Source organism: Molothrus aeneus, chromosome 9 (assembly GCF_037042795.1).
Source record: "Molothrus aeneus isolate 106 chromosome 9, BPBGC_Maene_1.0, whole genome shotgun sequence".
Classification (NCBI taxonomy): Eukaryota; Metazoa; Chordata; class Aves; order Passeriformes; family Icteridae; genus Molothrus; species Molothrus aeneus.
Window position 1 is genome coordinate 3,824,369 of NC_089654.1, and position 70,651 is coordinate 3,895,019.

A 70,651-nucleotide genomic window follows, 5' to 3' on the forward strand; every position below is an offset into this window, starting at 1 on the left:
GGGCTCTGTGTCAGCGCCACCGGCCGAGCCCACGGCGCGCCCCACGTCACTCCCGCCCCGGCTGATTTCATCTGCTCAGGAGCGCTCCTCGCTTTTCCTTAAAAAGCATTGCTGTGTGGAGAGCAGTTTACAACGTGGCACAGGTGTAAAAACAGGCGGGGAAGCTCAGGGGCAGATTTAGCGGGTGGGAGTGACCAAAAGTGCCCTAAGCTTCACCTTCGCACTCCTGCGTCTGTAGCACCCATCCATCCTCTTCCCTGAGGGGGGTACGGAGCAGAATTCCCGTGTTTCACGTGGTCATCTTGCCAAAAGACTGAGAAACAGGGCTGATTCTTTAGGGAACGACCAGTGAAAGGTGGAGAGGTGCTGGTGGCTGTGCCTCAGCATCCCCTTTCTGAGAAGCTCCCATGCTCTCATTCCTCCTACATGACCAACTCCAAATCACTGTCAGAGCCCCTCGAAGCAAAGACTCTGAATATAAAGAAAACAAAACAATCCCCACAAAAAGCAAGCCCTTAGCAACTGGAAGATATTTGGTCAAAAAAGTCGAAGAGTGACCAGAGAGTTAAACTGGCATAAATCTAAGTGCCAGTATATGCTCCACACAGTCCTGGGTCAGATTCAAAACGCATTACAAGGCTCATGAAACAATAAAAATGCCATTGATTGATATCCTAAAAGCAAATGGGGGCAGTAACAAATATTTTATACCAAGTTAATACTAGATCTTCTTCCAGATGAAAATCCATTGCTTCTCTGTGCCTATTCCTTACTGCATTTTAAAAAATAAAAATAGTTCATACCACTTGTCCAGCATTTATTCCCCTCAGATCTGCCTGTTTTACTAGAACTTCAGTCTCATTCTGCCCATTTTACAAGGAGGGAAATCAAGCTAGAAAGATGCTGAAGGTGATTAAGGGTCACTCAGTAGGGAGGCAAAAGCAGGGAAGAGTGCAATTCCCATTTGAGTTGACTCTCTTCTCCTGTTTTTCCTCATTGGGTATACAGAAAAGAAGATTACTTTTCATTAAACTCACATGGTTATATTAAAGAGGTGAATAAATTTTTTTGCCAAACTTTTTAAGTTTTCTTAGCTGTCTTGAAGGGAAATATATTCCACACCAGTACTGCCTAAGGGTTAGGTGAAAACTCTGCTGACCAATAACATAAATGTGAAATATACCCCTGCTCTTATTAATATTTATGTAATAATCCAGGGCTGAAATTGGCTATCATTGAAGTGACCTCAGATCTCTGACATAAATGCCTATTTGAAGCACCTGGCAATGGGCTGGGAGCATCCACACCCCGAAGTGCCTTGTCTGGGCTTGCAGCTCTGCCAGCCACACACCTTTTCCTACACTGCTGCAGGAACTGGGAAACATCAGCACAAAACGTGCTTATGTAGAGCAAGGCTACGTTGTACCATTAACTCTTCCAACACACGTGCTTCACCTCCCTCACATGACGTACCTGAGCCCACAGCCCTCTCCTCACTCAGCTGAAACCTCTGGAAATCTGTGCTGCACCTGGTACCCAGCTCTCCAAATACCACACAGCACTTCTGGAATGGCTTGCTAGTTGTTTCCTATTAAAAAAAGAAAAAAAAAAAAAAGTAAAATTTAAACCAATCTGAATTTCAATTCACAGCCATCACAGCATTTAGGCCTTTGCTTCAGCATTGTCCTTTTACTCTGAAAATTCTCCTTGATCTTATGAACTTCTTTTTAACATATTCCAATGTTATGGCTTTTTATATGTTTCATATGTTCTCAACAGACTGTAAACAGTCCTGTGAGCTGAGCAACCCATCTGCCAAAGGCACTGCCAGCTGCTCACAGACTTGTTCTAGCACACATGGGAACAGTGCTCCTGAGCCCATTGTAAAAACACAAGATCTCAGGTAGTGACCCTTATCATTCTGGGCTAAATTTCCCATCTCTTCTTCCTTCTGAAACAAGGAACATGGAGATGCTGTAGTGCTGGCAGCTGCATACAATTTTTAGCACAGAACAGCAATTTTGAGAGGTCCTGGTTCTTGTCCTGAGGAAGTCCTGAGGATCTGCTGTGGGTGAGGCCAGGCCATTCCCAGCAGTGGGGGGACAGGGCTGCCCAGACAGGGAGGAGCAGCTGTGTCTTCTTTTCTGTGAGATAGCTCAGCTGGGATCAGAGATCAGGTTGTTGTTTATTAATCAGGTGGGACAGAGGAAGAGAAGCAGTTCAGCAGCACCTTCTCCAAAACAGAAACCTTGAACTCTGCTTGTGCTTCCAGGCACTGTCCTTCCCAGGCCATGCCCTTTCCTGCCTACATTGCCTTCCTTGGCTCTTTGGCAACCCCAACTGCTCCCACACCATGACTCCAACACAAATGACTGTCATCCACGGTGAATGTTTCCATTTGAATTACGTGAGCAGGCCCTCTGTAAACTTCCCCACAGGCTCCACCACACTAATCCCTGGGAAGGAGCAACCTGCAGGACCTACTTTCACTGTTGAATGCTTTCTCTGTTTGTTGCTCCTCCTGTCAGAGCCATTACCCAAATTCAGACAGGTGTCCTTACATCTGTCACCCAGCAGCCACTGCTGACATTCAGGACAGGAACTCTCTGTCTGTGTCCAAGCCTGAGCCCACAGCACAGAGCAGGAAAGCTCTGACTGCTCCCTGGAAATCCCTGAGCTCTGGGCTGCTTTTCACTGGGCAGTTCTGGTCTCATGCAGACTCGCTTCCTCCCCTTCTCCTGTTGCAAGTACTGCTTTATCCCAGGTTGCCAGGAGCCTACTGTGCCAACAGCTGCTAAGACAGAGCAAGGTGTCAACTTTGGCAGGATGCCAGATTGTTTATTAATTAAAAATTTAAGCAGTCTGTATCTGTCCTGAGACCCTAATCAAAACAGAGCTATTTTACCCAGGGATCTGAATGGTTAAATCCAGTTATTCTGAGGCTTTCAGTCACAACTGGCAACTGCAAATAAATCCATTTTGTTGACACTACTGTCTGTTTATTGAAATACCCAAAGACCACAAAGCTAACTTCAGTTCTCCACAGCGAAACCCCACCTCAGTAATACGGGAACATATGCACACTGCCAGCAGAACCTTTCCCCCTGAACACAGTAAATATCTTTTCAAAGGCATTCACCTGCCTCCCCAGCACTCAGCATCAATACGCTTCTCTTTGTATGGTACATTTTTCCTGCTGCCAGCTCCCAATGCCAAGCAGAGCCGTCTGCTTCCCATATGCCACCCGTCCTCCAGTGCCTCCTCTCCTGCTTACCTTCCCCCTCTGGGCTCCCACTGGGGATCAACTGCTACTCTGCCAGCCTTCTTGGTGTGTAGAGGATTTTTCCAACTGCAAGCTCCACAGGATGGGAACTCTGCCCAATTCTCTATTTCCCGGAGCACCAGCTAAGCTGTGGTATAGAAATAATGAGCACAGAGACATTACTGGTGTGACATTTAGATTTGTAACATCCCAAACATCCTTCTAGAGGAAGGTGTCCCTGCCCAGGGCAAGGGGGTTGGGACAAGATGATCTTTAAGTTCCCTTCCAACCCCAGCCATTGCAGGATTCTAAAAAGCATGGGAAGCAAGGCCCCAGGGCTCCTTTCAGATTCATCTCTAGACAATGTGGTTAACTTCTATTTGCTCAGGGTTTTGATCAAAAATTTAAAAATACATACAAGTGTTTGAATAAAAAATTATAAAGTTCATTACTTATTTGAAAAAATATTTCTGAGCACTTGCAGTGAGCACTGAAATCATCTATAGCACAATAGTGAGAAATTTATCATAACTACTGAGTGAAGAGGTCATCCCATCTACTTTAGAGACAATCATATCACATCTTTCATTCAGATGTTGCTGCACATCAACATCCAGGGTTTGAATTCCTCAGGCAGCATTCCTAGGAAAATGGAAGATGTTTTTAGTGGTTCCTCCCTCACTTCTGCAGCCTTTCTGTATGTTTACAGCACTGCTGTCCTGCCCCAGAGGTAACCCAACAGGTCTTGCGAAGCCTCCTAACTTTGCCCCACCTCCATCATTCACAATCTTGTCTCTGTAACCTACTCATTTTCCCCCATTCCACAAACTATTAGTTTCAAAGAAATCCAGAGATTAATTAAAATGATTGGTGGGATGAGTAGGTGAGGGGGACAGGCTAAAGGGCTTGACAAGAAGAAAGATGAAAAGGACTGAGTGCGTATGGCTTGGTTATGCGATGACTAATGGAGGGTGGAGGAGATGGACACGATATTCATTTACAAGTGCCTGTGGTTCTGAAGAGCATTTTTCATGTGCAAAATGAAGACTCACTCAAGACTGGCTGGGTTTTTTTTAGAGTTTTGGTTCCAGGGTCCTCTGCATCAAGTCATGAGGCCCATTCTTCCCCCAGCCTATGCATTCCCACCTTTTCCCTGTGTTCTCAAATGTATTGATTTGTTTTTATTTCAGCCTCAATTCCTGGATCTCCACCTGGCCACAGGAGTCCTGCTGGGAGCAAAGAGCAGGAGGAGAGGCCACGGAAGCCGGGGGTGGATGAGGTGGCAGCTCTGCCACGCCTGTGCTGTGCTGCAGACTTGGACCCACTTGAACCCAGGACGCAAACACGCCCTGAGGAACCGGCAAGGGATGGGACCAGCAGAACCTGGGAATGATTTCACTTCCACTTGGCCTAAGGAAACTGTTCCTTGTACCCTCTCACCCCCATCTTCTTTTACTGTGCCTTGCTCGAGCAAATAAGAGAAAAATACTTTGCTTTCTGACTCTTCAAACTCTTGTCTCCCCCAGTTGGAGAAAACTGGTCTATAGTAATTCCTTAAGCAAGTGGAAAGCAGTGTGTGGAAATCCAGGAATTCCCAATTTTATTCACTTTAAGATGTGAAGAAGGATATCACATTTGGAAAGAGTAAAATCCTAAAAAAAAAAGACAAAAAAATCTATATAATAATTTTCTATACAATAAAGATGCTATGGAAGCTTCTCTGAGGAGAAGAAAAAGCAAAATAGTCTAACATGTCTAAAGAAAATTATTTATTGAAATATTGAATATACATGTAATAAAACTATATGGGAAAAAGTATTTTTTCTGTGAGCACTGTTTCCAATGTAAAAAAAAAATCAGAAGCTGACATTTATCCTTTTTTCTTTCTGGTTTTTTTTTTCTAAATGATTTTTTGCTTTTGAAATAAATCAAAAGCATTTGAGATGCAGGAATGAAACAAAACAACAAACCCTTTTATTCCTGGACACCAAATATAATTTGGACGGATGTGGTGTGTGTAACAAATTTTAATTTGTCCCTGAAAAGCCATTTAATTATTCAGATTATCTGATTGCCTCACTCAGGCTTCTATTGATTGATTAGAGAAGTTTATAAATCAAAATGTGCATTACTGCTGCTCAGTGCATCGGCCTCTCAGAAATACAGAGTAGGGATTGGCAATTCCTAGCCACAAGTTTGTTTATTGAGCCATGTAAATGGCTCTGGTTTGTACCTGGGTCAGGAAGTGTTCCTTCATCCCACTAAAGGAATATTTTCTTAAGGACGTCAGGAAAGGGGGAATAAAAGGCCAGAATTAATAGGTGTTTAATAAATCAGGGCATAGCCACCAGCTCCTTGGCTAATGGCCATGAAGGATCCCTATCCATGGGTCCCACTTCTGGATCTGCTCCACTCTGAAGGTCTCAGTGCTGAACTTGGGACTGAAATCTCAGCCAAGCCCTCCCTGAGGTCCCCAGTGAGGCAGGAAATCCCCTGGGAGCAGCCAAGAGCTCTCGTCTTTGATTTCAGCGCTCTCCTGCTCCCCACAACCTTCACAAGCACCTTGACTCTACTGCAGCCTGGACCAAATAACCTGCAGTGAGCAGCAATTACCGTAATGAGTGTCCCCCACAGCCACGGGGCCTCAGCTCCTACACGTCCCCAGCAAACTGGAATGTCTGCTCCTGAAACCCCGCCTCTGCAGGAGGAAGGAAGTACACAGCTGAAATGGGTGGAGGGGAAAAAAAATTAAATTAAATTAAATTAATCCCTCCAGCCCGATCCAGCCCTCACTGAAGTTAATCAAAACCTTGCATTGATATCAGTGGGCTCCAAAGGCAGTTCTTCAGGTTATACAAATCTGTGATAAAGAGTGGTTTAAGCTATGCTGAGCATGTTCCTCATAGTCTGAACTTTGCTTTCTAGGACAAAAGAAACATGCAGAGGAAAACCCCAAAAGATAAAATAAAACAACACAACCAATTAAATACATAAAGCTAATCAGAATAAATTTTATTAGTAGTATTTGTCTATACAGCAAATTAATTGCATGGCTGCCTATGTACCAGATACCACAACCAACCTCCCCATTTTTAGCTTCATTTGGAAATATTTAAAATATTTTATTTCAAAATAAAAAACTCCACACAATAAACGACTTCGAATTCAAGTCTTACATTTCTTAAGATTTTCTTCCTTGCCCTTTATAAGCATGAAAACTGCGGGGTGACACAGAGGAGATCATTTCTGGGCTATCTCCGGGGGTTGTAACACATCAAGGACGGCCACATCAGGTCCGACGAGATACCCATCTCTGACAGGGGCAGGAGCGGGTCCCTAGGGAGGCACACGAAGCCAGGGCTGCCCCCCAGGCACAAGTCATTTGCAGCTCTGGGATTTCCAGAGCCAGTGTAGATGCTCCGTGAATCACAGACCTTAAGTGATTTCTCTTCTGTGAATTCATCCAATCACGTTAAATCCCCTCAGTCCACCCCTGCCAGGGAGTTCCAGCGCTGAACCACAGCTCTTTGGTTTATTCCGAACCTGCCAGTTCCATTTGATGCCCTTGGCTCTGGGGCCAGAAGAGTCAGCCACTGGTCTCTATTTATCTTGTATGTAAACATTAAAAGGAATTAAACAACTGCTTTGAGTGCTCACTGCATTAATGAATTCCAGAGATTTTCTTATGCATGTGCAGTAACTTAGTGCTGTTTGGCTGAAGAGCTGAAGTTTGAGTTCCCTGCAGCCCAGAGAGAGATGCTGCCTCTGTGAAGGCACACAGTGAGCCCCCACATCCAGTCCAAACTTTGTATTTTGTGCCACAAACCGTTAACACAGTGCACGTATTATTTCCATCATTCCAGTTAACACCAGTGCCCACCATGTGGCCAAAGTCAGGTGGGAACACCAGGGAAAAACGCAGAAGGAAAAAACCCCAACGACTTCTAAGAGGGGAGATGGACCTTCACTTTTCTTTCATAGCTGCTGATGTTTCTGTTTGCTTCACTGCTCCTTCCTATACGGTAACTGGTAATTATGTCATTATATCCAGGAAAAAAATAGAACTGGAGAATTTGAAAGTGTGTATTCAAAACTGGACCTAAGTTTGTTAGCTTCACACATCGTGAGAAGGGATTGGAGCTGACAGACCAAGTTCTGCACTGACAAAAAGCTGAACAGCAGGCAACAGCTTCGTGTTGGAAGCATAAGGAGCACTTGTTGCACTGCTGGCAATCAAACACACCAGAACAGCCCTGCAGTCCCTGTGCCACCCCGTATTGTCACCGTCTGTCCTCAAATACCTGGTGCACTTTATTGCAGAGGTAGCTGCCTGGCAGCAATCCCAAATCCCCACCAGCCCGAGGGAAGGGTGTGTGCGGGGCAAGGTAAGGAGAGCGGATCCCTGTTATCAGCGCTCTGCCCCGGAACGCCGCTCGCACGGAGCAGCTCCAGCGAAGCAGACAGCTCCCATCTGTTGCTCCGAGGGGAACATGCCAGCAGAGACTTTGCTGCTCCACCGCGATCCTTCGGCTCCAGCCCTTATTTTCCCTCCCGACTAACCTGCAATTCCACAGAAATACTGGGACACTGTCTAAAATTAGGCCGTCGCTGTCCCCTCCCCTTGGAGGACGAGTTCAGAGAAACCCATCCGCAACCCGACTTTTTTCGGTCGGGTTTTATTCCCCTCCGTATTCTCCCGGTTATTCCCGAGGCCGGGAATTGAGGTCCCGACTCTCTGTAGAGGCAGAGCCGTGCCGGGGGGCAGAGGTGCGGGGGCGAACGCGAACACCCGCGGCCCCCGCTGGGCTGGGCGGGCGAGCGGGGACTCCAGCGGCCCCGCGGGGGCTCAGCCCGGGGCGGGGAGCGCGGGGTGCCCCCGGTGCCGCCCCCGGCGCTGCCTGGAAGCGGCGGGGGCGGCGGGACGGGGAAACCACGTGGGGCTCCCCGGGAGCGCCACCTGAAGGGCCGAACCAGCGCCGGGGGAGGGACGAGCGGCGAAGGCGGGGGGGGAAGCACACCACAGCCCGTAACCCGGCGGAGGCAGCGGCCGCCATGCAAACAAACAAACAAACAAACAGACAGACAAGCGCACGAACAGACGGAGGCAGAGGCGCACCGGGAGCGGCGGCGGGCCGGGGCTGAGCGCGGCCCCGGGGTTGGTGCGGTGCCCGCGGAGGAGGCGCCCGGCGGCCCTGGCGGCGCAGCCCGCGCGCGCGGGACGCGGTAACCAGATATTTCAAAAACAAAGACGTCAGCCCACACTGCCCCGCGCGCGCCCCCCCGGCATTACGTCATCCCACAAGGCCCCGCGCGCTCAAGAAGCTTCGGAAGGGGGGGGTGGCCATGGCGACCCGGGCCGGGTCCGCGCGCCGGGCCCTGGCCCCGCCCCCCCCGGGGACGGGGCGGTGGCAGCCAATGGGGAGCGCGCGGGGTGACATCATGCGCTATTTTTAGCGGGCTCGCGGCCGCTGATAAGTGAAGGGCTGCACGGCGGGAGCGGGCGCAGAGCGCGGGGCGGGCGGGAGCGAACGAGCGCGACTGAGTGCGGCCGCCGGGACGGTGGAGCGGGAATAGCGCGGAGCCGGGCAGGGAAAGTACTTGTGGCGGCGGAGCGGCGTCCCGGCACCACCGGCACGCGGAGGAGGAGGGCGGCGAGGCGTCCCGCCAGGCCGGGCGGGCTCTCAGCGCGGCGGCGGCAGCGGCGATCCAGTAAGGCTCCGCGTTTCTCCTTCCTCGGCTCCGCGTTCCCCTTCCCCGGGAGGGTCGGGGTGCCCGCGGGGAGCTGAGCGGCGGCCGGGCAGCTTCCCCTCCCCGGACTGTGTTCTATGAGTGCAAAGATGGAGCCTACTTTCTACGAGGATGCGCTGAGCGCCGGCTTCGCGCCGCCGGAGAGCGGCGGGTACGGATACAATAACGCCAAGGTGCTGAAGCAGAACATGACGCTGAACCTGTCCGACCCCTCCAGCAACCTGAAGCCGCACCTGAGGAACAAGAACGCCGACATCCTCACCTCGCCCGACGTGGGGCTCCTCAAACTGGCCTCGCCCGAGCTGGAGCGGCTCATCATCCAGTCCAGCAACGGGCTGATCACCACCACGCCGACCCCGACGCAGTTCCTGTGCCCCAAGAATGTCACCGACGAGCAGGAGGGGTTCGCCGAGGGCTTCGTGAGAGCTTTGGCGGAGCTGCACAACCAGAACACGCTGCCCAGCGTCACCTCGGCCGCCCAACCTGTCAGCAGCGGGATGGCACCTGTGTCCTCCATGGCCGGCAGCACCAGCTTCAACACCAGTTTGCACAGCGAGCCCCCGGTGTACGCCAACCTCAGCAACTTCAACCCCAACGCGCTCAGCTCCGCGCCCAACTACAACGCCAACAGCATGGGATACGCGCCCCAGCATCACATAAACCCCCAGATGCCCGTGCAGCATCCCCGGCTCCAGGCTCTGAAAGAGGAGCCGCAGACTGTACCTGAAATGCCGGGGGAAACTCCTCCCCTGTCCCCCATTGACATGGAGTCACAGGAGAGAATCAAAGCTGAGAGAAAGCGCATGAGGAACAGAATCGCGGCGTCCAAATGCCGGAAAAGGAAGTTGGAAAGGATTGCCCGATTGGAAGAAAAAGTGAAAACTTTGAAAGCCCAGAACTCAGAGCTGGCATCCACTGCCAACATGCTCAGAGAACAGGTTGCACAGCTTAAGCAGAAGGTCATGAACCACGTCAACAGCGGGTGCCAGCTCATGCTCACACAGCAGTTGCAGACGTTTTGAAGAGACTTCAGCGAGAACTGTGTGTTGTGGTACAAGTAAAAGAGGAAAAATCCAAAGTGGCAGAGGCATAAAGCTAATGGCAAAAGCTGAGAGGCTGAGTCCTGCCTGTGCTCCGCAAAGCGCATGTGTGGAAAGACTGGCAAAGCCTTCAGCTGGAGCCGGGAGTGCAGCGGCCAGCGCTGCTCCGGGAAGTGCTGTTCCTGCTCGGATGAGATGTCAGATCTTCGTTTAACATTGACCAAGACCTGCATGGACCTAACATTCGATGATCATTCAGTATTAAAGGTTAAACTGCAATAGAAACTGTAGATTGCTTTATGTAGTATTCCTTAAGAAAAAAAAAAAAGTGGGAGGGAGGTTTGTGGGAGGCTGATAAACAAAAAAAAAAAGAACTGTTCTGCCTGCCTTCAAGTAAATTGTGTATGTACATATCTTTTTTTATTTTATTTTATGAAAGTTGATTATTGTCAATAAACTACTTCATGACTTTGTAAGTTATTTTTATGTTGTTTATTTGGGCACTGCCCAGTATTGTTTGTAAATAAGAGGCTTTTTTTTAGCACTCTGAGTTTACCATTTGTAATAAAGTATAATTTTTTAATGTTTCTGTTTCTGGAAAAAAATTCTAGAAGGTTCTATTATATTTAAGAAAAAATAAAATAATTAAAATGTATTTTTCCCCTCACACTTTTTTTTTTTTTTTTTGGCTAGTACCTTAGTTGGGAAAATGCCCTTTGGGCTGCGCTCTGAAGGGTAGGGATTATGCTGAACTTACTCTGTAACTCCAGACATGTCCTGGAGAAGGTGTGAGCAGGGGAGGGAGAAGCCAGATCGTCCTCACTGAACTCCTGCAACTTTTGGGGCTCTCCTGAGGTTGGATTCCCCAGCTGCAGCCTGCCTGCCTTGTTCTTGGGGCCCAGTTTAGACATCTGACTTCAGGCAGAGTTGTGGAGGGGTGGAAAGGCAGGGAACGAAATTGTTCCATAACTGGAGCAACTGGCTACTTGATCTGACATGTTTTTTATTAAATTAATGCCCTCAAGAAGATAAGGCAGGTGGTTGTATTAAGAAAATTATGCTGTAGGCTTAAAAAATAAAAATATTCACCTTTATCCCTGTGTTTTCTCAGGGAGGAGGTGATTCTTGTCTGTTAATATTTATGACAATGCTGCTGTCAACAGTAAAATAAGTTTATAACCCTTCCCCTGTCTCTAAATCCTTTCTCTTTTGGATATTACTCTGGGTTCTAACCTTCTTGGCAATAGAAAAGCTGGGAAAACTGAACCTAGTGGGAAATGAAAATAGCAACTTGTTGAAAAACAGCAACTCCTGTTGCTTGTTTCTAGCAATCTGCTGAAAACAGCAACTTCTCAGGCACTTCCCAGGTATTTTTTACAAAACAATCCTGAGTTTTAGTACAATGACAATCTCCAGGTATACCTCAGAAATGTGCTACTTTGCTGGAGGGGGGTGGGAAACAGCTTTATTACCAGGATTTTAAACACTGCACCCAATTAATTTTGTTTAATAAACCTATTTGAAGAAGACCAGATGTTTTCCTGTTTGCTGTTTGGAGCCAAACAGCTAAGAAAAAATAGATGATATCAAAAGACTGCCAGAAAATATTAGAAAATCATTATTCCCAAGCAGGCAGGTTTTTTTAAAAAAGTATTTTTTTTCCTTAAATTGGAATATGCCTAATTTTAATTGAAGTGACCGAGTTGGTTAAAGTCACTTCAGAAAATTACTAGATAGTTATTTATATTTACATATAGACATTTTTACTGTTATCAAAATGATACTCCCAAACTTGCAACTACTGTGGGTCAGCTCCTGACAGGAAGCAGAGAAGTATCTTCCTCTAGCTTTTCCCCCCATCTCTCACACATTTTATCACACAAGGGGTTGTTTTAATGTTTTAAAGATGCTCATTTGGTGGTGTCCTTCCACATCCCGAGCACATGTCAAGGTAGGCATCGTTTGGAGGGTGTTTGCTGCTGTCAGAGGAATACAACTGTAACAACACCAACCAAACAAAGGGTTACTAGGAGGATTCCCAAGTTTGCCAAGAGTACATTTTGCTGATGTCAGCAACCCGGAAGGTAAGTTGATTTTGACCATATGTAGGAATAGACAGCAGAGGGATAATACACAGCACTGCTGGGTGTGGTTTTACAGGGATTTAGCAAGTGCCAACTAGCAAAATAAGCAGGGCAAGGAGATTAATTACCTGCAAAGGTGCATGTTTAACTCTCAGCAGCGCTGCGTTATGGAAGAGACGTTAGTAGCAAGCATTTTGCTTAATCACCTAATTACGTAAAAAATAAATACATTACATAAAATACTATGTTAATTAAAGCCAGCTGAGTGACAGTCTGCTCCACCCTGGCCTCATGTGCACACACAGACATTCAGAAGTGCACTTGTGTGTTCTGGCTCAGGGTGACATTCTGTGGAATGGTGAGAGCTCCTGAGCCATGGCACTGCTGGCTCAGTGGGCACCACGGCCTGGGCTGTTCCTCTCACGCCAGTATTCCAGTGGTGTCCACTCACAGAATCTGCCAGGCAAGGAGGGGGTAGGGCCAGTGAGCTCCACAAGGGGATGAGGAGCACTTCAAGATGAACCTTTTCATTGGTCCCTCATCACATTTGAGGATTAGGCCTAAAAGAGGGCAAAGTAAGTTTATATTCTTTGCTCCTCCATCTGTTTTGTAAACAGTGTGGTGGGCCGGGAGCCTGTTGCTATCTGGTCCACCTCAGCCTAGATTAGAATTCAGCACTCTCAGTTTATTTCTTAGTAGATCACTGCGTGATCAATGCACACAAGGGTAATGAAAGACCTGTGTGCACTTATATGTGGTGAAATGCAAAGTTTTAACACTTACTTAACTGCCAAGACTAAAATTGCCTAATGCACTATGGGCCTTAGTGCTACAAGGAATAGTCAGTCCTCTCTGAGATTCAGAGAGAAACTCTTTTTGTTGCCCCAGCTGTATTCACAAGGGAATATTTTGCAAATAACAGCATTGTGAACATGTATTTTGTTTGGCTGTGAGTGTTGTCAACGGATTCAGGAAGTGAAGTCAGAAAAAGGCAGGGTTTCAAACAGGGCAGGCTACACAGAAATGCCTGGGCAAAAAGCCTCTAATCAGAACAACATGTTTGGGACACAGGAATATTAATTAGAATTTGGGTCTCTATTGAAACCAATAGAAGCCTCACACTTCTATTCCATCAACAGAAGTGAGCTACAAAGAGGGGTTTGACCGTCATTATTCACTGAACAATTTTAAATCCAAAGTACTTTTCATGATAGGAAGATTGGTAACAATTTAACCTATTCTCCAGTGGGACAGAGTTAGAGTTACCAGCCGCTTTCAACTTCAGAACACAGGGGAAGTTTCTACAGACCCCTGTGTATCTGTAGGTCTAAAAAATACCAACCTCAAAACAGAGGACTTTAAATACCAGCCTAAGGCAGCACACACCCATTTAACAATGGAGTCTGAGGACCAGAGATTCCTCAGCTATCTCTATTTTATAGGCAGCTATCTGGAAATCCAGACAATATCCCTCCAATCTATGTGGGAAATGGCTGACAGTTCTGTCCCATGCAGAAGTCTAAGAAATCCATTACAATAATTACTTTCTGAAAAGCAGCTCAGGCTGGAACAAGCTCAGGCACTGCTGGAGAGCACCATGGCGTGGGCTGTGCCATGTCCAGGAGAAGCACAAAGCAGAACTGAAAAAAAATCCACTTATCTTTAAAATCATGCCTAGCACTTTCTCTGTTCTCCACCTCTTCTTCCCTCCCCTTATTCCCAAGACTCCTGTGTAACAACATGGAGTTACCCACATCAAGAACTAAAACCAGTTCAGGCAAAGTTGGCTGTGTAGAAAATAAAAGTTGCAAACACCATGAGTGAACACAAAATATTGCTAACAGGCAGATGGACAGCAAGGAAATATTTGAAATTACCATATACACAAACCCATTATGAAACAAAAGATACCTTAGGAACATCTGGCACCAGCTGAGGACAGGGGAAGGAAGGTGGTATCAGCCTTACAAGTAAAGAAAAGGAAACTTCAAACTGCAGATGGTTTGCTTTTTGGGAAGTAATTCTTCCAGAGAAATGCTTGTTCCTTGGAATTACATGCACTGCCAACACCAGAGCATGCACCCAAGGGCTGGTGGCCACCCTAATTCTCCACAGATCCATTATTGTTGACATGAACAGGGTAATGTATCCTCTGAACAGAGAATGTGCTCCTTACAAAGGAAACTTGTAAAAAGTCATCATATAATGCACCGTGAAAGCCTCTGACTACTGAAATACTTTAAGAGAGGTTTTGCACAGCAGGACCCTCTTTTCCAATTCTGCACATCATTCTTTGCAGTACTTTTTTGTTAAGGAACAATGCAACTACAAAAACCAAATTAGATTTTCATCATGGTCCCTTCTGTCCTTAAATATCCGAAACACGAGAAGCACAGTTACAATGGGGAAGAATGGCTTGTTAAAAAGTTAATTAAATATTGAAAACACTGCTAATTTTCTTAGTTATAGAGTAAAAACAGACATCAGGGGGAACCAAACAAAAACCCTAATTCAGAAAAATGAACAAGTAATCTGTTTTTGAAATCTCATACGGAACTTGATAGGTCATGACTGACTTGATTAATCCAAATTTCTATAAAATACCTAGAAACTGTGAAAAAAGCAGAAGAAAAACTTAGCATTTGTTTTCCTCTGTCTCACAATTATTTTCTGGTTTTGAGTCTTATACTGTCCAAGCAGTCTCTAAGTTGAACCCTTAAACAAAAGGACGAGCAACTTGCTGAAAATTCCTCTGAACTGGGAATTTCATTCCTTATTCTCTTTTTAATTAAAACCAATTCCTGTAAGAACTGGCAGCATAATAACACCAAAGATGTGGGAAACAGGATAGAATTCCAGCAGATGGAGCTCAAAAGCAAATAGTCCTGGAACCAGCTGCACAGCTGCCTGGAATAGGAGCCTCTGCTTAGATGGTGTAGTAGCCAAAAAAGATTTCAGATGAAACCTATTATCATACAAGTGTCCTAAAAACAGAATAATTTCAACAGCTTTCCTGAATTCTTAAAATAATTGCTGCAATGAGGAGGGAGATCCTGCATGATTTTAGTCACAGAATAACCACAGTTACATCAGAGGACAGTAAGAGTTCAAAATGAGTGTCCATGGCTGTTTTTGTGAATTCTCCTCCCCAGTGATGGCTTAGCTGCATGGCTTTTACACGGCTGCTGCTGCTGCTAGCACACCCTTCTGCCTCAGATAACACGTCATGAAAACACACACGACACAGGGACCATCCAATACCCTTGTATCCAAACTCACAAAGCCTCTCTCTCACACAGCACTGTACTGAAAAGAGAAAACTGAACAAGTTTTGAATCTCCACTGAATGGATCATTGCTAAATTTAGAAGCATGGCCAAGCACTACCAAAATTGGGGCCTCCCTATTTCAAGAGGTGTGATTCTCAAAGTTGATGGCTTTCTGTGATGGCAAATCAAACCACCTTGGCAACTATGAAAACTTCATTTGTGTCCAAAAGCAGTTTTAGAACTCTCAACAGCAGCAAAAATTGTGAGCTGCTGCACACATCTTGCAAGCTCTGGAGGTTGTTTTATATTCACCTTGAGAAATCAGACCCCAAAACCCCCAAACCCCATAACACTTTGGAGATACAGCTCAGGATTTCTTCAGTTTAACTTCTGACATCTAACAAAGCTGGGGTAGGAGGCACCACAGGCTCTCCTTATAGCTGACAGAAAAGCACCAGCCCCTTCAGAGAGTGATCTGGATAAATAAATTGCTGCTTGAAGTGCCTGTGCCTCAGCAACGAGGTTTTTTTAACTTAGGAGCCTCCAGTCAGATAGGATGAAACCAGGGAGCAACAATTACCTGATTAGAATCAGGAGACATTCACTACACAGAACATTTTGCAAACATCCACCACGTGTTAGCAATGAACAAATTTCCATATGCAAAGCTTTACTCTGCTGCAGCCCATACATAATGTACACCTTTTTTTTCCCTATCCAAATATTATCCCCAAATATTAACTGTGCAAAACTCCTTGCAAGAAGTAATTAAAAAGAAGACTTACAATGAACCCTCTAGTGGTGTCTCAGGGCCTCAGTCAAGATATGATCTTTATCTTGTTAATAATCACCAAGTGTCTGACCCAAATACCTGAAGGGGAAAAAAAGAACCTGAATTCTTCAGGCAAAATCCATCCCCAATTTTCTTGTTTGGCTCTGCTCTCAATCATACAGATTGTCTGTTCTCCCTGCTTCCTGACTGAACAAGATAAAGTATTTATAAGTATGTATATTTTAATTAGTTATGCAAGTGCTTTAATATGCAGAATTACATAAAAACTATGTAAAAATATACAGTAAGTGCAGCTGACTCCAAAACAGGAGTTTGCAGTTAGTCTCCAAAAACCTTACTGACCAAAACAACCCCTGGAAAGTTAACATCAAATTTCCTTCTTTAAATGATGAATTGTAAGCAGAATTTAATGTTCTTTGCCCAGGTTGCTCCTCTTTGAAGCAGAGATTTCTAACCAGTACCTTTCTGGTACAGCACAATTTCCAGTTTTCAGGAGTGTGACCTATGGAAAAGCAGGCAGCTTTTCTCTAGGCAGTTGTATCTGTGCTTTTAATACATCACCATGGTTAAAGACTTCTGGATTTTATTTCCCACTTTTGCACTCCAAAAACCACCACAGCTCAGTATATTTAGGGAAGTGCCCCTCACTACACTTCAAACAGTTTAGGCTCTGTGTAATTTTGGAGAAGTAACAACAAAGTTGACCAATATGACTATTTCTCAAAATACTGACAGTTGCCAACAAAGTAACACAAGTCCTGAAGATGCTGAATATCCCTGTTTTGGAAATCAGGACAGTGACAAATACTGGAAGGAAAGGAAGGAAGGGCAAAACCCTTTGTACCAGGAGCTAGGTTTTTTCTTAGACTAAATTTTTATTTTGTAAGAAAGTTACACAGCTCCATCTCTTTCAAATGGATGGTTTCAAACTGGTCCAAGTGAGCACATCTGTCTTTTTGTGCAACCCAGGGCCTCACTGAACCACCTCAGGTAGCTTTAGCTGGTGTTTGATGAAGGTACCAAGGAAGCAGTTCAGGTTTCTGTGCCAGTTTGTGACTGCAGGAGCCACAAGTGCTGCAGGGGCTGCTGCTGCCAGGCAAACCCGGACAGAGGCACCTCCTGCACTTAGGGAGCTCAGCTTTGATGTGTTTAAGCATTTTCTCTGCCTCTGTGTCAGCCTAAGCAACCACCTTTTCCCTTCTCCTTTTCTTTTCCACTCCCTCTTTTGTGCTGGTAGTGCTTTTGGGAATATTTTACCCTGCATTGCTCCCTTTTATTCTGTTACCCACAGAGCTCTACAAACACCTGAAACGACAGGGAGCGACTAGGGGGGTGGAACACAAATGCAGGTACGGGCAGTGAGGATGTGGCATCTCCTGAAAGAAATGCTCACAGCCATATCCAGATTGCCACAGATCGAGCCAGAACTCCTGAATTCATTCTTCTCAATGGAACTTACAGTACAAAAATGCCCAGACAGATTTTGCACCAGTTTTGCTAACTTAATTTAAGTTCACACTTTTGGTTAAACAAGCTCAGCTCCCCATATGGACAAACCTATAAAACATGGTTTGACTTTCCCAGGGAACATTTTTCATGCAGCCATTAACTTGAACGAGAACTGTGAGACATTACTGTACCTGCTTATGAAACTGTTTTTGTTAGATGACTAACTTTATGCATATATGTTTAAAATTATTTAAGAGGGCAGTGAGGTTATTATTCCAAGTCTTATAAATGGAATTTCTTGCACATGTTCCTGATATTGGCTTCCATGCCTGTTTTGAATTTACTTACAAAGTACACTGCCACACCCACAATTAATTTCAAGCTATTTCCTTGGCCCCCTCTGTTTGCTGCATTATCATCCTCACGTGGAGAAACTGCTCCTGTGTTTTTCACTGCACAGGAAATGCCAGGCTGGCAGCGTGAGAAAGGCTTGGATTTTAACTAAATGTTAATGGTTGTTGCTGCGGCTTCAATGTGGCAACAATGAAAAGCTCTCACATTTAGGATCTACAACTCCTATTTGCTACTGGCAATGCCAGTTACAGTTCAATCAAGCTCTAAAGGTAACAATGACAACGGAGGGACAAAAGCAACAAAGTAATGAGCTCGACGAAGGAAAGATCTTATGAAGTTACTATTTTTTTCTGTTACAAAAAGCCCAATTCTCAAACCTGTTGCAAATGAGGAACACCAGCAGCTCAGTGCCGCCTTATTTTCTGTAGCCTATCTAATAGTGCTTCCTCCTGGAATTTAGTTCTATGTGTTTTGACACTTGAACAGCCCAATGTAAGAAAGAACATTATCCCCTTAAACACACTGCCCATCATTCCAGGAAAGCACTGCTGCCCATCTCACCCCTTCCTGCCTCTCTGTCCAGGAGAGTCTCACTCCTCTGCTGGCAGCCCTACAGCAATTCAGAAGAAATAAAACTCCTTGTCTTTACAACTCTACAGAAACAAGCAAGACCTCACCATAACACACAATAATGAACCCAGATTCCTCCGTGTTTCTGGGGTTCAGCTGGTGCCACACCAGCCAAGAGCACAATCAGTAATGATTTTGAGTTCTAATTCCAGCTACAGCTGTACATGAGAAGCTCCTTTAGAGTTGCACACACAGTTCTCCATAGCTGCTGACTGAGATCTGCAGTGTAGAAACACTGAGCTTAATTCTCCTTTTCCCAGGCAGGCCAGATCTTGGCTTAAAAAACAAAGCTGAAAAGCCCCAAACCAAACAACTTGGTCTTGGGCTAAATCCTCCTTCTGCTTGGATCTTCAAAATGATACTGACTTCACAGAGATCTACTCTCTGATTTAAATGACTGCATGAGTCTGTGAGTTCAAAAAGAAAAGTTTTATAAGTACAGGTTCAAAACAAACAGACTCTCCATGTAGTAAAAATTACCACTTTTGCCTTACGACTAAAAATGATCATTAAATGATGATGCTCCAAAAATCTATGAAAGGCTCTTCAAATTCATGAGAAGAGTCAGGATAAAAGCAGAGCTCTCAATTACTGAGAACTTTTAATGGCTTGCTATTTCCTTTATGCACATCCATCAGTATTTCATAGTCCAAAGCCTGTCCCATATGAACAACGATATATTAAGATGTATTTTGATTTATTTATCAGATTAGATTAAACTATGTTTAAACATTGCTGGTTCTAGTTCTAAAACTGGAGTATTAAGATTCACCACATCACAAAAAACCTAAGATTCTTCAAGTCCATTTGCCTAATAAATGCTTGCCATGCCTGGCATGACAAACCTCGTCCTAATCTGGAATTTAGCTATTATTTGATACTTTATGTTCTAAGATTCTTTCCTTAAGTCCAAAGCTTTAATTTAAGCCAGCTGTTCCACAATAACTCAGCATGTGGGGGATTTTCCCACTAGATGAAAATGATAAGCAGGATTTTTTTTTTATTTTTAAAGATATATTATGAGCCCATTGAGAGATGGCTCCTTTTAAATAAAGGCAAAGAAATGGTCACAGTTGGTTCAGCCATGTAATGTAAAAGTGATTCTGTGCAACACAGCTGGGTTTGTTGCTGGTATTGCATTGGTCATGTCATGGGTTAATGTAAAAAGTTATGTTGGCTTTTTTAGCTTTCCATTTTTACTGACCTGTGCACTTTGTTTCATGTTGATAATTAATACATGAATATTAACATAATAATATAATATTCTAAATAGGCATTTTTATTCCAATTACACCATTCACTTAAGGTTATTTGTGCTCATAAGGGAGAGTGTCGAAGTGCACACCTGTACTACAGAATGCTACTGGTGTATTATTAAAATACAGGCAGTTTTAGCATTGAAATATATTGGTTTTTTCAATACCATTTTGATCACAAGAAAATGGCAAATGGCCTTTAGAAGAAAAAAAAAGCACTGTCATCCCAGAGTCAATGGCAGGTAAAGGGTTAAAATCAACACAGGATTTGAGAGCAACAGAACATTTTCCTGCAAACTCCTTCTATGGTGTGATCCAGGGGAAGGTCCAACTCAAGTGCTGGATGTTCATACAGGATTTCCTATGACTAATGCTGTCAGCATTCAAGATTTTGATTTAAAATGTGGGTGTTCTACACAGATAGGAAATTTACCATTTACAATTTCATATTCAAAAATGAATGGAAATTACTGTGATTTTCAGATTCATTTTCTGTATGTGGAATGATAGCATAAAATAAGGAAGTCACTGAGTGGCGTGTGCTGGGAGTGCCTGCCAAGCTTTTACACAAGTCTTTTCTATTGGGATGGGATTCACAGGTAGCTTGTACAGGAAGGCCTTTTCCTTCCTTATTTTTCAAAAGCTTTGCTGGATGGAAATTATTCCAGTGAGTAAAAGAGGGGAAGGGGGAACAAAGCACCATCCCAGTGGTTTTGCTGTCAATTCAAGCAAAACTGAAAGTCACATCTTGATGACATTGATGCATCCTGTTGTAAAATAAACTAACAAAACCAAGCCTAGGGAGCACAAAAGATGTTTTTGATTTGAAAGATTCAGAAGCAAAGTAATACAGCAACAAAAGCAAACTGGAAAATGCAAACTTGAGATGTAATCTGTTACAATTAAATTCAATTTGCCAATATTTCTAGCAAATCTGCCATGGCTGTGTACACTCTCCAGCAGGTTTGTTCTGAATTCTGTTGCAAGCTCTGGCTGCTTCAGATAATGTTTAAATAGAGGTATTTTATTGAATTGAACATGAAGTCACTAAATGCACTTGAGCTGTCATTACAATATCCCTTCTATGCACTTCTTAATGTCACATTTATCCCATTTTCATGATGCAATATTAACTTTTAATTGAAACTGAGATTTCCCTGTGTCTTGTGACACAAGGGAAAAAGAAGGTTGATTCCAGCTATTAAAAATCATTATTCTTTCCTTAATCTGGGTCTTCTAAAATCCCTAGTGGCCATATTACTGTTCTATTATGGAGCAAGGATTTTGCCTCACTGGGAACCATATGATATATAAATACATTTACAGGTAAATTACAATGGGTCTAAATGCCTGTTCAGCATCTACCACATCACCTGACAGGAGTCCCACAAGTCTCAGAGACCTCAATTAAACCCAGACCTGCTATTTAGGCAAGGAGAGGGATTTTTTTTTTTTTTTAAAGCACAAACCAAAAAAACTTTTAAAACTTTTTCAAACAGGGAATGCTTCAACTGCTCAGCAAAGGAAACTGAATTTACAAATGAGTGTGGTGAGGTTAGAGGGACAGTGTGGAAGAGAGTCAAAAAGGCATAAGGTAGCAATATTCAAGGGATGAAAAGGAAAGTAGTGCAGGGAGTATGGAAGACATCAAAAGCTTTAGGAAGGATGTCTGAAGAGATGCAGCTCTTGTAAAGGCTGCTGGTGGAGGTGTGCAGTTCTCTCCAGCTGGACATCAGAACCAAACGTTCGAGTTATGGAAGCTATTATTTATTAAATAAAAAGGATGCTGACATAATGAGTCAAACTTGTGCTTTGTCCACAGAGCAGCTGTGGCACAGGTACCAACCCTGTGTGCTGGGAGAAGAGGCTTTCCTAGGGAGAAGAAAATCCATGCTCTGTGTTTGCATTACTCTTGTGACCAAATCTAGGGTTTTTTTTTTTTCCAAAAGCCTCTTTATGCAGCAAATAATTCTCTGCTCCCAGTGCAGACTAGAGGAGTAAGGAATAAAGACTTAGTTCCAGGCATGGGAATAGAGAAGTCTGAAATGAAAGCTCCAGTTCAGATGGGACTGCACATGATCTGCACAGCCATGGAAACTGAGGGGGCAGCCAGGTCATGGCTTTCCCCTGCTGCATGAATCACTCTTTGAATGGAAATTTGAGTAGGAAGACATCATGGCTTGGGAACAAAGGGAGCTGCTGGAATAGCACAGGTGCAGCCCAGCACAGAAGGGTGTTTTGGGGCATGCCAAGGAAAGCAAACACCATGAATCTGGAGGAGTTGTCAGGACTTTGTGATTTAGGGAGCTCTCCAAATCAACGAGGGTGTTTCTCACAGAGTCAGACAGACCAGAGGACAGCTGAGGTCCTGAGCCAGTGCTCCAGTGAATCAGGTCCTCAGTGCTGGAGCTTTATTCAAAACTCAGAAAAAGACAGGAGCTGCTGATGTCCTACTGCTGTTCCTGGCAGTCACACTGGCACTCCTCTGAGGCACCCCTGTGGAGCTGGGTGTGTAACCATATCCTCTGCTGAGCTGGGGCTGAGGTGAGGTGCAGGAACCCAGAGCCTGACACACAAGAAGACATTTTCTGGGAGAACCAAAATAGTCAGTGAAAGGCAGAGGATTCAAACAGAGGGCAGGGGAAGCTGCCATGAAAGAATCAACTCTATATCCTCTGAATGAGAAATACTGTGGGCAAAAGATACCAAATTATAGAGAACAGACTAAAACACCAATAAGAAAGAAACAATTACATGCCTGTGATTTTCTGCTACAGCAGGAAAATTAAACTTCATTTTGATGTATAACAAACATAAACCAAATGCAACTAAAAATCCAAGATGATTTTAACCAGTTGATCAGGTTGGAGTACAACTAAATAATAATAAAGGCAAATGGAATAAATAAAAGCAACTGCCTCCACATATTTTTTTCCAGAAGAAGGAAGGAAAATAATACCAGTTTTAAAAAAATGTGGTTACAAGCTAGTCCCTTGAGTAACTTCAATTGTCTAAAGATTAGGAAAGTGCTAGAGATAGACAGATTTAACTAGAACTGGTGATGTACTGGTGATAGATTTTTATGGTCACTAAGAACAAAATGCTGCTTGGTACTGGTGTAATTCCAGAACAGTTTTCATTAAGTACTCTACCTCTACAAAGCAAATTTGGCCAAAAGGCTTTTCTGGGAGATGCAGTGACAGCACCAAACCCTGCTGGGGGCAATGCTGGGGCTGTGAGGAAGATCCTTACTGCCTTCACCAGTTACAAAACTTCTATAAAGTATTTTCTTCTGTAAGTTTTCACTGACAAAGTGCATGCTACTGACACAAAATCACAAGGGATTGTTTGGTTTACAATGCAAAAAAATCTGCCCATTTTGGAGAAAAACCCTATCCCTCTCTCCTTTTGGTTTTGCTGATCCTAAAGCTGCCTCAGCATTTAGTAACTCAATACTTTTACATCACTTACATTTTATCCTAATGATAGGATAATCATCAGTTAGACAGAAAAATTTTAATTTTTTTTAACTTTGCATTATGAAATTTGCAGTAGCTAAATATATCATTCATCAAATCAGAACAAAGTTTCTTTCAAACCAACTTTTGTTTTATTTATTATGTTCTGAAACAAGAATGTTTCTTTTCTTTACCTTTGTGAAGCTAAACTAGCAACTTTTTTTTCCTTCAACCTCCACTATGTAGCTTTTTAGAAAACAACCTGGAAAGTAACGCCATAAAGAACTTTGGAAAAATACTTTCATTATTCAAAACCTGAATGGCACAAAAAAATGGTTCCTAAGTAGTTTGGTCACTCTTCTTAAATTCACTTCTAAATGCATGATAAACTGGAAAACATTCCTGATCCTCACTTAGGCTGAGTTATGTATTTGTTAAGCCTCATTCCTGGAGCTGGATGCAGCCAGCCTGCTCTGCTGGCATTTACAGCCATCAGTGGCACTTTACACATGTGCACTGTCCACTCACAGCTACCCTGGCTCAGGAACTACATGGAAGTGCTCATTAATCTTTGGGAAAAAGAACAGTTTGCATTGCATGGGTGCAGTGCTTAATGTGACCTTCATTTGTTTATGCCTGAGGAAACAGCCCTACAGTGCTGAGATAAGACTGTGGCTTGTTTTGGAAATAGAATAAAATACCTGGGACATTATACCAGCTGCTGCATGATTGGTATTAGGAAAGCATCCAGGAGCAGTGGACAAATGTGGGAAGCTGTGGATTCTGCAGGTCTCTCTTTCAAGCAAGGGTGGCTCTGTGCTAGCAAGAGGTGTGTGGGATGGGATGGGATGGGATGGGATGGGATGGGATGGGATGGGATGGGATGGGATGGGATGGGATGGCATGGGACGGGACGGGACAGGACGGGACGGGACGGGACGGGACGGGACGGCATGGGATGGGATGGGATGGGATGGGATGGGATGGGATGGGATGGGATGGGATGGGATGGGATGGGATGGCATGGGATGGGACGGGACGGGACAGGACGGGACGGGACGGCATGGGATGGGATGGGATGGGATGGGATGGGATGGGACGGGATGGGACGGAACGGGATGGGATGGCATGGCATGGGACGGGATGGGATGGGATGGGATGGGATGGCATGGCATGGGACAGCATGGCATGGGACGGGATGGGATGGGATGGGATGGGATGGGACAGGACGGGATGGGATGGGATGGCATGGGATGGGACGGGACGGGACGGGATGGCATGGCATGGCATGGCATGGCATGGCATGGCATGGGATGCTGAGTCAGGCACAGAACACTGTCACACTGCCCAAATCAGCTTTCCTCACCCTCAGTGGGCCCTGCTCAGGCCCCTGCTCTCTGTTCTGTGTGTGCCACTGGGGATGGCCCTTCCCTAGGGAACAGCTCCCATCTCAACACCAGCCAGGAAGGCCCCGAGCCTGCTCCACAGAAATATGACTGACACAAACTCATCACTCAGCACCAAAGCTCCCCTTTGGATTCCCCTCATTTACTGCAGTTCTTCTTTAGGCAAAACCAAGCTCTGCACCTTGCCTCCTGCAGACATCCTGTCTGCTCAGCTATCCCAATGTTCTAACAAGTGAAGCTCACTGTAATCATCACCATGAACTCTTCCAGCTCTGCTGTTTCTCAATCCAGCTCTGCCTAAATATAGTTCCACCTCAACCAGCTCGGCCACTCTCAGATTGCTGGTTATCCAAAGCAGGGCTCTCTTCATGAGCCCTGTTTATTAAGGAAAATGTCTTGATTACCCAGAGACATTTCTGCACCCCTCACGATGTTTAGATAATGATGCTGGCTGTATTATCTCTTACAGGCTGGTTATTCCACAGCGAGATGCGATCCCAACAGCTCGGCAAGAGCCTCGGTGGAGGAATGGTGACCTCTGCAGGTGCCTCAGTCCCGCAGCCACATCCCCTCACGGGCTCCTTCCACCACGCTCAAGGTGTACTTTGGGTCGCTTTCATCTTTGAGAAATTAAAGTCGAGAAAATTAAATGTATATTTGATGATGACATGGCAACATCAAATCGGCTCGAGAACACGGGCATGCGTTAATTTAAGAAATAAATGTTCATCGCTGAGAAGCCAGAAAACAATACTTCAAAGGACAAAAACTTCAAAGCACTCTATAACTTCAAAGCACTGCACCAACAGTCATAAACACTTAGGACGTGTCTGTGAGGTAGAAAAAAAAAATTTCCTTTTTTAATGCTTGTGTAAACAGGGAACAGGGATTAAGGGATTTGCCCAAGGACATAAGTTAGGAGCAAAACTGAGATTTTAGCATGTCAGAAATAACTGACTCAAGGGTCCCAGCTACAGCCAGATTGAAACAGTTCCCTGCACAGACACCTATTCATCAGAGGCCAAATTTGATATCTTTCCTATCAAGGGCATCACCTGCCTTTCAAACATACAAATTTAGTAAAGCTCACAATTTTCTTTTTAAAATAACTTAATAAATAGCCTTTTAAAATAACCTAATAATCCAGTCCTTGGATACAGGGAGCTAAAGAAGCCAGCAGAAATAAAGGCAGTCTGTGAAGTTCCTTATGCCCCTCTGACAACAAATAAATATAAAAGATAACAAAGCAGCCCACAGATTTGCCTCTTCCTTCTCTCCAACTTGTTTTCTTAGATCTTCAGTAATATTAAGTAGTGCCAATTTTATTTTTAATGTGGAGTTTACTGTTGATCTGACATATTTGTTGTCTCATGCACTTAATTAAATGAGAAGAGGTGTTGAGCCTTAATATTTTTCCCTTCTCTAAAACATTTACATGTCAAATAAAGTTAGTAAGTGAAAAAGATATAAACAAAAAAAGCACGCTTCAAATAGCCAATTTTGAATCTCTTTGTGAAGTCATTGTTGGAACAAAGGCTTAATTCTAAAAGTGGCTAAAATAATAATTAAAAAATAAGGGCTTTTAAAGCATAATTTCTTAAATCTATACAACAAGCTTCCAAAATTTTCATGCCAAATATGATTCTTGTTTTAAGACAGAATTTCTTCATAAAAGTCACATATTTATAATGAGAAACTTTTTTTAAAAAATTCCTAATTATATTTTGAGGGCTGTGATTTGCATCTCATAACACATCAATTGCTGCTTGTTACTTTCCAAAATAAAGTGAAGTGGCTCTGAAAGAGGTGCTGCCTGCAAATAGTGTTCAAATGTTCCTCCTCAAGGCCAGGGAGGAGAACTGCACCCTTCCATCTTTACTAGGACCTGCTTACCAAGGAAATTCCTGTATTCACAACACCGGGAAATTACTGCCATGCTAATGGAATCTTAAAGAATATCACCATTTCTTTTTTATTTTCTTCAGGAGTTCCAAAAATGCCATCTAGAATTACTCTGCTCAGCACCCACATAACATCTCCCACTGCCAGAGCTCAACTTTCCTGCGAAGGTGATAAGGATTGTTATCTCTGTTTAGCACAGGAAGAATAAAAATGACAACATGAAGATCCCATTTCCCCAAACTCAGTAAGGACTGATTTACTCAGAGACATCTTCAGGACTTGGTTCAGTCAAATTTGAAGACTGAATAATTTGCAGCTTACAGACTGAGTCAGTGGCAGACTTGGGAACACCATTCAGTCCACATTAAAACATGCTATGAGTTAACAATCATTAACTAAATGACAAAAGTTTTGCTGTTCTTGGTGTAGTGCCCTTCTCTGCATTTCAGAGGAATTACTGGGCTCTTAAATTGGCTGTCAAATTTGCTGACTTGGTAACTGGCTGGTTTTCAAAATATATATTAAAAGTCTTGCCTTTTCCAGCTATTTCTTCAATAAAACTTTTTTTTTCATAGAATAAATTTTGCGATCTTACTTATAAAGTTAAAGTCAACAGCAAAAAATTAAAAATCTTATCAGTCACCTTGTAGATGCTATTAAAGAAAATACATGCAAAGGGAGCAGGACCCAGCAGAAGGGGCACTGAACTAAGAAACTGATTGCAGAATTTCCCATTTGCTTAAATAAGGTCAAGCTTTCGCCTTTTCAGCTCATTTTACCTCCAGCTTTCCCCAAACTTTGTAATCTCAATTTCTCTCTCAATTGGTTTCAAAATGCGTGGATAATTACTATTTTATTTCCTTCTCTTCCACAGGAATTTAAACACCAATAAGTGAAATTAATTACAGCTAGATCCCAAGGTCCTACATCCATATGGAAGACTGCACAGATTTGAAGCTCTAATTATAGTTTAAATATTGCACACTGAATCACACACCTTGATCCACCTCATGGAAAAGAGTTAACTTCCAGACAGACTCTGGGTTAGAGCAGGAATGACAAGCTAAATGGCCTTAAATATACCCCTGACTGGAGTTGTAGCTCATATTAGAAAGGCTGGATCACTTTTTATAACCAGCTGCTTATACAGTTTATTTTTATCTAGGTCTTTATGCTTTTATTTCATTACATTATAGGGTTTTCACCTGCATAGCTGGCAGTGTGCACTCTTTCATTTCAGATCACACAAGTGTGTGATCATGGCAACAGTAACTATGCTGTGAATTTTCTTTTGTCATGTTTAATTGACTGGTCATTTAGGAACCAGCTTGGCCAGAGGAACAGAGAAACTCAACTAACAGCTATCTTCTATTCAAACACCAGATTCACAAAAGCATTTTTTTAATCCCTAATTATGAATTAAAAATCTGGAAGAAGCTTTCCAAGTGAACTATCTTTACATATCACAGACTTTTGTTTTGTTATTAAGCTGCACTCATTGCTAAGGAAGAACAGAGAAGATCAAAGGACTTCTAACAACCAGAAACTCAAAGGTGAGGGAGTTTTGATTTCTTTAAAGATTTAGCACTGATCTACAATGGTTGTTAGTTCATGGTTCTATGAAAAGACTGAAATTGTGTGAGCCTGCTTTGCTATTTCCTATTTAATTCTATCAAACAATACCTCAATTCACTTTTTGATTAGCAACATGATCCGGCATTCAAGCAGCCTGTTTACAAACCCATATGCAATTGAAGTTCTAAGGACTAAAAAAGAGGAACTTGTACATGGCATAAATGACCCAGACCAGCTCCTTCACTGGCTGATAGAAAATGGTATTTTTACCCCAGAAAAAAAACTGGTCCTGAGTTTCTATAGGACACGAACAGCAAAGAACTCTCGGGTGTTAGACATACTCATTTCTCAAGGTGAACGAGCCTGCAGGCTCTTTTTTTATCCATGTTTAAAGCAAGTGGAACCAAAACTTTACAGCAAGATAAGAAAATACGTCAGTGAAGTAAATGAAAGCATTGGAGATGCCAGAAGACAGTTGGTTGGGTATTTACTTGAAAAAGATAAAGTGTGGTTTGAAATCAGCAGCGAACAGCACCAGGGGAATAAAGACAGACCTGGGGGAAAAAAGCACAAAGGGGCTATTAAGAAGAAAGGAAAAGTAACTCCACTTTCAAGGGCAACAAAGCTTAGAAAAGATCCTGCTGCTGTTGACATCTTTGCTGCAGTAGCTAAAGGCTCCCTTCCTGAGTTAGAGAAAACACTGAAGGGCAATGATCTCAATATGCTGAATCCCTCCAGTGAAACACTTCTGCACGTTGCAGCTGCTCATGGCCATCTCCCCGTCATGGCATATTTGCTCAGCAAAGGTGCAAGGACAGGTGTGCAGGACAGGAAAGGGAGAACAGCCCTGCACAGGGCTGCTGAGAAAGGCCATGGAGGGGCAGTCAAGCTGCTTCTCCGAGGCGGTGCTCCCACACACACTCTGGACATGGAAGGCAAGACACCGCTTCACTGGGCTGCAGAGAATCACCACAGCCACATAGTGAAGATGCTCCTGAAAGAAGAGGCAAGGAGCTGCAGGAATCAGCACAGCTTTTTACACATGGCAGCTCTTAGAGATGAGAGCAGCCTGGCCAAAAAGCTTTTAGAGGCTGGTGCCTCCACTGAAGGAAAGGATGAGAGAGGACAGACTGCTCTCAGTTATGCTGTTTCTCAGGGATCTGAAAACACTGCAAAAGTACTTCTAGAAGCTGGAGCCACTGTTGATTCCAACACGGTTGAAAGAGCCTTCAACAGCAACCACCCATCCATCTTCAAAATACTCTTGGAATATTCTAAAGATTTGTCTGCTGACATAATGGAGTCAGCTCTTTTTAGAGCTGTACAGAAGAATCTGCACAGTGTTGTAGCAGCTTTAATTGACAGAGGCACAGATATCAATGCCCACAACAAAAAGCATTACACTCCTTTGCTGGTGGCCTGTGAAATGGGCAAAGCGGAGTCAGCAGAAGTTCTAATGGAAAAAGGAGCAAACCTAGGAATAAGGACTCCTGCTGCAGACACAGCTCTGCACCTGGCAGTGCAGGCTGGGGCTGCTTCCATCGCAGCTCTGCTCCTGAGCAAGGGCATGGACACAAACCTCAGGAACCAGGCTGAGGAAACCCCGCTCCACGTTGCTGCCCTCTGGAATCACGGAGCACTCGTTGGCCTCTTAGTCAGTGCTGGGGCCAGAATTAACGCTGTCACCAAGGACTTTGCCACTCCCCTGCACGTCGCCAGTCAGAGAGGTCACGCTGATGTTGCCCGACAACTGCTGCACCACAAAGCTCCTGTCAATGCTCAGGACAAGCAGGCAAAGTCCCCTTTACATCTGGCTGCTGAGCAGGGACACAAAACACTGGCAGAGATGCTCCTGAAGGCCAGAGCTGACCCCAACGCACAGGACAAGGAGAAGAAAACTCCCCTGCACGCTGCAGCTCTGAGAGGACACCTCAGCATCGTGGAATTGCTGTTGGCTAAGAAAGGGAGAGCTGGAGCTAAGGACATGGATGGATGCACCCCGCTGCACTATGCCACCATGAAAGGGAACACAGACATCCTAAAACTTCTCCTGGCCTCGGGGAAAAATAAAAATATCAACGACAGAAACGTCTGGAGGAAGACAGCCCTGCACATTGCAGCAGAGTACGGACATGGAGAGCTGATAAATCTCCTCCTGAGGCACGGGGCTGCCATCAACGCCTGGGACAGCAGCAGGGACACTGCCCTGCACTGCGCCTGCAGGGCCGGGCACCTCAGCGCTGTCAGAGCCCTCCTCAGCGGGGCACGGCGGGAAAAGGCAAATTTACTCGCTGTCAACAGCCTCAGAAAAACCCCACTGCAAGTAGCGGAGTTGAACAAAACAGAAAACCAGGCTCAAATTTTAACACTGTTGAGAAAGAAAATGTTAATAACAAAATGAAGATGTAAAGGAAAAAAACTTTACATTTAAGTGCAGAATTCTCTTTAATGTAATTTGGATAGTCCTAATGTGGAATATGATTGAGAATTATGCTTGAGCTGGCAGAATTAAATTAGCAGAGGTGATCTTGGGAAAAAAGGATCTTAAAGACACTGTTAAACTTTAAAGTACTGATTAGTCTTCTGCTTCTCTCATGAATCACATATTTGGGACCTATATAAAATGTTCTTGCCTTATAAACATTGTGTTTGAACTCTTCTGGTATAAATCAAGACAAAGACAGAAAATATCTTTTCATATATCTGTGAATATCAGCCTGTATGGATAGCTTAGTTAGGCATTGTTTGGCAAAATTCACAAGTTAAAAAAATCTATTATGAATAGGAAGATGTCTGTATTTCCTCAAGGTATTCCCAAGACTACAACAATTATTAACAATTATTTTTCTTTCTATCTTTTGTCATACCATTGTCTGGATTTTGCATTTTTAGATAGGGAGAACAAAAACCAACATTTGCCATTTATTAAATTCACTTTCATTCCAGCACAAAGATAAAATATGTAGAATAAAAAGGTTGCAACAGAGTTTCTTGGTTCAAAATATTTGTATTGATATGACAACACAAATATAAACAGAAACACTTTCTGAATCAACAGAAAGTTCTCTGGGGTTATTTCCCTAATAATGATAATCAACCCTTACACTTCCCTTCAGATTACAAACCATGTTACCACAAACACCCAAACACCTTTTGAGAAATGAAACACGGATTTAAGAATGCATGAGACTAAAGCTGATTTTTGTTATCGATAAAACAACACTTTAAGCTGACCCTTGCAATGCCTGGTGAAGGAACAGACATCACCACAAACTTGAAGGACCTAGGGGCACAGAGCCCATGTAGGCTCAGAGGACCACAGACCATTTGGGATGGAAAAGACCTCCAACATCACCCAGTCCAACCTGTGAGCAATCATCACCTTGTCAACCAGAACACTGAGTACCACGTCCAGCCTTCTCTTAAACACCTCCAGGGATGGAGACCCCATCACCAACCTAGGCAGGGTGTTCTAATGTTTAATCATTTCTTCTGTGAAGAATTTTTTCCTTAAATCCAATCTAAACCTCCCCTGGTGCAACTGGAGGCCGTTTCGTCTTGTTCTGTCCCTTGCTCCCTGGGAGCTGAGCCTGATCCCCAACGCGGCTCACCCTCCTGACAGGGAGCTGTGGAGAGAGAAAAGGAACCCCTGAGTCTCCTTTTCTCCAGGCTGAACCACCTGAGCCACTCCTCACACTTGTACTGAGGCCCTTCCCCAGCTCTGGACACCCCCAGCCCCTACATGTCCTTCTCGCAGTGAGGGGCCCAGACCCGCACACATCTCTGAGGGTGCCCCTCACCACTGTGTGCTCCAGCACCCACATCTCTGAGGGTGTCCCTCACCACTGTGCTCCAGCACCCACATCTCTGAGGGTGCCCCTCACCACTGTGTGCTCCAGCCTCCCACCGCCGCCTCCCGCACTCCCCTCAGGCCCCACCTGACTGTCACCCCTTTCCCCTTGGCTCTCAGCCCAGCCATGTCTCCTCAGCGGTGGCCATATCCCATCAGTCCGTCCATGCCCCCTCAGCTCCCGGCCATGTCGCCCCTGTTCTCGGCCATGTCCCCTCAGTCCGGCCGTAACCCGTCAGCGGCGGCCATGTCCCCTCAGTCCAGCCGTGACCCCCCACTTCTAGGCCATGTCCGCCGACTGCCCGGCCCCGTCCCTCAGCTCGCCGCCCGCTCCAGCCGCACTGCGCTCCGCCTACCCCAGCGCCATCTCCGCCTCCGCTCCTCGGGGCGCTGCTCCCGCCCATCTCCGGGCACCGGGTCCGCCCCTTCCCGCGATAGCGCCGGGCCCGCTGTCATGGCGGCGGCGGAGGAGCCCGAGGTGGACATCGAGGGGGACCCTGCGGCCGCGCCGGGGTGAGTGAGGGCCGCGAGGGGCTCGCTGCGGCTCGGCCGGCGCGCCCCGTGCCCCGCGGCGGGCGGGGCGGCGTGAGGGGAGAGCCGCTCCTGAGGGGGCGGCCGGGGCCGGGCGCTTCCCGCCGCTCCGGGAGAGACCTTGGAGTGTCACGGAGTGCCCGTGGAGAGGGGCAGCGCCGGTGCGGGACATCGTCGGGAAGGGCACTGAGAACGGGGCTGTGATAGCGCTGGTGTGAGGAGAAGCGCCGTGATGCGATCCCCCAGAGCCCGGAACAGCGCTGCGAGGCTGCTGGGAAAATCCTTAAAATACCCATGGAGAAGGTGCTGGGTTGTGTAACTGTGTTAGCGAGGGAGGCTCAGGAAGCTGAACGCCCGGAGGGAGGTGCAGAAAACGGGTTCATAGAATCATGGAATGTTAAGGACTGGAAGGGCCCTTAAACGTGTTCTAATCCCAATCCCCTTGCCGCGAACAGACATGTCTTCCACTAGACCAGGTTGCTCAAGGTTTTATTCAATCTGGCTTTGAACGCTGCCAGGGCTTGGGCATCCACAATCTCCCTGGGTAACCTGTGCCAGGGCATCACCATCCCCAAGTAAAGAATTTCTTCCTAGTATCTAACCACATTTTTCCCTCTTTCAGTTCGTACCCAATAAGTCCTTGTCCTATCACTACAGTTCCTGCAAAGAGTCCCCCTCCAGCTTCCCTGTAGCTCTTCCAGACAGTGGAAGTTTGCTATCAGGTCTCTACACCAGCTTCTCTTCTCCAGGCTGAGCAGCCCCAGCTCTCCCAGCCAGTCTTTGTAGGGGAGGTGCTCCAGTGCTCTTATCAACATCGTGGGCTTGCTCCAGCACTTCCATGGCATTCTTACGTTGGGGACCCCAGAGCTGGATGCAGCACCTCACTCCAGGTGAGGTCTCACCAGAGCAAAGCCCTGCTGGCCGCGCTGTTTCGATGCAGCCCAACATTCCAGTGGCTTTCTGGGCTCCAGCAGATTCACAGATAAGGGATGCTGAAGTGAGTAGGCAGTGACTGCAATGCCTCAAACCCAGCACTTGCAGGTGCTGGAGAGAATGAGAGGTTTGTAGCAGAGACGCTGCCCTCAAATAGCCCCTGCCACTGCTGCAGACAGGCTGCTGGCAAAGGGGCCTCTTGATCCCACCCTCTGCAGGGTATGCTCAAAAAGAAGCAGGAGTTGTATTGATCTCTGGGCATGGAGACTCATCCTGATCCTTTATCCTATAAAGAGATGTTTGAAGTGCTGCACGAAGCAGTTCAGAGCAGTCGGTGAGTTTAATTTAGTAGCACTGCAGGGAATATAGGGCTGATTAGTCTTCAGACAAGACAATGTTCTCGAAGTAAAGATTTTTGAAAACAAGTACTTACACAAATTGCTAAGGAGATCTTATGCTGCATGAAAATAAAAGGAAGTTGATCAATGACATTAATCAGTGACAGATCTCTAATTAGTAGTTATTTACAGAAAAGATTAAATATAAACTGAATGAAGTCTCTTTGAGCATGAGATTAAATATTGGGAAGAAACTCTGCCATGTAAGGGTGGTGAGCCCTGGCCAGATTGGACAGGGCTTGGAGCAACCTGGTCTGATGAGAGGTGTCCCTGTCCATGGCAGAGGGTTGGAATGAGATGATCTTCCAACCAAAGCAGTCCCAGATTTTAATCTATGGTTCTAACAACCCTGTATGACAGGATTCTATGAAACCTTGTGCAAGCAGGAGCTCTCCTCAGCAGGAAAAGCAGTTTGCCTTTACAAGAAAATGCTTTTACCTTATTGGGGGTAAGATGTAGAAATGTTAAGTGGAGATAATACAACTCAATGACATTCAATATTAATAATACAATGGTTCTGAACACTTGACTCTCTTTCAGAGATCATGAAAACACAGCATCAAGCCTGCTGCAGGATCACTATCTTGATTCATCTTGGAGAACTGGCAACAGCCTTGTAAGTATTTTTTTAATCAATGCTGCTTGTAGCAAGGTTATCAGAGGTTGTGTTCTCTCTTCCCTCCAGGTACATGCTCTTTTAGGTTTTTAACCACTGCTTCTTCCTTACTTTTACAAACTATTTCTTGTCAGTACTCAAGTACAGTGTGACAGAATTGAGGTATTAAAATGTGTTTTTGCTGTTTGCAGCCCTGGACGTTGGACAGCAGCATTAGTGAAGAAAACAGGGCTGTCATTGAGAAGATGTTGCTGGAAGAAGAGTATCCTTTTGCTGGTTTGGTTTTATATTTTCTTGTAGAATGCTAAAAAGCCTCCTATTTCCAAAAGAACTGGACAAATCTTTGCCTGTTAAGGTGACTGAAGCCCTATCAACTTCTAGGTAGATTGCAGAAATCCTGCTGTAGAAACTGTAGTATTTATTTCTACAGCTGGGTAATTCTGAAGCAGTGTAGTTTACCTGATTATTAAAATTCTCACATGTAAAAATATCTCTGATGCTTTGGAAACTTACTTAATGACTATTTCAGATATTATTTATCTAATAAATCACTTTCTGAAAAAATATGGCTCAACCAAAAAGAAGTGGAGAAAAGATCTATGAAAAGGTAAGATCTGTCTGGGAAAAATTCTTAGCTGAGTAGAAATGAAAAGTCTTTCTAAAATTCTTCTTATTTGGTGGATATGCACCAGCAGCACAATTACTAATTTTTATTTTCACTCTTGCATTTGCAGCCCGCATAAGAAAACTGGAAAAGTCATGTATGTACATTTTAATGATTGAATTGCATTTATAAGTATGGTGTCTGATTTTGTTAAGTTACCAGATACTATTTTAAAAAAAATTAAAGTTTTTTTTGTTGGGCTGTAAAAAATTATTTAAGAGACCTTTCAACAAAAAGAAATATTGTTGTGTGTAACGTGAGGCTAGAGTAAACCAGGTTTTGGGGAGCTTTTTGGTAGCACAGTGGTCTTTATGATAAAAACTTGTTAATCCTAGTTGCCTTTTCACCTTTTCTGTTGCCTGCTTTGATGTATTTCTGTGCCACTGGTCACTGATGAATACTGAGTTGCCTTGAATCTTCCATCGTGATGGAGAAGCTGATGTGATTCTCAGTATTTTATTTATGAGTCACATTCATGTTTAGAGCAATACTTTGAGTTTTGCCAAAGATGGGGAGTAGTCCTCCTGTCAGAGGGTGCCTTGAGTGACTGGGATTGGAGAATATTTGGATTTGGTAAATCACTGATTTCTGCTTCCTGCGTTCCCAGGGTGCGTTCGCCCACAAAATCACCTGGCTGTTCCTTGAAGTGGACATCAGAGGAAAAAGAGCTGTTTGAACAAGGACTGGTGAGTTTGTTTATATATATAAAATATTTTAAATTGAATTAATGAGTTTATCTTGAACAGCAAAGTAGTTGACATGAATAAACATGTTGTATAATCACAATGCTGCATTAACTATGAGAAGTATAGTATAGTGTGTTCTGAAGGCAAATCAGGTAATAAAGTAAAATTCTTTACTGTTGTAAGGTTTGCAGAGATTATATGGTTGTGCCAATTGTAAAAGGGTTTGCTTTGCCAACCACAAGGATTCCTTGGGGTAACAGGCAGCAGAGTGCCTGAAATGGGTGAAGAAGATCCTTCAGTTAAGAATAACAATAATTCTTACTACTGAATGCAGTTTCCTTCTTGGCAGAACATAAACAGTGAGGCTCTTTACCATGGGTTTGCTGTAGTGTTTGTGCATTTTAATGAATAATGAGGTTTTGAGCTCATTTGACACGTGCAGTGCCATGTCTGGGATGTCAGAGTTGGGGTCACTTCCACGTGCTTTGTTGCTTCAGGTGAAGTTTGGCCGCAGGTGGACGAAAATTGCCAAACTGATCGGCACTCGAACGGTTCTGCAAGTCAAGAGCTATGCTCGGCAGTACTTCAGGAACAAGGTAAATGGAGCATCCCTGGGGCTGCCAAAAAGGTGTTTGCCCACGGGTAGCTTGGTCTTAATCTGTCTTTTCAGGGCACTACTATCAAAGCAGGTACTTTAATCATTCCCTTATTCAGAGAAGTGGAATATCGTGAATTTGCAGATTTAAATGTGAAGTCAGACCTGATTTCAAATTCCTAGAGTGACCACTGGGTTTATTGCTGGTATAACTAAGCAATAAATGCAGTATAATTGTGGTCCTTTACACTGTTGGTTGTTATTTTGAAAATACTGGTTTTCTACTACACAGCTCTTTCTGCTGTGTGTTGTAGTTTTAGCTTCAGCCTTATTTGAGATTTCATGGGCTTTAAGAAGAAATAACTACTTTCTAGGGCTTTTTGACTGGAAATACATGCAAATTTATACTTCACCTAAAGTATATTTATAATGCTGTGTAAAAGTCAGTTGCAATGGATTAAATTAAATTAAAATGATAAATTGAAAAAGAAACACTTCAGAATATCTGCTGTTCAAATTAAACAGTCCTGATTATTTGGGAGGCAGATGATTTTGGCTTGTTTTTCCCTCCTAAAAGTGATTTATATTTTCCTAAGGCAAAAAATGGTGACTCAGAAAAAGAAGAGCAAAGTCAGTGTGGGAGCAGCCTTCCCATGGAAGATGGGGCAGGAATGGAAGCTGGAAACTTGAGAGGCCGTGCAGACCCCAACCTGAATGCGGTGAAAATCGAGAAGCTGTCAGATGATGAGGAAGTGGACATAACTGATGACATGGATGAACTGCTCACTCCTGCCTTCCAGCAAGAAACAGGAAAATCTGAATTATCTGTCATCCCAAAAAGTCCAGTTGAAGAAACAAAAGCAGTGGAACAAGGTTTTTCATCTGCTGGCCACAGTTCTGCAACTGATTTGCCTAAAGAAGATCCTCAGCACACCAGGCCAGAGACAGTGGATGCGTTGGTATTTCCTGCTGTGGCAGCAACGTGTTCCCAGCACCTGAATGGGGATAAATCTGTGAATTTGGATTACCAGCAGTACAACAATCTTGTTGAGAAAGCTGAGCAAAGTGGACCAGTCACATGTCCTGCACAAGGAACCGATCAGGAGCTCCGTGAGGAGCAAAGAGACCTGGCTGATAATGGATTGCTTTTTCCTTCTCCCTGCCAAGTGGATGAAGATCACCAAGAGGAAGCAGAGGAGCTGAAGCCACCTGATCAAGAAGTGGAGGTTGACAGAAGCATCATTCTGGAAGAAGAGAAGCAAGCTATTCCCGAATTCTTTGAAGGGCGCCAGGCCAAAACACCAGAGCGTTATTTGAAAATCAGGAATTATATTTTGGATCAGTGGTGAGATGCATTAATTTCTTTTACTGAAATAAGTGATTAAGATGTCCTGGTCTGATGTAGTTAAAACACTACTTAGCACTAATAGCTTACTTCTCAATAGAGTGAAATTAATTGTATGGTAGCTTGCCAGTGAAGAGCATTCTTTATTAATACTTCTTTTGCATCTTCCTGATTTTTTTCTCTGGCATTCTGGAAGCTGAGCAATGAAAATACTTCGAAGCATTAAGAAAATGAATGCTCTGTACCAGAACAGGCTGCATTTATTTTGGCTGTGCTATTTCCTTGCCATTTTTGCCATCCTATGCATAAGAATGGTCTTAACAAATGGTTCCTTAAAATAACCAATGGCATTAATTCTGTAGCCTTGCCTTTACAGAAAGGCAGCAAGAGGCAATAGTCTTGAGCTAGAGCAAATAGTGTTGACCAAAGGAATGCCTCAAATTAAGAATCAATTGGGAGTGGTGCTTGTGCACTTAAATATTTTATATTCCATCTGCACAGGAGTGGTGTAAGGAAACATAGTGACTTGTAGTAGAAGGCTCAAGATAATTTGGTTGCCAGTTTTGGTTTGTACTTGCTTTGAAGCAGAAAGAATTACTGAGTTTAACTCCGTCCTCATTCAGTTGTTTTGTACTCTGACAGCTTCTAGTTGCAAAGAGAGACTAAAATTCCATTCGACACCAGAGAAGTGTTGAACTGAGAAGATTCAGTGTCTGCTTAAAGGAAGGAATAAATGCACAGAGAGTGGAAACAGGACCTCAGTTAAAGTCCCCCAGTTCCTTCATCCCCCTGTGGTTTGTTCTGCTGTTTGACCAGGTGCTGTGCTTTGTTTTAGGGAAAGATGCAAACCCAAATACCTGAACAAGACCTCGGTGCGGCCCGGCCTGAAGAACTGCGGGGACGTGAACTGCATCGGGCGGATCCACACCTACCTGGAGCTGATAGGAGCCATCAACTTTGGCTGTGGTAAAGATATTTCTGTAAGAACAGTCAATAAAGAGCCTCTTCTGGTGCAGTGCTGAAGGACCTGCCCCATGTTAGGGTGTGCTGCTCACACAGAGCATGCACATTCATCCTTGCTAGGAAGGACCTTCTGACAGATCTTCCCTCATAACTTTGGAAAATCTAGAAGAGCTTGTAACCTATGAACAGGATTAAAAATTTTAGGCTTACACAAACTTTCTATTTTTTATTTTTATTTCCCTTTCCTCATGTTTAATGACACACCAGTTGGTGGGATGTTTGTTTTGTTTCATGCTTTTCTGTGTGTCCTGATACCAGCTGTGTCTGAAATTCTGCCCTTCTTCTTATTAGGTAGAATTCAAGTGATTGTTTCTTTTCCCACACTAAATTATAACTGTTTTCTAGATAAACACCAATGCCTTCATCCTCAGGGCTAGTTTTTAAACAATTCAAGTATTAAAATTAGGTGAACTGTTAAAAGTAGTGAATATGCATCTCTAACTTGATGTTGGTTTAGAGGCTGTGAATGGATTTTGGTTCAAAGCTGAATGACAGTCACCTAGGAGAGGAGCAATGTCCTGCAATTACATTTTGTCCAAAATAAAGTTTTAAAAAATTATTTAGAAAGAAGAAGGAGGAGAATAGGAGGGTTTGTTGTTTTAAAAGTGTAGTGGGAGAGGGCTACATCACCACTCAGAATTACGACTATCAAGAGATGTCTTTGCTGTCAGGGTTCTCTTTGCTTCCTCCCTGTGCCATTTGCTGTTGTCACTTACCCGTGTCATTCCTGTGTGTGTGGCAGTGCTGAGCAGCCCTGAGCTCTGCTGACACGGGAATTGTCCCCTGTGTGTCCTGCAGAGCAGGCCGTGTACAACCGGCCCCAGCCCGCCGACAGGAGCCGCTGCAGGGAGGGCAAGGACACGGTGGAAGCCTATCAGCTGGCCCAGCGCCTGCAGTCCATGGTACAGCCCATGGGGGGGCAGCGGGGACCAGGGGAAAACCCTCCCAGCTTGCATTTATTTGCAAGCCAGGGCACCTCGGGGCATGTCTCCTCTCACTCAGGTTGCAGTTTCCTTAACGGTGCCCTGTGATTCAGATGTCAGTCTTGGTACAGGTGTCTCACACACACTCACATGTTCAGGTCCTTCACTCCAGCTGTCTTGCAGGCCTTCCCCTGCAGCCTGAATCCCCTCTTCCCCATAATTTGTTAGCCACAAAATAGAGAAGTGCATTGCAGTCAATACAGTAGGTATGTGTTATGGCTTACTGAGAGCCCTATGTACACAATTAAATGCAGCAGTAACTCATTTATAACTGCATGAATTACCAAGGCTTGCCAGAGTTAATTTTTATATTCACACTTAATGTAGCATTTTTAACTACTTCACAGCAAAGTAAATCAGTTGATGAGAGGAGAACTAAATCAATCCCACATTAAAAATAATAAATTGAAATGTAAAGAACTGTAGCATACACTAAATGTAAACACACTGAGTTTATAGCTTTGTGTGTTGTCTGAGCATTAATTCAGAGCTGGATATCAGTGCTCTGGTGCTGTCAGGATTGCTGATATTCCATGGAACACTAACAGGCTTTACAGCCTTAAACCCCAAAAACTTTACTGATGATAATTCCTGACAGATTATGAACTATTTAATTCTACAGAAATCTGGGGTGTTCCTTATTTTCTGGGAACGTGTTGGAGTGTCAGTGCCATTCCTGGGGCAGTGACCTCTTGGACAATGTCCTTTTGGCTGCCTGGCTGAAGGAAATGCAGTTTTTCCAGGGTGATTTGACTCATGGTGGTTTCTTGCCTCAGCGCACGAGAAGACGGCGAGTGCGGGACCCGTGGGGAAACTGGTGCGATGCAAAGGATTTGGAAGGACAGACATTTGAGGTAACCCTCCTGTGTTTTAAACTTACCTTAAATCATCAGTTCCTGCTAATTGCTGGTAGGTGCTGTTGCATCAAACAGACAAGGGAACAGTTGTGTCTTAGGGATTTAACCTCTCTTGTGGAAGTGTAATTTGAAACTGCTGGACAGCTCATCTTCATGCTGATTAATACAGCTGCATTTGGGGTTTGCAAAGGGGTTTTATGCCCATAAAACTCGTTGCCTTGTCTTGTAGGAGATTTCATGACCCGTTGCTTTCAGTTAACTGCCTTTAGGGTAACGGTAGGGCATGGGAGAATAACATTTAAATGTTATTTTTTCAGCCCTGTATGGTTTCCTTGTGCTCATTATGCAGGTGATAATGAGTTCCTAATATTAATTCTGCTACTAGCAATATCCCCAGTAATACTGTGGTTTATTAAGTGCTTAAAAAATTCATGCAACGTTAAATATTTTATGGGAGAATTGGAAAGAAAATGCATGTCTGTTCCTACAATTACAAATTACATCAAAAGTGAAGAATTATAAACATCCAATTTTCCTGTATACAAAGCCTTCTTAATTTTCAACCTTTCAGTAATTGCCTGTAACAATTACTTCTGTAATGGTATCATGCCATACCTATTTTTGAGTAACTGTGGGTTAATAATTCCAACACTTCCTGTAAAATACATATTTGAATGGAAACAAAGGTTGAAAATATCCCTAAGGAGGGGGCATGATAAATTCTGGCTGTGGTTGGTAATGGCAGATGGTCACACCTGGTTTTACACCTGGTTTGTGGTGTGGGCTGTGATTTTACTGAATTTGAATGATTTGGAGAGTGAGAGATTTCTCTTATCAGGCACCTTGTGGACCTGATCTCAGATTGTCATTCCTTACACACTACTTGGTTCTGCCATGGCTGTTGCCTCTATTTTGAGTAGTCTTGTAATACACAGATTAAGAGGGCAGGGATATCAAGAATTTATTCTGGGCTGGTTTTGCAATCAGGGCTGAAAAAGCACTTCAGCCATTGAAACATTCAATTTTTTAAAAAATCTTTTCAGCATCTCTCAGCTGAGGAATTAGCAAGAAGGAGAGAGGAAGAAAAACTGAAACCTGCAAAGTCTTCTAAAGGTTCAAGACAAATCAAAAGGTATTTGATCACATTGTGTTCAAACATAGATCTGCCAGAAATGGAACAATGTCCTGTGTAGTGTCAGGCTGGAACCCTGCACAGCATTAATATGTATCCTGGTCTGGAATAGCAGGGATGCTTTTCAGATGTTCTGTGTTGGAATTCAGGAGTGTGGGAAGTGATGTTTTGGTATTTGGTGGAAGCCATCCTAATGTGGGATGAGAAAATCCAGTGAAGACAACAAGGTTATTCCTCCTCTGCCAAGGAGACAGTGGGAAACTTGAAAAGTTTCCTGACTGTCCTACATCTTTAGAGAAATTTTCTTTCATTTTATAGTTCCTTTGATCCCTTTCAGCTGATACCGTGCTGTTTGTTCTCGGAAGAAAAGCAGGTATGTACCTCTGAGTGAATTACTGAGAAAGCTCCATTGCTTGGGTTACTTTGCTTATCATTGTGTTTATCATTTCAGGAACCCTTTCAGGTGAAAGTGTCTTCTGAAGCACTTTTAATAATGGATTTGGTGAGCATTAAGTTTTATCTTTCAGAAAGCTGTGATGTGTGTGCTGTGGGTTTGTTTTGTTGTTGTTTTTTTTTTTTTTTTTTTTTAATGAGCAACATAACAAGACAAAGAAAATAAAACAGGGAAGCTGTGGCTGCCGCATCCCTGGAAGTGTTCAAGGCCAGGTTGGGTGGAGCTCTGAACAACCTGTTCTAATGGAGGGTGTCCCTGTCCATGACAGGGAGGATAATGAGATAATCATTAAGGTTCCTTTCAACCCAAACCATTCTGTGATTTTTTTCCAGTCAGACCTAGAAGTCTGAGAATCTAGTATTAAATAAAGCCCCTAAAATGAATGGGTTTTGTATTGTGCTTAATATACAACTATTGACCTTCTAGAAAAACTAATAAGAGCTTTGCTACTTTACTGAGAGTTTTACTACTTACTACTCTCTATCATACTTTAAATCTAATTTGCTTAAAGCTACTTTCTGAAACAGACTGCCCTTCTGAAATCTATGGCTTCATTTTCTCCCAGTCTGGAAATTGATTTTGTGTTTGCAGAGCAATGTGTGGGGTTTTTTTTTTCAAGAATAACATGCTGTACCAAAATGTGTGCAGTTGTTCAGCACTGCCCAGGCTGCAGTTTTTGAACTTCCATACACATTGCCTTCTGTATGGAAGTGTTGCCTTCTTGCACTACATCTGTGGTGTGTATATAATGAGCAAATTTAATCTTTTCTGTTTGCTTTAAATGGAAGTACTGGGTATTTGATAGTCTTGAGTTGTCTTGAGTTTTCCTTCTGCATATCCTTGAGAAGTCAGTGCCTTGTGAGAAATCCCACTTTGGACTTTCCTACTTGTCTGATCTCATTCCAGCACTCTCACGTGTCTCTGGCAGAAGTGATTGGGCTGCTCGGTGGAAAGTACTCTGAAGCTGATAAAATTGTGGAAGTAAGTGTTTGTCTTTTCACATTTTCTCTATTATATTAAAACTGAAATGATCATAGTTAGACTTTGAAGAGATGTAACTTATTTCTAAAAGGAAATTAATTAAATATATTAAAGTTGAAGTTCATTACTGTAGTCTTGAAATATGAAAGTCAAGCTTATATTCAAATGTCAACTGCATCATGAGGAAGATCTAGTGAATGCCTCTTAAAACTCTGTAAGTTTTCTGTAACTGATTCGCAAAATTCACAGAATCACTGGGTTGGAAGAGACCTTCAAGATCATTGAGTCCAACTCATGCCCTAACATAACTAAACCCTGGTACATCCAGTCTGTTTTTAAACACACCCAGGGATGGTGACTCCACCACCTCCCCGGGCAGCCATTCCAGAACTTTATCACTCTTTCAGTGAAAAACTTTTTCCTAATATCCAATCTGTATTTCCCTTGGTGCAGCTTGGGGCTGGGTCCTCTGGTTCTGTCAGTGCTGCTTGGAGAGAGCCCAACCCCACCTGAGCACAGGCACCTTTCAGGGGGTTGTGGAGATTGATAAGGTCATCCCTGAGTCTCCTTTTCTCCAGGCTGAGCACCCCCAGCTCCCTCAGGGGTTCCTCACAGGGTTTGTGTTCCCAGCCCCTCTCCATCCTCGTTGCCTCCTCTGGATGCACTCAAGTGTCTCAACGTCCTTCCCAACCCAAACTGAGGGGCTAGAACTGGACACAGCACTCCAGGTGTGCCCTCCCCAGTGCTGAGTACAGGGGCAGAATGACCTCCCTATTCCTGATCCAGGCCAGGACACCATTGGCCTTCTTGGCTCCCAGGGCACACTGCTGGCCCGTGTGCAGCCAGCTGTCAGCCAGTACCCCCAGGTCCCTTTCCTCCCGGGCCCGTCCAGCCACACTGTCCCCAGCCTGTAGCACTGCAGGGGTCACTGTGGGGAGAATGCAGGACTGGGCCCAGTAACCCCCTGCAGCCTGATGGAGGCTCCTTGCACTGGTGCAGCCGGAGGTTCTTTCCCCAGGTGTGTGCAGCAGAGCCGTGCAACAGCCTGAGCACAGGCCTGCAGTGCGAGATGGACCCGGTGTCCCAGACGCAGGCCTCGGAGTCGCTGGCGGCCAGGGGCTTCCAGGTGATCGGCTGGTACCACTCCCACCCCGCCTTCGAGCCCAGCCCCTCCATCCGCGACATCGACACGCAGGCCAAGTACCAGGTACAGCAGAGACACACAAACACCCAGCAGCAGCCTAAAGCCTCCCTGGGCTTTGCACTGCTGCACCAGTGTGTCTTGCACCAGCTCAGTGTGAATTGACAGAAAAGCTGTTCTTTAGGTTTCAGCTTTGCTGCTCTGAATAAGACTGGATTTTTGGATATGGTGTTTTTGGTGTTTTTTAGAGCTATTTCTCCAGGGGTGGTGCCATGTTCATCGGGATGATCATAAGCCCTTACAACAGGAATAATCCTCTTCCCTATTCCCAGATCACCTGTCTGGTCATTAGTGATGAGATCAGTTCTGATGGTTCCTATCGTAAGTACCCCTGTTTAATCCAGTGTCTTAATTCTTTGGGTGCTAAGGGGAAGATGTCTGGTTTTGAACCTGAGAAATCAGTATTTATGTATTTATATTGGTAATATGATGGCATTATATAAATGGTGTCATTTATAATGGTAACATGTGCTGGATAAACCCAGGAATTTCACTAAGAATAAACCTGTGGGTTGTCTGTGCTGTCAGGATAGGAATATGCAACTATAAATACATACAAGATTGATCTTCTGTGTTAGTAGTTCCCACAATTCCTCAAAGAAATGAAAGGGTTGGGACACAAGTCCCTGTTATTTACATACAGAATCCATGTGAACAGCTTAGAAACTGTTTTCCATGTCTTACTTGGCCTGCATTACAACATTCTGAACAGATTCTCTGCTCAAGGAGACTGAAGTAAATAGCAAAGAATTGGCTGCTACAGTGGTCAGAAACTCTTAATTTTTGAGTAACTTGGCATTCAGCAGGTCAGAGGATCAAAGAAATGTGCCAGCTGTCCAGGAGAACACAAGGCATGAAAGCTGAAACGGTGCTGGCATGAACCCCCACCTAAGGGAACAAATTCCTGATTAAAAATACCATTGGCATTTCATGAAAACAGGGTCTTTTCCTTTCTTGAACAGTTAAGGACATAGCACATAAAATTTGCTGTATTGCAAGTGATGGTCAGATCTTCTACTCTTTTCCTAACATGGATTTGAGGAAAATTCCCCTGATAACAGTAGATGGTTCTGGTACCTGCCTGTTCTTTCTCCTCCTCCCTCTATAAAGTCCTGTTTTTTGCATCCACACTCCAAGGTTTCCAGTTCTCTTGGCACAGGTGTAGCCAAGCCCTTGTGAGCCCACAGTTCCCTCTGTTTTTTCCAGTGGAAGCAGACAAGGGAGCCCATCTGCCTGGAGCCTCACTGCAGTCCTGGGGCAGTGGCAGCAGTGGCCACATCTGTGCCCCAGTTCCAGTTTACCACCCTGAGACTCCTGCACTTTTATCCTCTTCTCCCACACATCCCAACTATGAGGGGGGGAGTTAAAATACTGACAAACTCTATTGCCCTGAGAAGTAGACATTTTTGTAGTCATGTGCATTTTCTGTCAGAGGATTTCAGATTTCTGTTTAGCTCCTGAAGTCAAGGTTTTACAAAATGCCATCTCCTCTGGCTCTTTGGAAATGATTTACTGAAATGTACAGTCTCTTTCCTCCCTGATTTTTGGTAAACTAATAGTGTTCTGAAAATAACTTTCTGATGATTCTTTCCAAATATTTTCTAGAATTCTCTTCCCCCACCTGCAGTAAACTAGAAGAATTTCTTGATTTCTGAGCAAAGTTCCTTTGAAATTGAAAACAGTAGTCAGCACTTCACTATCAGCCCATTCATACTGAAAAACAAAACCTTTTTTATTAATTTAATAACTATATAACTCTTACACTACAAAAGTGCAACTAAATTAGAAACACTCAATTCATTTTTTCATTTCTTGGTTTGCTGTAGATTTCTGTCCTTCTTTATGGAATGGGAATTGGCAAGGGCAGGGAGCAGAACAGATTTGTTCCTACTCCCACCAGAATTAAATTTGGAATCCAAAACACGTCATCCTTTAACCTCCTTAATGTTGTCAAGTAACAGAACTACAGGCTTCTGCAGTCAACAATAAATGAGGAACAGTTATGGGAAGGGAAGGGACTGCACCTAAACTGAACAGGACAAAAAACAGTGGAGTGTAGCAGAAACACTGAATAATGATCTTCAATTGGTTGCAGGCCTGCCCTACAAATTTGAAATGGAACAGATGTTGGAGGAGCCTCAGTGGGAATTAGTATTTGAAAAAACCAGGTGGATAATTGAGAAATACAGATTTTGCCACAGGTTTGTGTCCACTTCTGTTACAACCAGCCAGGTTGGAATTTTTATACATTTATTGTTACGTTTCAGTCAAGACCCATGGCTGCTTTCTCCAGCACTCCTGTTTGTTTTTCTTCCAACAGCAGTGTCCCCATGGATAAAATTTTTCATAGAGATTCTGACCTGACTTGTTTGCAGAAAGTAAGTTTTCTTCTCTTAACTTTTTTATAGTAGATGTTTTTTTTAAATGCAACTCTGTTTCATGTCAGAAGTCACATGGAGTTACACTTTTACAAATCAGAGATGTAAATTAATAATAATAAATTAATTTTGTGGGGCAGCTTATTTACTTTCAACACAGTGAAAATAAAGATCCTCCTCTCAGAGAGGTGGGGGTGGTTATGTGCAGACACCAAGTTTGAGGGGAATTAATGGCAATTAATTACTCAGGTCTCTCCTTAGCATTTGGTGTGCTTTCATGTCAACACCTGCACATGTCTCAGGAGCAGATTTGGCCTTCCTGGTCCTTTGTTCCATCAGTAAAATATGCTGTGCCATGTTTGTCATGGATAAGTAGGAACTGTAAATTTTCCAGTCAGTGTTTTCACTGCTCTGGAGCTCTGACTAGTGGCAGCTGTACCATTATGGCACAAACAAGACACAAACTCTGCCCAAAGCAAAAGACATAAACAGAAAACTTGCACGCAGTAATTGCACACATTGATTTTTTTTTTTTGTTCCCTCTCAATACATCTTTGCTTATAAATTGTAAATCTAAACTTGAATTGGTAGAATGCTCTGAAATTCAATTGTTGGGTAATTGGTTTTAAAGACTTGGGTTTAGATCGCCCTGTTCCTTTTAAATTTACAATGGATAAACACTTTTTGTAGTGTTCATCCTAAATAGATAAATAAAAATCTCTTTGCAATACTTACCACATAAAAGAGGGGGGAAATGACAATTTGAAACAGATTTCCTTTTCTTTCGCCTAGCTTTTGGAGTGCATGAGGAAGACTTTGGGCAAGGTAACAAACTGCCTCATCGCTGAAGAGTTCTTGACTCAGATAGAAAACTTATTCCTTTCCACATACAAGAGTGAAAAAGATGCTGAAGGAAGTGAGAATGAACGTTCACATGAATTGCCAGTGTGATGGCTTTGGAATTTTGATTTCATTTTTTAATTTCTTCCCCTCCTCTCCATTATGTCAACTCTTTCAGAATTGTTATCCCTTTTAGTAGTGACTGTTAAGACTCCAGTGTCAACTCATTGTTGTGGTTGAAAAACACTTGAGAAGCTCCTAATGTGTGACCTGTGTGCCTGAGGAATGCTTAATGCTGATGAGTGCCATGGAGTTAATGATTGACCAGCCTGGTGTTTGGGAAGGAGGACACCCTGTCAAGAATGCTGTGCATCAGTCTGCAAGGAGAGCTTGTCCTCTCTCAGTTTGGGAATTTTCTATAATGGTTTTATCTACAAGTGCACCTCTAACTCAGAATGGATTTGTTCCTTTGCTTTAGGGAGTGTAAGTTTGAATGAGTTCACAGAAGGGAAACTTAACTGAAATGAGAGTTTTGTAGCTCAGACTTTGCTGGTGTCCAGTAAGAAGTTTCATCCAGTTGTAGCAAAACATATTGCCCAATTTCTTTTTTTACTATTATTTTTCATATTACATTTCCCCATTGATTTTGATGGTCAAGTAGCTTTTTTGGCATATTCTTTGCCATCCTACTTCTATACTGGGGAGAAAAAGCTGACAAGTTTCATGACTTCTCAGTAGTGGCTGTGCTTGTTTCCAGTGGAAATGATAACTCCTGTCTTACTACAGCTTACCTCTTTCTGACCTTCCATTCTACAGGGAGGTTTTATGTTGTTCTCCAGATCATTGTGGTTTGTCCACTTCTAATTGCCACTGTTTCCTGTGGAAACCAGAGCTCCTGATTGATGGCAAACTGAGTGTAACGAGCAGAAAAGGATTTGTGTTTTTGAACACAAAATGGATGTGTGTTTTTGATCCCCACTTTTATATTCAGAGTCTTCTCTATAATGTACAGTTCAATAGAAAAACACTTGTTTAAATCAGTTCCTCAGTTATGATTTCATACAGGTATATATTTAGATAAATCAGTCACAGATTGATCTTGATTGAGAAGTTTCCTGATTGCAACTTGGAAATGTTTCATGAGCTGTATCACTGTGAATCTTTTTAGAAAAAAATGTGCTTTAAATGTTGCTTTCTAAATACTAAGGAAACTTGACTTGTCTACAGGTATTACTATTTCCACATGTTTATCTTGGGCAGAGTTTCTCAGAGAGGCCTAAAATATATTTGAAAGTTTCAAGCAAGACTTGGAGTTTATATCTAGAGGGGAGACAATGGACCCAATTTTTATTTTAATAAAATGTGTGTGTGTATATATATGTATATATATATAGTTCTATATAACATAAATGGAATTTTGAGATTTTATATGTTTCAACTTTTTGTTTGTATGAAGAGTTTGAAAAGCTTTAAAATCATGGAGTTGCATCCCAAGGAGGGAACTCCTTCATGGGAAGTTAATGTTACAATTTTATCAGGCCTCATGAGTCTCTATCACTAAGGGGAGGGAGCAGAACCTGCGCAGATGAAAATGTGAGCCCTTGAACTAAGTGATTTAAGAGCTGTGGACTCAAAAGTACTGGTGGGTGTTGTGTGCTCTCTCTATGTTCAGATGTGCTGGTGCACAGCTGTAGGTCCCACTACTGTGTGTAATTTACTACTTGGTGTATCCATCTCTCTCTCTGGCCTGTTGGCTCAGTCTGCATTTGCTCTAAACTCTCATCTCTGGGGCTTCCTGACCACCACTATTGCATGGATTCCTGGATTGAGCTACACTCCAGGTGGGAGAGCATTCCTTCTCCTCAGTGATGGGGAGTTGGGTTACAGTTTGGCAGTTTTCTGGAAAATCTCCCAGTGTCAATGTCCTGACAGTTCCAGTTAGAGCTGCTGGGAGGAGAATTTTGAACCTCTGTTGTCAGAGCACCATGAAGTAAATACTGCTCATGTTCCACATCTTATTCCCAGCCCCTTAGGGATGGGTCAGCATTACCCAGGTAGTGCTAACAATGTCCTGGCTGCTTCCCTCTTTAGTGATCACTGATGTAAAGTCACACAGTTGTATTGTTGTATTCAACAGTGGTATTATATAAGGAAATTTTTTAGGAGCCCAGACTTTTGAAGCAATTTTTCTGAGGACATGGGGCAGGATTGAGCCTTTGTTATGCACATAAAAGCTCCAGAATTCCAAGTGTTTGTTGCAGGGTGGTGTGGAGAAAATACAATGCTTGTTCCATCAGGATCCAGTCTAGCACACAGAATTCTATAGGAATTGGAAAGAGCACAGTTGTGATGCTGAGTAATGATTTTGTTGGCAGGAGGCAGGGTAAGAAAATAAACTAACCTACTTTTCATCATTTAGTTTCACTGAGTGGTTAATGATACGAATTTGGAAGTTGCATGCTTCCCAGGAAATAAAAACCTGTTTAACTAATATACCAGTTCTACCAAACACATTTTAGGCATGAAAATTTTGTATTAAAAAGCTTTTTTTCCCCCATCCAGGCTTTGTTTCAGTGGATCTGTGCAGACTAATATGCTGTTCCTTTCCATAGGACCAGTGTTACACCTTACCAAGTTGTTGCTCAGGACACGAGAAATTGTTGAGTAGGGGGTAGAATGATACAGTTAAAATTGGAATTCAACAGGTTAGGAAAGGAAAAAAGAAATTAACAAAAAACCCACAAAATAAACCCCAACAACCCTCCCCAAGATGTCACTTCTGGCAAATATCCCTATGGGCATTTGTTGGCTGAATCATGTTTTACTCTCCCAGTTACCAGCAGTGCTGCCTCACAGGGACACAGATCTTGTGTGCAAGGGGAGGACACAGCCCTAATTTTATTTTTTTTTTTAAACTAACAAACTTGCCAAAACCAATTCAGTTGAAAAAAGCAAAATCCATAACCAAGTAAAAAGTTAACATTGTTGCCACTGATATTCATTCAGGACTTTTTTCCTTTGCTTGCTTCTCTGCTATTTCTGCCTGATGACGGACAAGAGTCTACTAATAAAGGCTGCACCTGCAATACCCAGAACGATGTGTCTGTGTTTGTAACAGCTTGGCTCCGAGGCGGGCTCTGGGGTGTCTGGGTGCCGTGTCCGTGGCACTGACCGAGTGCCAGAGTAAAGCTGCGTTCCAGCAGAGGGAGCTTTGTCACAGCTGCTGCGAGAGAGGTTCGGAACTCCTCGGAGCGCAACTCTTCTTAGCAGTGTGTTCGGTAAACTTGCGCCAGGGAGCGCATCCGGGCAGGAGGTGTTTCCCTCCGTGTTTTACAGCCGCTGTGCTTTGGTCTCCATCAGGAGATGATGCAGTGGTGCTGGGGCAGGGATGCTGGGATGGTGTTCGGCACACAGGTCACAGTCCTGAATCAGCAGTGAGGGGTTGGCAGGGGCACATCCTGGAGGAAAGGTCCCTTTCCATCAGCCACATTGCCTGCCCCGATCCGATCCAGGTGTGCTGGTTCCAGTTCTGTTACCAGATTCCTTCTGCTGTGCTGCAGAGAATCCACTCTGCTGGGTTCCAGTCTGGAAAATCTCCTAGTGTCAATGTCCTGACAATTCCAGTTAGAGCTGCTGGGAGGAGAATTTTGAACCTCTGCTGGGTTCCAGTCAAGCTCTCCCGGATTCAGCATTACAATATTAGTGTTAATTTTTGCTTTAGCTTATTAGGTACTGAAATAAAGTGTTTGGTTACATTTGCAGGCGATGACAGTAAGATGTGAGGAGGTACAGTATTAAAATTTAAAAGAAAATTTTAAGAAAGTATTCAGAAAAGCATGCAGTGCAGAAAGGAAAAGGCAGATCACTTTTGATTGGGTGGTTATGATATCAGGAGTGACTTCAGAAAAAAAGAAAATCATGGGGGATTCTGGATCACAGATCACAGAATATTGAGGACAGAGTGGCTGTAGGGACAAGAGAGGCTGTGGAGGAGGACAGTGCACCCCAAAAGGAGGGAGTGGCACAGCAGTGCACCCCAAAAGGAGGGTGTGGCACAGCAGTGCACCCCAAAAGGAGGGTGTGGCACAGCTGAGCACCCCAGGTGTCTGCACAGGAGGGAGAGGTGCTGTGCTGGTGCTGTGCAGCCCCGAGGAAGTGAGGGATAAGGGCTTCATCCATCCCCACGGGAAGCAGCCGGTGGTTTAACATCCCAGTGAACACTGTAATCACATGTGATGCTGGACAAAGTATTTAATGGCCTAGATAAAAGTATTCAGGTTGTTTAATTGCTGCTTTACATAGACCTACTGCCCTACTTTTACAAGGTTTAGAATTGTGCTGAGAAATTGTTTCCATGGAAGCAGAGATCACCAAAGAAATGATGCACTCCACATTTCCTACAGGATTATTCCTTTTACAGCCTGCTGTTCTAAATAATTAACTCTTGTAGTACTGTTGCAGCTTAGCATGGATTAAAAGAAATAATACTTGTTTTGGTGTCATAGAGGCATTACATTTTTAAAATATATATAAATATATATAAGTAGTTGGATATATACATATATACATATAGATATATATAGTTGGAAAAACTTGTCTTCAAAGTAAGTCCGTTCCTTCCTTATTTACAGAAGGGAAAATCCACCAGTAAAAGAAAAAGTCAATGAAGAAGTGCACTTTTATTTTGAACTATATTTCACATTTGGCATTTAAATAATGTGAAATAAAATATAGACAAGATATGAGGAGGTAGGTGATAGTTAAATGGATTTTGACTTTGAAGGAGGGATGTGAAAATTAAAAGAAAAAAGGACATTATTGTAGTGTGGGTAAATGAATGACTCAGAAATGGGAAAAGAGTTGCTAAACTATTATAGAATCATCAACATGACAAATTGACTTACCTGGCAGTTTTAATAGTGGTTTTAGCCGTAGATCTCAATTATTTTCCAAGAAAGCTAACTGCGGTTATTATTACCTGAAGGAATATCCAGATTGTGTCCTGCTTTGGCAGAGGGTATTTACATCCCATTTCCACGTGGAGCTCTGATTTTACACCTATTCCCTGGCAGGCAGGGTCCTTCCCAGTGAGCACAGAGCCACGAGTGCAGGAGCTGGCAGGCCCTGGAAGTGGGGCAGTGCTCAGGTGAGCAGCACACAGGTAGGAGCTGACTGCAAGGCACGTGGCTGGGAGTGCAGTGCACACACTGCTCTGTGGTCATTACTGGTCTCAAAATAATGATTTATAAACAGTCTGACAGGGTTTGGCAAATCAGATGAATGGGACTGACTTAATGCAAACTGGAAAATCTTTGTCAGCTGCTGCCAAAGCACATGGAAATGGTAAGACAGGTTTGTAGATCACTGGGAGAGTTGAGAGCCCCTGGAATGTTCTGTGAAAGGCATTAAAGTTCAGATTGAAAAATTTCTTAAGACATAACAAACAACTTTGTAAGGGCAACATAAGCATGAAAATCAGTATTCCTAGTGCTGCCTTGGGATGAGCATGTGCCAAAGGAAAGGTGGGAGAGAAGCTTTCCATGCTGGAAAATGAGGATGATTTCTGCAGGAGAGCAGCCATCAACCTGGTCAGCTGTGGTTCCTCTTGGAACAGCAGATGCCCCAGGCAGCAACCATCAAACTCCCAAAGGCTTTATTTAATAAAGCTATGGAAGTAGAAAGTCCATAACTGATAAGAATCTAGATAGTGGAATGATAAGAGGTGCTGTGCAGTGAAAGACACAGGAACAACCATGATGGAAGTGGAGGAGTAGGATTTCCTGCAGAAAAGGAAGAACCTCTTTAAACAGCCATTTGCATACAGTCCATACAAAGTGTAAATAAGGAAAAGGGCCAGCTGCTCGTCTTTAATCCATAACGGAAGCCCATGGCAGGAGTTTGGCTGCTGTCTCTTTTCTTCCCTGTTGTTTCCTCATCAAGCAGGAGCGAGGGAGGCAGCTGGAGGCAGGTGCCACTCCCTGAGAAGAAACAGGGAGCTGGGAAGCTGCTGGCTGGGATTTGGGAAGGAGATGGCAGATGTTTTGGAAGAAGAACCTGTTTGGTGGGTCTGATTTGAATCAATAAAGGGAGCAGCACGCCAGTGTGTGGGAATGAGCAGCCTCCATTAGTGGATTAAAGCTTTGGATGCTGCCTGCTGTCGCTCAGGACTTTATCTGTGCTTTTCTCCTGCACTATGGAGCCTCTGTTTGGGGTTGTGCTGGGTTTGATGCTGGCAGTCGCTTCACCAGCCCACGACAGCTGTACCTGTGAGACCAACAAGTGGGCAGTGTGTGCCCAGGATGGCCCAGGGAACTGCACCTGCAGGCTGGCAGGTTCAGATCACCCTGTAGACTGCTCAACCCTGACTTCTAAATGCTTCCTGATGAAGGCAGAAATGATGCCCCTGAAGGAGAAGCGCCTCTGGAGACCTCCCCAGGGGGTGTCAGACAGCGATGGCATGTACAACCCCGACTGCGAGGACAGCGGTGTGTTTAAGGCCAGGCAGTGCAACCAGTCCAGCACCTGCTGGTGCGTGAACACTGCGGGCGTGCGCAGGACCGAGAAGGGAGGCAGCAGCCTGAGCTGCAGCGAGCTGGTCCGGACCAGGTGGATCTACATGGAGCTGACACACAAGAGGAGCTCCAGTGCCTTCGCCGTTCCCGACGTGGCCAAGGCCCTGACGCAGCTGTTTGAGAGCCGGTACAAGCTGCACCCCAAGTACATCGCGGCCATCAAGTACGACCCCCCCCTTATCCAAATCCGCCTGGACCAGAACAAGAAACCCAGGTGGGATGTAGATATAGCTGACGTGGCCTATTACTTTGAAAAAGATGTGAACAATGACTCCGTGTTTCCATCCAACAGTAGATTGACTGTCTCGGTCAACGGAGATGCTCTGGCTATTGAGAAGCTCGGGATTTACTATGTGGATGAAAAGCCCCCAGAGTTCTCCATGAGGCAGCTGGCAGCTGGCATTGGTGCTGTGGTCACCGTGGTGCTCCTCACTGCTGGCATTGGCATCGCCGTGCTGCTCGTCCTCAGGTGGCTGCACAGAAGGACATATAAAAAATTTGAGTGTAAAGAAATGAGGGAAATTAAAGCCCCAAGCTTAGAGCTGCCCTGAGCTGAAAGAAGAACGGCAACTACAGGAAGAAAAGGAAAAGAAAAAGGCACAAAATACAAAGAACAGACTCGGTGTATGTGATGGATTTGGAGTTTTTTCCTTCCTACGGGAATTTGTACAGTGAATGTTCTAAATTATTCTTGTTTAGTTAGAATAAATTTTTGGGGTAGAAATGAATTTGGGAGTCAGTTACCTAAATATTTTAAATGACTCCTGCTTTGGAGGGTAAGAAAACTGTTACAGCTGTCTATTTAACATAACACAGAAGGCTTTCACTCCTGCTGCAGGCCTGGCTCAGATTGCTTAAATACTTAAATACTCTGTGGGGTTCTTGGTGTATCTATTTACTGAAATTAAAACACTTGCCTCAGCATATTTGGGCTATATTGCTGCTTTTCTCATGGTAGACTTCTTTAAAATGCAGTTTGTTTTTAGTTCATGGGGGCTTTGAAAAACAAAAGTTTCTGGAACTTTTTTTATCAGCAAATAATTTCATGAATATTACTAACTAATCCTATAAGATAATGCTAAGATACTCTGCAACATCAGAGTGATTCGTTAGGAAACATCCCAGGTGTTGGGTCGCTTCCAGGGGCGGAGATCCCAAGTTCCTGGGTTTGTATTCAGGCAGCACAGTGAGCTATTCCCACTTGTGCTCTTTAATAAGGGTCTGACACTCCTCGTCAGCAAAGATCTCTTGATCCCCATGCAAGTGTAAGTTAACCTTGCTGTTCTGCCCACATTCCAGCTCTGGTAATAGCTTTCTGTCTACCTAAATTCCCTGGGCAGTTTTAATGGGAGGAGATATTTTTCAGTGTTGTACAGCTTCACAGAAACACTGCACAATGCTCCGGGACAGGCAGAAAAAGAGCTTTATTCCAACTGAGTGTGGGGGGAATTTAAGAGCAGAGTGTAATTACTGAACTTGGAATTTGGCCAACATACAACTAGACTGCTTTGCTACCTGCTCATCTGCTGCATTCCCTGTTTGGACCAGGAGTGGTCTGTGAAGGACATTTTAAAGAAAATAATGCTGCTTGTTGAATGTTGGGATATTGTCAGCTCCATTCTCTGTGCTGTATGTGGATGTCTATGTCCATCACACTCTCTGCTTCCTGCAGCAGCACCTGCTCCACCTGGGCACTGCCACAGGCCCAGCAGCTCTTTTCTTCTCTGAATTAGTTTCAGTGTTGCTCATTTGTAATTCTAACAACAGTCAGGAATGTGCTGCTTCCACGGCAAACCACCAAAATGCAGCTCTAGTTCTACTGAATGGAAGGGATATCAGGGAAAAAAGGGAAGAGGCTTTGATTCTGATTCTGCCTTTGTTTATAGACACTGTTAGGTAATAACATTTGGTTCAACATGCAGCATTTCCATTTGACCTCACACTTGTTCACTTACCTGTTGGAAAATCCTGGTTACATACTTTGGGGCAGATGCATCATGTTTTCCCAAAATAAGATTTGTATGCAATTGCAGCAGCAGCAGCATTAATACATTCACAGTTTTGGAGCAGGGTCTATAATCATCGTGTGCCTTACAGGAACATGTTGAAGCTGGTTGTTTGTCAGTCAGGAATACACATTTGTCTGAGAGAAGATGAAGTGAGAATTTGAGATCTAGGCTGGATCTTTCCATGTCATAGGAAAACTCAGAACTTAGCCCAACTCCACACAATTTCACAAGTAGACATTTATAATTAAAAATCTAGAGCTGAGCAGCCCTCAGCTGAAGAAATGTAGGATGAGAATAAAAATTTTCCAAGTACACTGCTTAGCCAATTTGTTAACTTATGCAGAGCAGGTCAAAGCCATGTGTTTGAGAGGCTGGTGCTGTCCTTTGATCAGGGATCATGAGATGTACAGCCTTTTCTGGACATCTACAGTGGTTTTCACAAGTCTTTTAAAATCCCTGCATTTTTCTCTTTTCCATCATAGGAAAAATATTATTTTCAAGGTGAATGATGAGATTTTATATTATAATATAAACGCTTAGACATAACATTCAGTAGGAGAGGCTAAAGTGACTAATTGTTGAAAAAAATCTTAACAGTGTCAGCCTCTTTCCTTGGCTCCTGCTTTTCTTTTTAGTAGCTGAGACTGAGAAGAGAGGCTGTTGTAGTGCCATTCAAATTTTTATTATTCATTAAAGGACTGCCCTATGAAAGCCCTGAGTTATGGTTGGTTATTTCTTTGCTAGTCCTTCAGCACAGTGGACTGCACGCTGGTCAGGGACTGGAAATGCACTAGGGTTGGTGAATAGGAGGGATAAGATATCTGCAGTTAATCAATAAAATGAGATCAATTGAAGCACAGAGCTCAGAGAACCTCTCCTTGGACTAGATCATTCTACTTGAATAAAACTGAGTTGAGCTACTGTAGGATGTGGACTTGAAAAAACCAAACAGACCCATGCCCCCTGCTGAGTACTCATTTCTCTCCTGCCACCTCTCACACCAAATCTTTTTTGCACATGGCAGATCTCATATTTTATTGTAACAGCCCATCACATTCTGCCTGTTTGACTTACCACTCCTGATATTCTCACTGAAAAAGAAACAATGAGCCCTTTTCCAGCTTTAAACTTTACAAAATGAAAGTGCTTTTTACTATTCACATTTTGAGGCTGTTAACTCTAAGATTTCTAGCTATCCTTTCCCTGATTACATCATCCTGTTTTAATGGAATGTTTGCTTGTTTTATTTAAGTAATTATGCCCTGTGCTCTCTGCAGTGGGTTCTGGGTTCTGTGGGTGATAGCAGAGAGTGCCTTTGTGCTGCTGCCTATTTGGGTTATACAGGGGGGTGTGCTTGCTTTAACAAGGCCAGAGCTGGCTGCTGCCTAAATTATGTTCTGCAGTTCCAACTGGCTGCCTTGGAAAGCTCAAATTAAACATGTGCAGAGGAAAAAAATCCCCTGTCTGCACTCCAACTGTGAAGAGGCCAGAGCTGCCCTTTGCACACAGTGCCACTACCCCTGGGCAACTGCACCAAGTGAGCTTTGGCCTTCGCTTTCAACTAAAACTTCTGTACCACTCACAATCTGAGCACAGTGCCAGAAGCAATGGCAGCACTACAGCAAGGAAATGAAAGATAAGGATTAAAACCCTCTTAAACTCTGTTCTCTCTACTCCCCCTGGTAAAATCCATGTCTGCTGATATCTCTGAGTATGTGCCCTGGAATTCTCTGACACTAAATGCCCGTGCTGGTTTGTAGGTGTTGCTGTGAGCACACACCTGGGTGCTCCACACCTGCATTAAAAACACACACATCACTGTTTGTCAGAGAGGGAAGCCCTCGGGAAAACTCCTGGCAGCAGATCCTCCTCTGCACTCACCACTCTGCAGCCTCTGGCTCTTAGCAGTGGCAAAACAGTCCAACCTGCTGCTGCTGCTGCTGGGGAACAGCAAAGAATCCTCTTTTTGTCCCATCTTCCCTCACTTAAGAATTATCTTTTAGGTATGTTTAGACTGGGGTTATGCCAGATGAGTTTACTGATGAGAATCTTAACAACTGCCATGTAAATACACTGAGGTCCCTCTTGAAACACCTCTGGGATGTTATGGACAACTGGAGACAAGATCCCTTCAATGCTTCTCAAAATGTTTAAACTTTGGGGAACCATCCTGGAAAAAGCCAAACCAATATTTACTGCTCAAATATTGAAACCACTTTTTCAGTGAACAGTTAAAGAAGTAACAGATTGGCACTTCCTCCACTTCTCCTTAATTGGGCCAGTTAATGCTATTAAACTGATCTTCCTTATACAGGTATAATTATCCTTTCCAAAGCATTTCCACTGATTTGCCTCAGGGTTTTAAATACTGCAATTACTTTTTTTTTTCTTGCAAATGCTAAAATTAATCTTTAGTCATTACCATTGCTATCAAAGCAGGAAAAACGAGTTTCCAGAACTTTTACTATTATTTTTCAGCAGTTCTAACCAAATCTCTTGTAGCAGGCTTCACCTAGTTAAAATTTCATCCGTGCCAGGCAGCCTGACAAGATCCAGATCTCATTTGCCTGATGATCCCTGGTCCCTGAGGGATGACACTCCTACAGCCCCACTCCAGCTCCAATCAAGCGCCACAGAAACAATTAGGGACACTTTGCATTATCTAAATGAAAGATTGAATTATGAAAATGTGCTCTGCTCATTTTCCACTGAGGTTTTTACATGTGGGCCCAGCAGTACTGGTGGTATATGCACCCAACCTTTTTCAGGTGGTTCTTTTGAGACAAATTTATCTTTTGAGATAAATGCCTGGCCTTGTAAGGTTTGAAGTGAGAAATCTCAGCATTTTTGCTGCTCTGGTTGCACCCAGAAAAGCTGCTTGGAACAAGTAGAAGGCAACAAAAAGAGCACTCCTTATTTCCAGCCTCTTCACTCATGTTTTGGAATTAAATTGGGCATTGAATTTTATGACAACTTTTAGAGGAACAGTTTTACAGTAAATTTCTGCGTGGTTCGGTAACTTCATTTTCTGGATTTTAAATCTACTTTTTAGAAAACATAACCAGAGATAATATGCAACAATAGTTAATATCTATTCAATTCTTAAAGAGTATCCTCTGACTGGTATCTCAGTGGGGAAGAGGAGGGCAAAGGACAGTTAGTACATAACACAACACAAAAAAATCTTGACATTAATGAAAAGCATTGTCTGATCTTTTAAATGAATGTGAACTCCTGATATTTCAACTGGCCAAACAGACTAAATGGAATTAAATCCAATTTCTGACTTGCAGAAGGTGATGGAGTGCATTTTTTCAGCCAGGATTTTAGCCCAACATTCATGAACAGAAATGAATTACACTGAAAGTTGAATTACAATACTATCAATTAATAATTAGTTTTTCCTTGGATTTATATAAAACTCAAATATTTTAATATTTTATCGTGAGTTTTTCATTTGAAGCTGAAGACTGTATATTTTAACTGACAACTTTTTATTTGTCATGATCAAAATTGGTACCAGAGAGACTTTAGTACCAAACACTAAAGTATTTGTTTACCAAGCACAGAAAATACTTTTTATATTCAGTGTTAAAGTACTTTTCACTACTTTTATTAGATTTGGCATTTGTTTGTGTGACTAATTTCATACATATACAAAACCTCATTTAATTCAGAACAACTACTTATATAAAGAGATACACAAATACTAATGGACACACCCACACAGGAAAATTGTACCTGTTAAGGTGTTAATTGTTTAATTGGACTTAGGAAATCACTTATGACCTCTAAATAGGTCTTCTGCAGTCCTAACATTTTAAATTTGCTTTCTGGTCTTCTTCTGAAATGAGAATTATAGTTTTTTTTTGTAGAAAAGATGAGGCTTGTAAACAAAAACTCAGCCACAAAACTGTCTTAATCTACCTCTCTTTACCAAAGAATATTCTATTTCCTCAAGAAAAAAAAAAAAAGTTGTATGCACATGTCTTCATTATGTCTTCATTAAAATTCAAGAGAAGCAATAATATAAATTACAAGTTAGAATGTTTTTTCCACTACACATGTATTTAAAGGAAAAAAAAAATCCAAACACTCTATAACTTTCCAATTGCCCAACTGTTTACCAGATTTTCATCTAGAGATATATTTAATGCTGGTATTTGATAGATCCTATAATTACCTGTGCTGTATTTGCTGCTTGTCTGCTTTGGAGTTTTAATTGCAAGCAATGATGCATGGGGAAACTTTAGAAGTGCAAAATGTAGAGCACAATTTTTAGCCTCATCCTTCCACACTCAAAGCATCCATTGATTTTAAGAAGAATTTAGCCAAGGATACAGGAATAAGTCCTATATGCTCTATACAGAGTTAAATAATGCACTGGAGAAACAAATATTTGCAAAAAGAAACATGCAAAGAAGAAACTCCAAACCAGTGTGTTTTCAGCAGATTCAATAAAAAGTAGAGACACTGAGGTGGAAAAATAATAGAAAGCATGGTAGAAGGCCTGAATGGCTTAGGGATGGAGAATGCTAGATAGAGAAAACAATAAAAGGAAGAAAATACCAAGTGTAGTAAGGCCATTAATGAGAGCTTTCTTCTCAGTTCTTCATTTCCTGACAGCTAGGACACACACAAGCCTTGGGTTAGACAAAGTGTTTTTCTGCTGCTACAGCTCAGCTGGTTTTGTGACTGGAGCAGACAGTCACAAAAATTAATGCTGTGTTACTGACTGACAGATTTTACTCTTTGCTTTACTCTGTGCTTCTTATGATAATGGAGCCTGGGCAGGTCTTAAAGGAATTGTGTCAAAGGAAATCATAAGATTATCACTATTTTAAATAAAGTTTCTTCTTGTCCTGGACTGCAACAACGGGTCACTACGTATTTCCCTTGGCAATGACCATCAGTGCTTAAGAACTGTCACAGGAGGGCTCTGGTAATAAAACAGGTGGAATAAGGAGTACCTCGACAAACACTGAACTCAGCTATGCTCATACACAGAGGATGTGGCTCTGGAAGACAAAGATTTGTGTTTCCTTACCTTCCACAGCAACAGGGCCTCTGTTTACATTCAGGGCACAAGGGCTTATGTACAGCCTGGGCTGCCCTGTCATTACCACACATCCCAGCCTCACCCTCCCTCAGCAAATAACTTGTTTTTCGCATCACATCGCTCAAGATGTATTTGTCAGCCAGAGGAGTAGGACAAGAGCCACACATTAAGTTAGCAGCTTGCTATTTTCTAAGGAAAAACATCACCTCTGCTCCTGCTCTGGCAGCAGATCTGACTGCTCCCTGCCTGGGAGTGTCACCAGCCCTTTGGCAGCAGGACCCACTTCCCATTTCAGGTCCTCAAAAACAGAATTGCAGAGTCAATCAGCTTGGAAAAGATCTCTAAGATCAGTGAGTTCAACCTGTGACTCACCTCGTCAACCAGCCCAGAGCACTGAGTCCCACATGCAGTCATTCCTTGAACCCCTCTTGGGCAGCCCATTCCAATGTTTAGTCAAGTCACCTTTTCTGTGAAGAAATTGATCTCCACAGAACTGGAACTGGAACCTGAACTTCCTCTGGCACAACTTGAGGCCATTTTGTCTTGCCCTAACACTTTTTACTTGGGAGAAGGACTGATCTCCACCTGGCTCCAAAGTGAGAAGGTCCCGACTCAGGGCTGCTCTCAGCCATGAGGTTGCTGCCCACAAAATGGGATTTTTACCTGGTGTGCAACAAGGCAATAATTATACACTTGAGACAGTTTTTATTTCAGAGCTGCACTCTGGTTCTTGGAGTCCACAAATCAAGCAGGACCACCACGCTTTTCCAGCCATTATTTATAAGCAGGAATTCAGAGTTAGTAAGTTTCCAAGCACAGCCCTTCTATTATGATTGGTTACTAATTTACATACACGTTCCTCTGACGAGTTAGCAATGTATACACAGATATACATCAACATCTTGATTTGCTACATCCTTAAACCTTCTCAGTTCCCGGATGTCTTTGACTAGGGGAAGCTGATTTTTAGGCTTGAAACATACAAAGATCTTCCATCAAAGAACACGCTGATTTAAAATAATCCTGACATATTCCACATTTTGCAGCCAGGTGACACGGAAACACCGCGGGCAAAGCCACAGTTACGGCACGCAGGAGAACGGGCTCTGCGCCTCAAGAGGGGCGCCCCTGCTCCCCGCGCTGCCACAAAATGGCGGGCGCCGCCTGAGGGGAGCGGCGGCGGGAACGGCGGCGGGAACGGCGGCGGCCCCGCCTGAGGGAAGGGACGCGGGTCCCCCGCTGCAGCGGCGCGGCGCCCGTCCCGCCTCCCGCTCTCCACCCCGGCCCTGTAGCGACACCGGCTCCGCGGTCCGGCCCCTCCGCCGCCGCCGCGTCCCGCGGTGGTGAGTAGGGGAGCCCGGTGGAGGAGGTCGGTCCCTGGGACGCGCAGCTGTGAGGCGGCCGCAGCTGTCCCCCGCCTCCCCGCCCGCCATTATCCGGGCGGGCGCCTCAGAGTGACTCGTCTCCTTCATTCCCCACTCCCGGCTCCTCGCATCAGCCCATGTCACGATAATCGCGGTTACCCCCCAGGGTGGTGGGGCTGGGGGAGAAGGAGAGGCCGCGATCGGAGCCAGAGGGTGAAAGTGAGGGCGGCGAGGCCCCTCAGGCGGGAGGGCCTGGGTCAGTTCCGTGCCAAGGCATTTCCATGTCCGTGAGCTAGAGGCTCCCGGCTGGCCGACACTTGCTTTGGCCGTGTTTTGTTTCTAGGCCAGGAGTAAAGTACGAGCAATATGTTCACAGATCCTGTGACACAAAATCAAAATCCTGGTTTTCCTCATGTATAGAAATGGCACTGGGGGGCAGGAGCCTTGCGCAGAAAGGTGATGACCCACAAGGGACACCTGCGGTCACTCTGATCTGGTGGTAATACAAGTGAAAGGAAAAAAATAAGTCGCACCTTGTTTTATTCTCAGTGATGCAAGATACTGATATCTTTCACAGTCGGAAGCAGATGGATGTCTTACAACTGTAACCGGATGCAGTTGTGACTGTGACCTCTTTTTGTGCAATTCAGATGTTGACAAACTAATACATAGTGTCTGTTCAGGGGAAAATGAAATAACGATGCAGAGTTTCTTGTTTGGGTGGGTTTCTTAATACCAGTCTGCTCTTTTTTTTTTTTTCTTTTTTTCAGGGTAACCAGCCAAAGAAGTTATGAATATCATCTGTGGTCTAAAGCTGTCAGGCAGAAACTGTATTTTGTCTCATTTGGCTTCTTTGTGCAAACAGAGGAAGTGCAATAATCTCTCTTGGTCTTACACAGGATGGTACCGAAGTCAGGGTGACAGAAATAGATGCCAAAGCTTGGTTTTGAGTGGAAATACTAGAAACTGTTTTTTGACTGGAAACCCTGACTCCTATAGAAACTTGATTGGTAAAGGACTGAGATGTCTTTTGGATGTCCCACATACAAGTGGACAGGAAGTGTACAGGAATGCAAACCATAGTTCGGGAAGGTTTTTCTCCCAGTCTTCTCAGGCACTGGGGGAGAAGATCCCATCCCTCCTGATCAGTTCTGTAGGACAACCCCCACGTCACTTTGCTGCTTGGAACATTCAGATCAACAGGTCTTTTCACATATCACCATCACTTCAGGCTGCACCAGTTCCTCTTTTCTGGATTATTGTGAAGCCAGCTCAGAAATTATTTGCCATCATTCTTGGCAGGTAAAATACTGTGTTACTTTCCTTTCAGTGCAAGACCCATCATGCAAAGTGTGAGTGTGGGGAGGGACGGCAGATGTGTTTGTAGTCTTGTTTGACTGACAGTTTGCTCAACAAGGGGTCTTTTTTTTTCCATTATCAGAGGTATTAGATGTATTTTTTGCTCTTTTCCTTCTCGTTTACATGTGGTAGAGGGAGATGAACCAAAACACTAAGGGGCATTCCTTCCCTGTGGGAGGGAAGAAATACAATGGAGTGGAAGCCAATTACAGTATAACCCCCCATAAGCTCCTACATGAGATGAGGCTGTAATAGAGAATACAGTAACAAATTCCTTTTCAAATATGTCCTAAATTAACGCTCTTTGTATCTCACAGGAGCATAAGAAATTGGTGGAAGGCACTTCCTCCTAATAAACGGGAACTCTTCAAAGAAAGTGCAAGAAAAAACAAATGGAAGATCCTGCTGGGTGTCAGCAGCTTGGGAGTTGTATTTATCATGTTTTATTTTACCCACTTGGAGGAGACACCCATCACCGGCCGTGCTCGACTGTTGGTGTTTGGCAAAGAGCATTTTAGGGAGCTGTCACAGATGGAATATGATATGGTAAGATTTTAGACAAGAAATTGAAAGTACTCAAAAATTGCTGCTTTTTTAGTGATGAGATAGTCCTGCTAATGAAATGGGCAAACAAACCTTGTAGTGTCCTTGATGAGTTTTGAACTTCATGCTCAGAACCCTGAGGAGTCCCTTCATCTGTTACCTCCTCATCTTGTCCTTGGCCTTTTTTAGAATTCCCTTTCCACGAGAAGCACATAATGGTTACAAAGCATATAACATGCATGTAGCAAACATTCTTAACTATTTCTTGTCCATTGTAATTTTTGTAACTTCTTGTCCTGTAATTTTGAGTTCTGTGATTTCCTGTTGTAAAGTGAAACTTGATAAGCCATATCCAAATGTATCCATATTCCCATCTGTCAGAGACACGAGATAAGAAGAGAACAAGTATAGGATATTTTCAAATCACGTTTTGTATACATTTGTCCACCTTAAAAATTAGGACCAATGAATATTTTTTTTTTCAGTGGATGGAGCAGTTCAAAAGTCAGATGTTACCTGAGACAGATGCACGCTACCAGGTTGTGGAGAGAGTTGTTGGGCATTTGTCTGAAAGCAACAAGGACATCCCCCAAGTCTCAGCTCTCAAGTGGGTTATCCACGTGGTGGATGAACCAGGTGTAAATGCTTTTGTGCTTCCAGTAAGTTGTACACCACACAAAAAATAATAATATTGAAACAGCACTTGATATGTCTCCCACTTAATTTTTATTCTCTTTGTTTACAGAATGGTCAAGTGTTTGTTTTTACTGGATTACTGGATGCAGTTTCTGATATTCATCAGCTGTCATTTATTTTAGGACATGAAATAGCTCATGCTGTGCTGGAACATGCAGTAAGTCTTAAAAGAAAGCTGTCTAATATTCTTAAATTGATTCTAATTACTCTAGTTGTGATTTTCCCTATCATTACCAACCAAGTTTTCAGTGTGACTCTATCTAATTAATGCAAAATTGAGTTTGAAATGAGTAGCCTGCTACAGTAGATCTTTATTATTTGTGTAGCACTTAATAACTGTCAGAAGACCTGTGGTGGTCCCTGTTAACACAAAGGCTGCCAGGGTTTTATTCACAGTTGTACAGGTAAATTATGACTCAATTTCAAGAGTCATTTAGAGCTTGGTCTGCAGATCCCTCTCTTACAGCACAGACATGAGCTGGAGGTGCTCAGCAACTCTGTTACTTCTATAATTGTTAATACCTGAAGAAGTGTATGCACCTTTAAAAAGTATCTTAAAATACTTGATACTGTTATTATTGGAGCACTCAGTTTTAGAATGTCAAATTCTGGAATACCCAGAGCTTGGTTCTTGTATGATTTTGGTGAGCAACAGTTCACATCATGGTTTCTTGGGCTTGGTTCAGCCAACTAACCCTTTAAACTTCTAAAAAATATTTCTGATAATGAAGAAGAACTTATCTTGTTTGTATGGCATCTGGTGTCACCCAGCTGGCACAGTGAGAAGTATTGCATGATCCTGTTTGTAAATGCTCTGATCAATTTGTTGCAATGTCAAATAGAGCTCTGGAAAACAGAATAATCTCATGGATTCTGAATTTAAATGAAAGCAGCAGAAAAGAAAAGTACATTATGTGTACTGTTCCCTTACCCCATTGATGATCCTCTCTCAGTGATTTGTTATCTCTTCTCAAATTAATGTAAAGAACAGTCTTTGAGGTACTTTTATAGATTTTGCATTCACACTGAGATGTTTCCTGGCCTTTTTACTGAAGAACTTTTTCTGCTCGTTGCCTTCATCCTACCTCCAGCTTTGAGTCTCTCAGAGGGTCTGATAGGCAGAATGTATTTGTTCCAGCTGAATACAGCTTATGTGAATTCTGGCCTGAAAGTACCTTGTATCCAACTGGATTTTTTGTTTGTTTGTTTGTTTGTTTTGGTACAAGCAGGGAATGTTGTGCTTGCCCTCTTCCTGTGGCTCCACAGGAAAAAAAAAATCAGTGACATTTATAATGTTTCCAAATTCTGTTAATGTTCTAAAGAAATGTCAGACAGTAAGGAATGAAAATGGGACAATTTCTGTTTGCAGGCAGAGAAAGCCAGCCTGGTTCATTTCTTGGATTTTCTCTCACTCATCTTTCTCACTATGATTTGGGCCATCTGTCCTCGTGATAGTTTGGCAGTTGTTGGCCAGTGGATTCAGAGCAAGTTGCAGGAGGTAAGACTGACATTTTCTATTGTCCTTCCTGATTTCCTTGGATTTCCTTGTTTTATAAATCTGATTCTGCTTTAGTTGATGCTGATTTTCATTTGTCATGTTGAAGAACTTTAGATTTCCCTAAATGACTGGATTTAGTTGCACAGGCTGCAGGAGCCTGCTTGCCAATTAAGACAGATGATTGTCTTTTAGAAAGGTAACTTGCCCTTTAAAGTTGTATATGGTAAAATGCAATGTTTTTATTTTAAGTAGTTATTAAATTCTTCCTAAACCAAATAAAATATATGGAATTCTTTAAATACATTGCTAGTGATAAGAATAGTTTCCAAGATTAAAAAATTGAGAATCTAAAAACCCTTTATATAAACCATGCTATAGTACAAGTTTCTAAAATAATCTTCTCAGCCAGCAAATATTTCAGCAAAGTAAAATTCAGAGGCTTTCTGGTGCCAGTTTTCTTCAGCAGTGTAATTTACTCTCTGGACAGTTACTGATCCATTTATTTTTTAAAAAAGTGTGTTTTTTTAAAATAGAAATTTGCTTAGATCATAAAACTGGAATCTGAATTAAACTGAAAGATCTCTTTGGTTTCTTTGATTTGGTGCTTTTCCTGAGATTTCCCCCAGTTCCTCAAAAACATGAAATTAAACATAACCAATCTGTTTTGGTAGTTCTTATGCTAATGGGTAGATGTGTGGATTCTGAACATAAATTATCTCTTAAGAGCTTGGATATTTGCACAAGTAGCTAAGAAACCAATACATTGATGAATTCTAGCCAGCATTTTGAAGAGCTGAATTTGGCAAAAACAAAGTGTGAATGAATCCCAAGACTGCTCATAATTTAGACAGCAAGATTCAACTCCCTGTCAGCATCTCCTCCTCTCCACACAGAATGGGTATTTTGGCATCATGGGTTGGAGTTGGGCTTTAGGTTGGGAAGGGAATCTGGGTTTAAGCTCTGAATCCTGTGCAAAGGACACATCATCTATGGGATACTGTCCTGGTTTAAAAGGCTGATCAAACTTCAGTAATGTTGAAGTGATAAATACTTGCAAAGCTTTCATCCCATAGACAAGAGCAGCTGAATAGGAAACTGAGTTTTTTTAGACACCCAGGAGTGCAGTGTCTGTTTCACTCATTCAGGATTTGCCTGTTGTGCTTACATGAAAGTGAATTGTTCTGCACATTTTTTCAGGATGTTTCTCTTCCTCTTCTTCCATAACTGTATTTTGCTTTTTAAAGCTTTAGCATCCCATTCTGTGAAAGGGTTATTTGAGCCATGCTGTGGTACTTGCTTCTGTTTCAATATTTGTTTTTCTCTTCTGTCCTTAGAGGCTTGACTTTTTGACCTGGTGACTATTGTGTATTTTTTATTATTGACTCTTAAGTGTTTCCCAGTGATTCTTTTTAGGCCTTTGGGCATGTGAGCTCCAGTTCTGCCTTTCCCCCAAAGATAATGGATTTTCTTTCCTTAAATAAATTGTTAACTTTTCTTATTACATTTATTTGGGGTTGTTCCTTAAGCACGTATTTCTGGACTGACACATATTGGCTTTGTTATAGAGCAGCAGTTATTTTATATGGGAACTAAAGCCTAGGAATTATTCTTGGAATAACACCAAGCATGACTCTGAGTTTTACTCATGCCCCACACACCAGTATGTACAGATGCAGTACTTCATATTCCTTTCTTGTCCACCTCACACCATAAGATCTGTATTTCATGTGAAAACTGGTGATTTTGGGCAGTCAGCATCCCTGGAACTCCCTTTTCTTCAACATACACAGGCAGCTCTGATAATTAAATTGAAAAATCAATTTAGTCTTTTTTTGTGTCAAATTTCTGACAAGGATTTTGGATCAGAGTTTGAAGTTCCGATTTTTCACTCTAGCACATTCACAAAAGATTTTTTAAACAATTCCATCTTTCAGTAGCTGATGACTACTGGATGTTAGATATCTCAGGACTCTTTTGTAGGTTGCAAATTTCATTTCTCTGTCTAAAAAGTGTTTAATAATTAATCAAACCTGTTTAATAATTTTTAATTAATCAAACCTGTTTAATAAGTGTTTAATAATTAATCTGGCTAACTAGAAAATGGTGCTTCAGGAATATATGACAGACTAGCCAGGGGTTTCTTTGCTGTTTAGTGAATATATGTGCACCAACAGACCTGGAGCACTTTTCAAGGCAATAAAAACACATATTCCACTTCAAGGAATTACTTTATCATCAGAGGATTTAAAAATATGTATTTATAATTGCAATGTTTAAGGTCTGCATAGAAACTAGGAATTTAGAAAGTGACCTCATCTCTGCTTACTTCTAAACCAAATGTTTGGCTTTTAAAACCAGATTTGGTTGGCTTCTATTTTTGACTTAGGAAAGAAAAACTACTTTGGAAAGCAGCAATAAGTTACAGTTACCTTTATGTACTCCAGGGACTGGACCACTTCTTTGGTGCTCTTCATTTCAAATTGGTTTGTGGTTTATAGTTTTGGTTTTGGTGTTTTTTCCCCTGAAACTTCTGAGGACAAATTTCTCTAGCCAGATAAAGAGCTGATAGAACCTTTTTGAGCTGATAGACCTTTCTCTCTTCTCTAACCTTGCACATTTGCCCCTGTTCAGTTCACATTTCCTAATGGATGACTAAACCAGGATGTTGTGACAGGTTTCTTATCTCTGCAGGAGCAGGCTGTTGAAACAAGCCCTGATTTGCATTTACTATAACATGCCAGACTAGGCTAAGGCTGCCCAAATCTATATGAATTACATTTGAGAAAGCCACCACTGCCTCTTAGGGTGTGTTAATGCTCTAGAAAAATGGGAGAGGAGTTTGGTCAGCTTTATGTCTTCTAGTTTGATTTCTCAAGGGCAATTTGCAGCTTGTGTTAGGGATAGTCATGGCAAAGGAGTGATTTCTGCATTGTGGGCAGCTTGCCATAAGAAATAGGTGATACCATGCTTAAAGTCTAGGGAACCACTGGAATTTTTTACATAGAGTTGCTGCAAGAGAAATCTTGATGTCAATAAAAGAGTGAAGTGAAAAAGTTCTGGTGAAAAGTTGGTATTTAGCTTTCAGTTGCTGCAAAATGAGATTGGCTGCTGATAAGTTCCCATGAGAATATAACTAATTAGAATGAATTTCAACTGAATACAGGATCAGTGAGTTACACATAATGGAATTAGAGATTACAATAAGAAAATGAATACTGATCACATGCAATGTGAGCATTAGATAGATAGATAACCTTCTCATAGGAAGTGGGGTTTAAAACACAGCTATGAGGCTTTATCTTTGTGCACATTCCAGACCCAGGAACAAAACTTTGATGTGTTTCTTTGCAGTTCATGTTTGATAGACCCTACAGCAGAACCCTGGAGGCTGAAGCTGATAAGGTGGGACTTCAGTTTGCTGCAAAGGTAACTGCAACTGATTGGTTTTATTAGCAATAAAAATAAAATTAGCAAAAAAAATAAGTACCAGACATTTTTTCAGTTTCTGTCACAGTCAGAGGGAGTTTCATTCTTCATATGGAGGTAAATGGTAAGTTTTTGAAGATATGTAGTTTTATGAAGTGGTGGGGAATAAAAGAGTTGTTAGGGAAAGACAAAGTCATTGTGGCTAATTGGATAATAATAACAACATTGTAATAACATTGAAGTGTGTAAAGTTGTGCATTACCTGCACAGTCTTCTTTCTGTGTATTTTGTTGCTATTAAAAGAAAATCCCATGTCTTTGTAAAGAGGAGAACTCTAAATAGGGATCTTGCATAAGTAGGATTTAATTATATGTAAAGATTTAAAGATTTAAGTGAAATACAGCCATAACAACAATACAGCTTTGCTGAAGCA

At 43.1% G+C, this 70,651-nt stretch overlaps 5 protein-coding genes across 7 annotated transcripts in view; all 5 read left to right on the forward strand.

Annotated features, from left to right (window-relative positions):
* The first annotated feature begins 8,776 nt into the window (after positions 1–8,776).
* JUN (Jun proto-oncogene, AP-1 transcription factor subunit) lies at positions 8,777–10,717 on the forward strand. Its single transcript, XM_066555444.1, has one exon. The coding sequence runs from the start codon at positions 9,088–9,090 to the stop codon at positions 10,030–10,032; it is 945 nt and encodes a 314-aa protein (XP_066411541.1). The 5' UTR covers positions 8,777–9,087; the 3' UTR covers positions 10,033–10,717.
* A 17,641-nt stretch (positions 10,718–28,358) lies between these two features.
* Positions 28,359–30,626, forward strand: LOC136560378 (CARD- and ANK-domain containing inflammasome adapter protein-like). The gene has a single exon (XM_066556162.1). The coding sequence runs from the start codon at positions 28,359–28,361 to the stop codon at positions 30,624–30,626; it is 2,268 nt and encodes a 755-aa protein (XP_066412259.1).
* A 1,887-nt stretch (positions 30,627–32,513) lies between these two features.
* Positions 32,514–50,787, forward strand: MYSM1 (Myb like, SWIRM and MPN domains 1). Of its 2 annotated transcripts, none has more exons than XM_066555806.1 (20): positions 32,514–32,588; positions 34,478–34,553; positions 34,745–34,815; positions 35,083–35,160; positions 35,288–35,314; positions 35,825–35,903; positions 36,401–36,499; positions 37,095–37,843; positions 38,679–38,809; positions 39,665–39,768; positions 40,626–40,703; positions 41,750–41,838; positions 42,157–42,211; positions 42,290–42,340; positions 43,199–43,273; positions 44,292–44,480; positions 44,663–44,795; positions 46,570–46,675; positions 46,795–46,852; positions 47,645–50,787. In XM_066555806.1, the coding sequence occupies exons 1-20, from the start codon at positions 32,530–32,532 to the stop codon at positions 47,801–47,803; spliced, it is 2,466 nt and encodes an 821-aa protein (XP_066411903.1). In that variant the 5' UTR covers positions 32,514–32,529; the 3' UTR covers positions 47,804–50,787. The 2 variants fall into 2 exon arrangements, with proteins under 2 accessions (XP_066411903.1, XP_066411904.1); XM_066555807.1 differs by having other exon boundaries at positions 46,798–46,852.
* A 3,098-nt stretch (positions 50,788–53,885) lies between these two features.
* On the forward strand, positions 53,886–54,815 carry TACSTD2 (tumor associated calcium signal transducer 2). Its single transcript, XM_066556160.1, has one exon. The coding sequence runs from the start codon at positions 53,886–53,888 to the stop codon at positions 54,813–54,815; it is 930 nt and encodes a 309-aa protein (XP_066412257.1).
* A 7,780-nt stretch (positions 54,816–62,595) lies between these two features.
* OMA1 (OMA1 zinc metallopeptidase) overlaps positions 62,596–70,651 on the forward strand; it is a 16,966-nt gene continuing 8,910 nt past the window's right edge. For both annotated transcript variants that reach the window (XM_066555685.1, XM_066555686.1), the window contains exons 1-7: positions 62,596–62,675; positions 63,467–63,998; positions 64,373–64,601; positions 65,084–65,257; positions 65,344–65,451; positions 66,664–66,792; positions 70,144–70,218. In XM_066555685.1, coding sequence (XP_066411782.1) covers positions 63,487–63,998; positions 64,373–64,601; positions 65,084–65,257; positions 65,344–65,451; positions 66,664–66,792; positions 70,144–70,218 — 1,227 coding nt within the window. In that variant the 5' untranslated portion in view covers positions 62,596–62,675; positions 63,467–63,486. The remainder of the gene's footprint in view (positions 62,676–63,466; positions 63,999–64,372; positions 64,602–65,083; positions 65,258–65,343; positions 65,452–66,663; positions 66,793–70,143; positions 70,219–70,651) is intronic.

Excerpts from the sequence above, each read along its gene's own strand:
- LOC136560378 (XM_066556162.1), top strand. The coding sequence starts at position 28,359 with ATGATCCGGCATTCAAGCAGCCTGTTTACAAACCCATATGCAATTGAA.
- TACSTD2 (XM_066556160.1), top strand. The coding sequence starts at position 53,886 with ATGGAGCCTCTGTTTGGGGTTGTGCTGGGTTTGATGCTGGCAGTCGCT.
- MYSM1 (XM_066555806.1), top strand. The coding sequence starts at position 32,530 with ATGGCGGCGGCGGAGGAGCCCGAGGTGGACATCGAGGGGGACCCTGCG. Across the intron at positions 35,904-36,400 it reads AGCTGTTTGAACAAGGACTG|GTGAAGTTTGGCCGCAGGTG; the intron begins GTGAGTTTGTTT and ends TTGTTGCTTCAG. Across the intron at positions 41,839-42,156 it reads GGTTCAAGACAAATCAAAAG|TTCCTTTGATCCCTTTCAGC; the intron begins GTATTTGATCAC and ends TTCATTTTATAG.
- JUN (XM_066555444.1), top strand. The coding sequence starts at position 9,088 with ATGAGTGCAAAGATGGAGCCTACTTTCTACGAGGATGCGCTGAGCGCC.